Source organism: Propithecus coquereli, unplaced genomic scaffold (assembly GCF_000956105.1).
Source record: "Propithecus coquereli isolate 6110/MARCELLA unplaced genomic scaffold, Pcoq_1.0 Scaffold114, whole genome shotgun sequence".
Lineage (NCBI taxonomy): Eukaryota > Metazoa > Chordata > Mammalia > Primates > Indriidae > Propithecus > Propithecus coquereli.
In genome coordinates, this window is record NW_012135414.1 from 3,140,501 (window position 1) to 3,207,423 (window position 66,923).

The 66,923-nt window shown below is 52.6% G+C and overlaps 7 protein-coding genes and 1 long non-coding RNA gene across 13 annotated transcripts in view; 6 read left to right on the forward strand and 2 right to left on the reverse strand.

The window, feature by feature from the left end:
- Positions 1-5,290: 5,290 nt before the first annotated feature.
- On the forward strand, positions 5,291-7,078 carry CCL19 (chemokine (C-C motif) ligand 19). Its single transcript, XM_012656176.1, has 4 exons — positions 5,291-5,645; positions 6,318-6,450; positions 6,644-6,737; positions 6,824-7,078. Exons 1-4 carry the CDS (start codon positions 5,585-5,587, stop codon positions 6,842-6,844), a joined length of 309 nt encoding a protein of 102 aa, XP_012511630.1. The 5' UTR covers positions 5,291-5,584; the 3' UTR covers positions 6,845-7,078.
- Positions 7,079-25,638: 18,560 nt separating this feature from the next.
- LOC105819749 lies at positions 25,639-26,618 on the forward strand. The gene is made up of 4 exons (XR_001137973.1): positions 25,639-25,680; positions 25,970-26,037; positions 26,274-26,333; positions 26,456-26,618. It is a non-coding gene; the product is annotated as an uncharacterized LOC105819749 (long non-coding RNA).
- A 2,944-nt stretch (positions 26,619-29,562) lies between these two features.
- CCL27 (chemokine (C-C motif) ligand 27) lies at positions 29,563-30,301 on the forward strand. The gene is made up of 3 exons (XM_012656835.1): positions 29,563-29,632; positions 29,781-29,913; positions 30,105-30,301. Exons 1-3 carry the CDS (start codon positions 29,563-29,565, stop codon positions 30,253-30,255), a joined length of 354 nt encoding a protein of 117 aa, XP_012512289.1. The 3' UTR covers positions 30,256-30,301.
- IL11RA (interleukin 11 receptor, alpha) lies at positions 30,294-39,981 on the reverse strand. 5 transcript variants are annotated; one of them, XM_012656813.1, is made up of 13 exons: positions 39,928-39,981; positions 35,936-36,035; positions 35,589-35,649; positions 34,674-34,843; positions 34,433-34,547; positions 34,248-34,280; positions 34,004-34,170; positions 33,215-33,378; positions 32,248-32,389; positions 31,783-31,902; positions 31,575-31,671; positions 31,230-31,312; positions 30,294-30,721 (listed from the first exon to the last, which is right to left on the reverse strand). In XM_012656813.1, exons 2-13 carry the CDS (start codon positions 36,033-36,035, stop codon positions 30,705-30,707), a joined length of 1,269 nt encoding a protein of 422 aa, XP_012512267.1. In that variant the 5' UTR covers positions 39,928-39,981; the 3' UTR covers positions 30,294-30,704. The 5 variants fall into 5 exon arrangements, with proteins under 5 accessions (XP_012512267.1, XP_012512258.1, XP_012512253.1 ...); XM_012656804.1 differs by having other exon boundaries at positions 39,919-39,965; XM_012656799.1 differs by lacking the exon at positions 39,928-39,981 and adding an exon at positions 38,986-39,037.
- A 785-nt stretch (positions 39,982-40,766) lies between these two features.
- GALT (galactose-1-phosphate uridylyltransferase) lies at positions 40,767-48,917 on the reverse strand. Of its 2 annotated transcripts, XM_012656853.1 has the most exons (12): positions 48,877-48,917; positions 43,896-43,966; positions 43,462-43,631; positions 43,158-43,233; positions 43,020-43,068; positions 42,765-42,894; positions 42,556-42,612; positions 42,271-42,393; positions 41,864-41,996; positions 41,682-41,765; positions 41,207-41,361; positions 40,767-40,945 (listed from the first exon to the last, which is right to left on the reverse strand). In XM_012656853.1, exons 3-12 carry the CDS (start codon positions 43,567-43,569, stop codon positions 40,865-40,867), a joined length of 996 nt encoding a protein of 331 aa, XP_012512307.1. In that variant the 5' UTR covers positions 43,570-43,631; positions 43,896-43,966; positions 48,877-48,917; the 3' UTR covers positions 40,767-40,864. The 2 variants fall into 2 exon arrangements, with proteins under 2 accessions (XP_012512307.1, XP_012512299.1); XM_012656845.1 differs by lacking the exon at positions 48,877-48,917 and having other exon boundaries at positions 43,896-44,080.
- Positions 48,918-49,535: 618 nt separating this feature from the next.
- On the forward strand, positions 49,536-52,220 carry SIGMAR1 (sigma non-opioid intracellular receptor 1). The gene is made up of 4 exons (XM_012656567.1): positions 49,536-49,818; positions 49,945-50,145; positions 50,275-50,367; positions 51,145-52,220. Exons 1-4 carry the CDS (start codon positions 49,668-49,670, stop codon positions 51,369-51,371), a joined length of 672 nt encoding a protein of 223 aa, XP_012512021.1. The 5' UTR covers positions 49,536-49,667; the 3' UTR covers positions 51,372-52,220.
- Positions 52,221-58,550: 6,330 nt separating this feature from the next.
- On the forward strand, positions 58,551-65,010 carry ARID3C (AT rich interactive domain 3C (BRIGHT-like)). Its single transcript, XM_012655956.1, has 7 exons — positions 58,551-58,868; positions 60,738-60,810; positions 62,589-62,772; positions 62,921-63,210; positions 63,960-64,142; positions 64,373-64,462; positions 64,910-65,010. The coding sequence occupies exons 1-7, from the start codon at positions 58,551-58,553 to the stop codon at positions 65,008-65,010; spliced, it is 1,239 nt and encodes a 412-aa protein (XP_012511410.1).
- Positions 65,011-66,269: 1,259 nt separating this feature from the next.
- The window catches only part of DCTN3 (dynactin 3 (p22)), a 7,767-nt gene continuing 7,113 nt past the window's right edge, over positions 66,270-66,923 (forward strand). Inside the window, exon 1 of the mRNA XM_012656578.1 lies at positions 66,270-66,423. Coding sequence (XP_012512032.1) covers positions 66,328-66,423 — 96 coding nt within the window. The 5' untranslated portion in view covers positions 66,270-66,327. The remainder of the gene's footprint in view (positions 66,424-66,923) is intronic.

Here is a 66,923-nt window from a genome sequence, read left to right on the forward strand (position 1 = left end):
CTGCCAGGAGGGAAGGTGCAGGAGGATTTGGAGGTCCACAATTTTCAGCTTTGCTCATCTCTGACCAAATGTTCCCATCCCAAGTCTCACAGTCCTACTCCTTCCCAACACTGTCTTCATTCTAGCATAAGGGACATGGCAGAATCGTGCACTTACTTGATGTTGCAATGCTACAATCCACACAATCAGGTCTTGAGTTTGATCCCCTGCCATGTCTGCCATGTGGCCACACAAAAGAAAGATTCCTTGGCTGGACACAATGGCTCACGCCTGTAATCCTAGCACTCTGGGAGGCCGAGGCAGGAGGGAGGCTTGCTTGGGCTCAGGAGTTCGAGACCAGCTTGAGTAAGAGTGAGACTCTGTTCTCTGCTAAAAATAGAAAGATTAGACTCTACTAAAAATTGAAAAATGAAGGCCGGGCGCGGTGGCTCACGCCTGTAATCCTAGCTCTCGGGGAGGCCGAGGCGGGTGGATTGTTTGAGCTCAGGAGTTGGAAACCAGCCTGAGCAAGAGCGAGACCCTGTCTCTACCAAAAATAGAAAATAAATTAATCGGCCAATGAAAAATATATAGAAAAAATTAGCCGGGCATGGTGGCGCATGCCTGTAGTCCCAGCTGCTCGGGAGGCTGAGGCAGAAGGATTGCTTCAGCCCAGGAGTGTGAGGTTGCTGTGAGCTAGGCTGACGCCATGGCACTCACTCTAGCCCGGGCAAAAGAGTGAGACTCTGTCTCAAAAAAAAAAAAAAAATTGAAAAATCAGCTGGGCATCGTGGCATGCACCTGTAGTCCCAGCTCCTCGGGAGGCTGAGGCAGGAGGATCCCTTGAGCCCAGGAGTTTGAAGTTGCTGTGAGCTATGATGAGGCCACTGCACTCTACCCAGAGCAAAAGAGAGAGACTTTGTCTCTAAATAAATAAATGAATGAATGAACTCCTTACACTTCCATAGACGTTTTTTGTTTGTTTGTTTGTTTGAGAAAAGGTCTTGTTTTGTCTCCCTGGCTAGAGTGCAGTGGTGTCATCATAACTCACTGCAACCTCAAACTCCTGGGCACAAGCAATCCTTCTGCCTCAGCCTCCCGAGTAGCTGGAACTACAGCACGCCACCACACCTGGCTAATTTTTCTATTTTTTGTAGAGACAGGTCTTCCTCTTGCTCAGGCTGCCCTCAAGTGATCCTCCCGCTGGCCTCAGCCTCCCAAAGTGCTAGGATTGCAGGTGTGAGCTGCCTCGCCCAGCCAAGATTTCCATAGAGGTTATCTGGATCTCCACCCATGCCTTGAGTTAGTTCATGATCCTAATCTTTTCTTAATGTAATTTTGCTAGCATAATCAAAGACAGGCAGCCCACGCAACAATCACCATTTGCAATCATCATTTGTGGCCATAGCAATTAAGTGCCTCAGGTACTTTATCTCCTAATGTCTTATCTTCCAATATTGCATCTGATGCCTCACTGATGATAGTCTAAGTGATTGTGATGCTTCTGCATGCTCCAGATTGCATGTCCTCCTTCCGCATGCACAGGAATTATCCACGCACTCATCAAATATATGAGCAACCCAATCCTAGCATCTCATTTTGGAAATCTGTTTCCTGGGATCTCTCCACGTATTGAATCAGTGAGGACCCTGAAGGAAACAGATGGCACACTGCAAGGATATAGAAAAAAACAAACACTTTGCCTACTCTCTACTCACCACTTAATACGTCTGTGACCTCTGACCACCAAAAAGTATGTGGGGATTTCTCCCTTCTAAGCAATTCACTGGCGGGTGATTTTCCAGCAGACACCAGATGGGTCTCAACTCAATTCTGACACTATCTACCCGGAGACAGCATCAGATCCCACAGGTTGAGGGCTCAGTGCTACAGGACTGCCCCTCAACTTCAAATGCCAGTCATGAGCACAGATTGTGGCCTGTGCTTCTGACCAACAGGCTATAAATAGGGGTTCCCATGACCCCCTCCTCAAGTTCAATTAATTTGCCAGAGTGGCTCACTGATCTCAGAGAAACACTTTACTTACACTTGCCCATTTATTATAAAGCATATTCCAAAGGATACAGATGAATGGCCAGATGGAAGAGATACACAGGGTGAGGCACGGGAGAAGGAGTGGGGAGCTTCCATGCCCTCTCCGGGCATCCTCCAGGGACCTCCATGTGTTCAGCTATCCAGAACCCCAACCTCAACTCAATCCTTTTGGATTTTCATGGAAGCTTCATTACATAGGCATGATTGATCACATCATTGGCCACAGGTTTATTGAGTCAACCTTCAGCCCCCTTCCCCTCTCTCCAGAAGTGGGAGGTGGTAGGACTGAAAATTCTAACCTTCTAATCCCAGGATTGATTCCCCTGGCAATCAGCTCCCATCCTGAGGCTGGCTAAGGGGCCCCAGCCACCAGACATCTCCTTAGCACACAAAAGACACTCATCACTCCCAAGATTCTAAGGATTTTAGGAGTTATATGTCACGAAAAGAGAATGAAGACCAATTATATATATATATATATATATATATACATATATATATATATATCACAATATCATATACACTCAAATAATTTAACCAGAAAGATTTTAATAAAGGAGAAACTTAAGAGGTGGGTTCTGGATTAAGAAACCAATGTGAGATGATGAGTCACTTGGAGTCTAGCAATGGTGGGAAACCATTAACCATACCAAGGCCTGAAGGGGCAAGAGGAGGAACAATGTTTCAAAAGCTGTAGTTAGAGATAGTCCCATGGAGGGGAGGCAGCCCAAAGGGTCTGTAACAGTAGATTAGTGGGTCTCAAACTTTAGCATGTATCAGAATCAGCCGGAGGGTGTGTTGAAATACAGCTTGCGGGCCAGGTGCAGTGGCTCATGTCTGTAATCCCAGCACTTTGGTAGACCGAAGTGGGAGGATCACTTGAGCCTAGGATTTAAGACCAGCAAGACCCTATCTCTACAAAAAAAATGTTTTTTTAATTAGCCAGGCTTGGTGATGTATGCCTATAGTCTCTGCTATTTGGGAGGCTGAGGGCTGAGGTGGGAGGACTGCTTGAGCCCTGCAGTTTAAGACTGCAGTGAGCTAAGACAACGCCACTGCACTTCAGCCTGGGCAAAAGAGCGAGATTCTGTCTCTGGAAAAAACAAAACAAAACAAAACAAGCTATGTTGGACCCGACCCCCAGAGTTTGTATTAATAGGTCTGGAGCAGGATCTAAGAACTTGCGTTTCTAACAAGCCCCCACGGAATGCTGATGCTGTTGTCCAAAGACTATATGAGGACTGCCACAGAGAAAATTATTCACTTCTAGAACTGCAGCAAGATGAAGGACATGAGGAATTAATACCCCAACCTCTCTCTCCTTCTACCACTGATCTGCTGCTGCTGCCTCCCATAGGCCAAACCCAAAGAGAAGCCAGAGGGCCTGGGACCCTGGGAATGCAATCTGTAGAGATCAGCCTTCCAGGGAACAGAGCAGGGCAGAGAAGAGTGGAGAATGGACGGGATTGGGGCAAACAGAGGACAACCAGATCTACCATAGGCAGAAGGATGGATGGGCGGATCAATGGAATGATGGATGATAGATGAATGAATGGACAGATATCTGAATAAAAGTATAGAAGCATAATAACAGCTACTGGTGTTTATTGTGTGCTGGCCTCTAAGCTAAGGGCTTTACTCAGAGTACTCATTTAATCCTAAGAATCTTTTACCATTCCTAATTTTATAATACAAATGAGGACGTTAAGACACAAAGACTGAATACATTTCACGTGGTCACACAGCTAGTAAGCTGTGGAATCTGAATCCCAACCTAAGCACACAATCTATAGAGTCCCCTCCTCTGTGCCATGTGCCATGCGCTTTGCACTGCGTGACCAGTGAACTATTGGCAGAGTGGCAGTGTGAGGCGGAGGTAAACAGTGCAAACCTTACAGCAACACACCTGGCTCCAAATCATGCTCTGGCTCTTACTAGCTCTGTGACCTTGTTCTATGAGCCTCATTCTCCTTATGTGTAAGACAGAGATAATAATATGAAAATAATAAAAACCGCTTCATAGTATTGTTGGGAAAGTTAAGCAAGGTAATAGTGGTAATGTCCTTGGTACAGAGCCTAGCACATAGTAAACAATCAAAAATACTATTACTGGCCAGGCGCGGTGGCTCACGCCTGTAATCCTAGCACTCTGGGAGGCCAAGGTGGGTGGATCGTTTGAGCTCAGGAGTTCGAGACCAGCCTGAGCAAGAGCAAGACCCCATCTCTACTAAAAATAGGAAGAAATTGGCCAAACAACTAAAAATAGAAAAAATTAGCCAGGCACAGTGGCGAATGCCTGTAGTCCCAGCCACCTGGGAGGCTGAGGCAGGAGGATCGCTTGAGCCCAGGAGTTTGAGGTTGCTGTGAGCTAGGCTGACACCATGGCACTCTAGCCCAGGCAAGAGAGGAGACTCTGTCTTAAAAAAAAAAAAAATACTATTACTGTTATTATTAATGGATGGAAAGAAAGAGAAGTCTGAAACTTAAGAGAGAAACACTCACTCTGCCCCCATCCAAAAGAGGGTCCAGAGCTTGGGTGGGGCAGTTGCATCGGTGTCCCATATGCCAATTTCTTCTTTGAGTGTTCTCTTCTGGAAATCACTTGTCCCCTCCCCCATCCGTCAATTCCTTGAAATTTTGGATATGTCTGAATATGAGCTGGCTGGTCCCTCTTCTTAGAAATCCCCTCTCGGTTCCCAGGATTGAGGGTAGGGGAAAGATGAAGGGGCTATTGCAGGTCAGCCTCCCTCCAGCTCTTCCTCTAACCCGGGCGTTGGATGTAGGAAAATGGTGAGTTGGGGAAGGGGCAGTGCTTACTGAGCCAGGAGGTTGAGTCCCAGAGGCCTGAGATGTGGAATGGGAGTCCTGGGCCTCCTCCTAAGGAATCTTGCTGTTCGGCTCTGCTTGTGCTAAGGGAGGGAATGGTTCCCAGATGGTGGACTGGCAGGCATCGTGATGACCTAGGAGGCCACCCCAGGCTCTCATGGCTGTCTTGAGGGTACCAGGGAGCCTTCTTCTCCACCAGCCTCCACTAGAAGCACTAGTGAGGATGAAGGACTCACCCTGGCCCCAACCCCGACCATCACTTCTGAACCCTGGCCCCATGGTTGATGACGCAAATGCCACCAATGAGATGACAGGCAAACCCTCTCTCTGGAGTGACAGTGCAGATTGCAGACTACTTAGGTTCTCAGAGCTGAAGCCAAGGAAAACAGAAGAGGGGGGAAGCCGCTGAGAGAGGAAGAGGGAGGGCAGGGTCAGGTCCTGCTAGAAAGAGGCGGGCAGAGGGGATCCACGGAGTGGAACATGGAAGGGAATTTCTGGACAGAGAAAGTGAAAGCTCCTGGCCATAAATAGGAGGCAGCTGCAGGCTCACACAGGCTCACCAGCTCACACTCCTAGGCTCACACTCCTCACACCCTGCAAGGACACCCGTGCACTTCCCATTGCTCCCCTGCACGCCCAGCCAAGCCACCGCCTCACACGGACTCCTGCACTCGCCCAGAGCCACTTGCTCACACTCGCTACCGCTCTGCCTCTGCCCCCCTCCATGGCACCCCATATGGGCCCACTACTGGCTCTCAGCCTGCTGGCTCTTTGCACTTACCCAGGTAAGGCTGAGGGGAGGGTTAGGGTGGAGGGTGGGCAGGGGGTGATGTCCAGATCTCAGACTGCTCGGCACTGGACATGAGGGACGTGGCGAGTTCACGCGTGACTACTTAGGTCTGCGTGTCTTGGTGAGCCTGGGTGTTCCCTGTGTGTGCCTGTGAGTGCGGGTGTACTTGTACCTCAATCCCTATGTGGACCTGTCTCTTGGTGTATCCCAGGGCCTATTGCTACCCCTCTCTCTGCAGGCTCTGTTTCCTGCTGCTTCAGTTTCCTGCTGAGGGGAGAACAGTATATATTTGTTTAAGGTAGGGAGAAAGGCTGGTGGTCAAAATTTTTCGCAATTTCTAAGCTCCTTAACACCAGCCTCTCCCCGACCCCGCTCTCTCCCAGGGCTGAGACCAGTATGAACTCTTTATTTGCTAGATCGTGGAGAAGTTGAGAAGTCCTGGGAGAGAGGTGGGGGTGACAGGGCAGCAGGAAGGCATTTGTGGGGCTCAGGGTAGTGGTTGTTTACCAAACAGTTTAGAAGTGTTACAATATATTTAGCAACCACTAAGGCCATATTGGTCTAACTGCCACACACATGCACACACACACACACACACACACACACACACACAGAGGTTAGGAGGGCCATGGCCTCCCCTCTTCAGGGTCCCTGTGTCTTGTCACAGCCCCAGCTCTCGGTGGTGCTAACGATGCTGAAGACTGCTGCCTGTCTGTGACCCAGCGCCCCATTCCTGGGTACATTGTGAGAGCCTTTCGCTACCTCCTCATCAAGGATGGCTGCAGGGTGCCTGCTGTTGTGTGAGTTTGGGGGACAGTGTCTAGCCCCATCTCCCCCATCATCCCTGGGTGATTCTCCCACTTCCTCCTCCCGTTTCTCCTAGCCAAGCCCAACTCCTTCAAGGAAACTCCTGAAACAGGTTCCCAGACAAAGTCCCCAGCCACGCTGGTTTCCAGGGCTTCATTCTTTCTGGCCTCTGACCTCTGACTCCAGGTTCACCACAATGAGAGGCTACCAGCTCTGTGCACCCCCAGACCAGCCCTGGGTGGACCGCATCATCCGGAGACTGAAGAAGACCTTGGCCAAGGCAAGCTTGGCCCTCCCCAGCCCTGCCTCCTCCCTCTGAGCCCCTGAGAGTCCAGCCCATGACCCTGCCTCTCCTTCCTCCCCCAGAGCAAGCGCCACAGCCATTAGCCCATGACAGCGCCAAAGGGAGCCCTGAGCCTGAGTGAAGACATGTGAATCACGCTGGCCTGGGGAACCAAGGACCAGAAGGGAGGCCCAGGCCGCCAGCTCCTCTGCACCAGACCTGACCCAGCCAGGGCAGGGCCTGGAGTGTCAATGTGAGTGTGAGTGTGAGCGAGAGGGCGAGTGTGGTGAGGGCGCAGCTTCCCCACACCCAGACTGCAATGCTTCCAATAAAGCCACCTGGCACCCACAGATCTACCTGCGTCTGTTTGCTGTCTATCCAAGAGGACAGGAATAGGAAGGACGGAGATGGGATGGCAGGATCTATTTTCCACCCAGTGGCCTGAGCAATCTCCTCACCAACCGCCACCCAACACCCTGATGCTCTCAGGATCAGCCCCCATAGTTAGAGGCCCCACATGTCTCCTCACAGCCCTGTCACACTCCACACTCAGCAACACTAAACCTGCGTCACTTCCCTGAGTGAGTCAGTCTCTCACGCCTCCCAGTCTTAGCTCTCCAAGGCAGGTGTTCGAGCATCCAGGTGTCTCAGGGGTCAGGTGTCACTGGAGGGAAAGGAGTTGTCAGGAGCTAGCTGTCATGGCAGGGGGAGGGACAGAGGGCCCAGCTCTACTGCCTGGGGGAAAGTACACATCGACCCACACAATTGCCTCTGCCTGGCACACTCTTCTCTCTCCTCTACCTCCTGGCTTCCCCTCTGGGTCTGGATGCCTCTTCCTCCAAGAAGCCTTCCCTGACCCCAGCCAGGTGCAGTAGCCTCTGTCCCTCCCCTATCACACTGACTTGCTGGTCTGTCCGTCTTCCTGGACAGAGATCATGTCTATTTTGGTTTCTACTCTTTTCCTGGTGTCCAGCATGCTGCCTGGCACAAAGTAGTCACTCAACAAATATTAGTCTAGAGAATGAATAAATATGTGAAGCCAGGCTCTGCAGCCAATGGTGAGGGCCCATCTGTCCCTTCTGTCCATACAGAACCTGACCTCCAGGCCAGTCCTCCTCTCTCACTCAATCAGTCTGAGCACGGTCCAGCCCCCTCTGGGCAATCCTGGGGCCCTGCTTCTCAGGGACACAGACAGACCTGGGGGCCAGAGGTCAGGAGCAAGGCCCATGGGGTTGAAGGAGGAGCAGCCAGGGAAGCTTGGGAGACTCAGCAGGGAGGACCCACCACCACCCCTGCCATCCATGGGCTCCAGGGCTCAGAGGCAGCCATGAGACCAGGAAAGTCTCCCCAGCTATGATGGGGAAGGAGCCTCAGCTCTGGCGGACGAAAGCCCTGTGACCCCTGCAGCATCCCACAGGGCTGCTCAGTGAGGAATGAGCGCCTCAGGCTTGGGGAACCCCGGGAGAAGCTGGCAGGCCTCCAGACTGTGGCCTCTAAGGGCCTCTCTGACTGGGAATGACAAGTCTGTGCCGCTGGGGTCAGATGGCAGCAAGGAGGCCAGATTGAGCATCTTTGCCTGGGAAGAGAGTCCATCATTATACTAGATGTACCTCAGTCTGCAGTCAAAACCAGGCCTGGGCAGGCCTTAGAAAGGGATAATGGCGAGGGCGTTGTGCCAGCCTCTCCTCACTGGGCTGAGAGCATGGCATCCTCTTCCTTTCCTCTGTTCCCAGAAGCAGGTGTTCAAACCTCGGTATCTGAGGTGTGAGAGTCACAGGGGTGGGGGGATGGGGATAGTATTCAAGAACAGCTGCTATGGCTGGGAAGTTTGGCTGTGCTGCCTGGGGGAAGTTACCCATCCATTCATGCATTCATGCATCCATTCATCCAGCTGTTTCTGCATCCGTTAGACCTCCATCCTCACCCACTCGCCCACCCACCCACTTGCCACCCATCCATCCATTAATACTTCATCAAGCCAGCCATCCTTGGAGTTCCAGATCTCCCAGCTGTGGACCCTGTGCCCTGCCTCCCAGCAGGCAGAGGACACACATATGAGGCGAACACATTGCCTCAGATCCTTCTGATTTCCCAGTAGAATCAAGAGGAAATCAGCCTGCCAGAGAAGCAGACACAAATCCCTTGTGGACCCTCAGGGGAACACACAGAGCAGAGGAGGCGAGGGTGAGAGCCTTCAAGAAGATACGACCAGGACAGAGGCCCCTGGACAGTCCGTCCATGCCACTAGGAGGTACAAGAGCAAGTCTTGAACTCAATGCCTAAGTCAGAGTCTCATGGTCCCGTCTTTGCCCCACTCACGGTGCAACTCTGGGTAAGTTTCTTCCCCACTCTGCACCCTGAGGCCTCAGTTTCCCCATCTGCCAGCTATGAGGGAGGCGCTTTATTTTTGAGACTCCTTCCAAAGAAGACTTGGCTCCTGAATCTTTGGATCTCACGCTAAACCCCCAGCATTTGCACAGGCTCCCCACATGCCATGCACACCCAGAAACTCTCCCACTTCCTGGGGACCCTAGGGCCACACTGAGAACAGAGGGGAAGCCGAAGCTCAGGAAGAGAGGAAATAATCTAGTGAAGTGCCTTGGATCAAACTGTCCTCTGCTTGACCCTAGGAGCCTGGGAAATGAAGACTTTTCAGAGCTCTACAGGCAGCAAGCCCCAACCCTCCTACCCGTCCTCCGCCGGCACTTTCCATCCTAGCTTTCTCCCTTGCTCTTTTTCCCAGCCCTCCCCCAGCCATAGCAACCCCTCCTGGGCACTGGGTCTGATCCCTTTACCTTCCTGCCAGGTACATAAGCCCAGCAATCTGAGGCTTGTCCTGTCCCACTCAAGCATTCTCAGCGCTGTAACTCCATCTAATCAATGTGTGTTTCCTGTCTCTATGATACTCTGACAACTGTTGTCTTCGTTTACCCCGAGTTCTGGTGGGCCAAGAGCCTACCTGCCTACCTCTGACAATGATGAGGTTGCCAACTCTCTGAGGGGTGGCATGGACTCCTAGCTCACCCATGAGGATATGGAGGCCTTGTTGCCTGCCTCTGGGTAGACACCTTCCTCTCTATGGCACATAGTGTCTGCTCCAAGTCCAAGGCCTGCAGCTGAGTGATACCTCCTCCCCTGAAAGCCTGTGGTCTCAGCAGCCAATATCTCCCTAAAGGTATCTGAACTGACATCCCTGCTCAGGGAGCTGTTGGCCTTTTTTGGACAAAAAGCTCCCTGTCCTGTCTGTTGAGAGAGCTCCCAGGGGAAAGGATTGGGCCTTGTCCATATCCAGTGTTGCCAACACTGTTATGCACAGGGGCTGGCACAGAATAAGCCCCGATACACATTTGATTAATAAAAATGGAATTGGACATGGCCCTTTCTCATTATGCCCCCCCACTGCCACCTGGAGCACATCCAGTTCCCAGGACAGAGGCTGTTTCTCTGTTGCGTGGTTGAGTGTTTGGTCAGAGCCAGAGCCATACGGTTTTGATCATGTTATGATCATCTCATGTTCAACTTCTCAGCAAGCCCCCACCCCATGTCACCCCCTTCTTCTAGGTTTCGGGAAACTTAGAAACAACCAGAAAACTTTGGAAATGAAATCTCACAAAGGAGCAGGACTCCTAATTGGGGAATTTCCTCCAAGAGTCCCGCTGTAAAAATAAACAGGCACTTTTCTGGTCAGAGAACTCCCGAGATGGCCCCTGAAACTTTGTCCACCTGGAAGGACATGGCTCTGTAGTACTAGCTAATTCGCCGTGAGTGCTTCCTAGGTGCTGGGCATTACTTTAAGTACTGTTATCATTCTTATGTTGCAGATGAGAAAACAGAGGGACAGAGGTTAAGTAACTGGCCCAGGCTGGACAGCTAGTAAAATGGCAGAGCTAGGGGTTCCCACCTGGGCAGTTTGGCTCCAGAATATGTACTCTGAACTACTGCATGTACCACCTCTCTGAGTTGACCTATATCCTAAGCAAAAATGGAGAACAGTGCAGCAGGGCCAGGTGGGAAGAAGTGGCCCACAGGGAATAGGGAAAGCCACTACTTTTCCACGCTGGCCACGTGCCAGCCTCCAAGCTGAGTTCTTTATTTGTATTTTATCATTGCATCCTCAAGCAATCCTGTGAGGTATCATTAGGACCATTTTATATATAAGGAAATTGAGGCACAGGGAGGTAGAGTGACATCCCAAGTCCCCTCAAATGGTGAGTGACAAAGCTGGGATTGCCACCCAGTCTGCCTGACGGTCGGCACTTGGACTGGGAGCTGGGGGCTCGGATGTCTAGTTGGCGTAGAAAGGCTTGGCTCACTAGGAAAAGCTGGGAAAAAAAACAAGAGGGGAAGCTGGAGGCCTCAGATGAAACCCCAGCGCTCGAACCCAGACACAGAGACGCCCCTGGACGGCCTCCAGCCTGCTGGGCCTCCCCAGCAGAGGGGGAGTCGGCTTCCCCAGAGCCTCGAAGAGGAAGTCTGCTCAGGCCTCCGTTGTCCCAACTGCGGAGTGGTGGAGAAGGGGATTGGGCTGCAAGAATACCCACCCTGCCCTCCTTCCCGGGGGAGTATCAGAGGCCAGGACCTGGCGATGTTGAAAGGAAGGGAGGGATGGAGGGCAGCGCTGGCATCCTGAGGGTGGGGTAGAAGCAGGACTGGGGGCCTGTGGGCGGGGCTTCTGGAAAGGGGCGGGGCCTTGGCAGGTGACTGAGGCTGTCTTAAGGGCAAAGCATCTGGGGTCAGACTCCAGCAGCACTCGCTTGTGAGGGCCACTTTCGTCTCTCAAGGGGCCAGGGGCAGGCAAGGCAGGGGCGGAGGACAGGGCGAGGGTGGAACCTCTGGGGATGAGGGTAGATGAGGGCGTCAATCTCCCTGCCCCGCTGTTGGACCTAGGACCGTGGGGTCTTCACTGTGGCTCCAGTGGGGGGGGGGGTGCAGAAGACCTGAGCCTCCCTGAGCTCCAACCTGGACGTGGGGACACTACCATTCTGGGACAACCAGATCCCCTAGGGCTTTGGATCTCAAAATCTCGGTCCCTTTCATCAACAAACCCCAATCACCACACCAACCCCATTCCTGTCAGACCGTCACTTCACAGCTGCTCATCACTTCCTATCAGGGCCCCAACGTTGCGAAGCCCTCGATTCAGGAACCCCCGTCCCAATACACATCGTGTCCTTATTGCTGACAGGACCCCATTACTGCCAGGCCACCATTCCTCTCCTATCACTGTCAGGAACACTCAAACCTGTCAGGCAGGACAGCAGCACTGCACCACCCCAGGGGGCGCCATTCTCTCTGTTGTCTGTGTAAATGGCACCTCCTGGTAGGCAGCATCGAGCGTCAGAGTACTGCTCTGTATGTTAGTGCGGGGCCCCCGGCAGTCCCAGGGCTGCCATCACATGGGGTCCCAGCCCTGGTAAAACCCTTGTGTCTAAAGTGATGTCTGGTCACTGTCTGCAACCCAGAGCATTCATTCACTCCAGGCACTATTCTAGGTGCTGGTGATACAATAGTGAACAAAATAAATATGGTCTTTTTTAGGTTTGTTCTGGGTGGGAACCCGAAAAGGATGTATAGGACGTAATACTTAGTGATCATAAAGCTTGTAAAACAAAAGCCACAGGAGTCTGGAGAGTCCAAGGTTGTAAATCTAACTCCAACCACAGACAGCTGCAGCGACACTGGCATTCCTATTCCCCGATAAGGACGAAGCTACCTCCTTCCGCGATCTCTGCAGGTGTTGCTCACTCCCACCAGGAAAACCCTCTATAAAACCCAAGGCTTTCCCCTCCCTCGGTGTGGATGCTTTTTCGCCTCCATCCATCTGCACCCAGATGCTCAAAATAAACAGCATTTTGCTACACACGAGGCTTCGTGTGTCTCCCTCTCGACTTCCAACCTAACAGTCTTAGGCTTCATGAAGCTTCCTCCAGTCCAAAAAAAAAAGGCAAATAAACAAATGTATTAATCAAAATTCTTACTTGCAAGCCACTGAAACTTGCTGGCTGATTTAAACAGAAAAGGAGTTTATTAAAAAGACCCTGGAAAGATGCAGAAAGTGGCAAGAATAGGTGAGCCTAGGCAGCCAGAACCTTTCCCAACACACGCAGCCAGTCCATGCAGCCCTCCAAGACAGCATGGTGGGGACACCAAATGCTAGTACTACCGTTATGTCCAGACAACTGGGGACATTCCATGTTTTAGACAGCCCTCCTCTGGCCCATCTCCAGTCATTTCTCTGGACACAGGAAGAAGAGTCCACAGGGCCAAGGGAGCACGGCCACCCAGAGCTCATGCTTCTCCTCTAGACCACATTTCAGGAATTGAAAACCAGGGAGTTCCCTGCCCAAGCAGCTTCCAATGTCCACATGGGCCTCTTCCTCAGATCTGTCCCTACTAGGATGGACTGTGTTACTGATATACATACTACTAAGTCCAGAGGGTGGCCAAGAGGTAGCTATTTGCAGGGAATGCAGAAGGATCCTGTATGTATGGGGCTGGAGTGTTTATACCCACGCACATGAGACCCTTCATGGAGCAGGATAGAACTGAGTGTAGGAAGAGGTGAGGGACAGGCAGTGGGCTGGAGCTTGGCTCTCTCCTTACCACCTCATTCCATCATGAAACTCCAAGGAGTCCAAGAATTCTAAATTTGAACCTGGCCTTCAAGTTGTTTTGAAAGTGTATTTTTCAAGGCAGGAAGATAGATACATTTATTTGACAACTTGTTAGCTTGATTTGTAAATTTTACTTTTTTCCTTTTTTTTTTGAGACAGAGTCTCACTCTGTTGCCATGGGTATAGTGCCATGGTGTCATCATAGCTCACTGCAACCTCCAGCCTCTAGGCTCAAGCAATCCTCCTTCCTCAGCCTCCCGGGTAGCCGGGACTACAGGCGCACATCAGGATGCCCAGCTAATTGTTCTATTTTTAGTAGAGACAGGGTCTCACTCTGTTACTCAGGCTGGTCTTGAACTCCTGAGCTCAAGCAATCCTCCCACCTCAGCCTCCCAGAGTGCTAGGATTACAGGCATGAGCTGCCGTGCCTGGCTGTAAATTTTAAATATTTAGATAGTGGGCCTTCATTTGTACCGTTGCCCTAAGCCCCATGATTGTTAAATGGTCAGCCTGCCAGATACCACCCCTGGAATCATAGCTACAGCTGCCCCTGTAAAGTGAACATCACTTCCACCATCACTCCTGCCACACCCAAAATGGATTCTCTAATAAACCTGCTCCTTGACATCACTACTAGGTTCTTACTCACAGTGGAAGGTACTTATGATTAGCAAAGCCTGGGTCCCGTATCCAAGTCCTAGCTGCAAGGGGGGCTGGGAAAATTACTATGTGATCTTTGGGGATTCTATGATGAAAGGCAAGGTCAACCAGTAACCAGGACTAATATAATAGGAAATTCCTCAAACATAGAGAGGGGTTAAGTTTGTGGGCAATGAAGAAAAAATGATAAATATCTCTAGAGTCCACCCAATAGCTATCCAACATCAACATTCATCCTTCTTCCCCAACCCTAGACTTCTTAAAAAAATGAAGGGTAGGCTGGGCACGGTGGCTCACGCCTGTAATCCTAGCACTCTGGGAGGCTGAAGTGGGAGGATCGCTTGAGTTCAGAAGTTTGAGACCAGCCTAAGCAAGAGCGAGACCCCATCTCTACTAAAAAATAGAAAGAAATGATCTAGACAACTAAAAATATATATATAGAAAAAATTAGTCGGGCATGGTGGTGCATGCCTGTAGTCCCAGCTACTCGGGAGGCTGAGGCAAAAGGATCGCTTGAGCCCAGGAGTTTGAGGTTGCTGTGAGCTAGGCTGACCCCATTGCATTCCAGCCGGGGTAACAAAATGAGACTCTGTCTCCAAAAAAAAAAAATAAGGGTATCACCTAACATATCACTTTTGCTTAAACAACCAAAAAAATTCACCCCTTCCCAAAGAGAGAAAACTGAGAGCCTTAGCAATTATCACATCTGTCTTAGCTCAGGCTGTGATAACAAAACACCATAGACTGGGAGGCTTAAATAACAGAACTTTATTTTCTCACAGTTCTGGAGGCTACAAGTCCAAGATCAAGGTGCCAACATCCTCAGCTTCTGGTGGGGCTCTCTCCTGGCTTGCAGACAGCCAGCTAACTTTTTGCTCTGTGTGTGTATGTGTGTGTGTGTGAGAGAGAGAGAGAGAGAGAGAGAGAGAGAAGGAGAGAGAAAGAATCTCTTCCTCTTCTTATAAGGCCACACTGCTATTGGATAAGGGCCCCACTCTATGACCTCATTCAACCTTAATTACCTCCTAAGGACTCTATCTCCAGATACAGTCACATTGGGGGTTAGGGCTTCAGCATATGAATTTGGGGGAAACACAATTTAGTCCAAATCCAGGTGGGGAACCTGTGGCCTTAAGGCCACATGCGGCCTTCTACATCCTTAAGTGCAGCCTTTTGACTGAATCCAAATTTTACAGAACAAATCCTCATATTAAAAGGAGTGCAGCAGAGAAAGATGAAGCTTTTCTTGCCTCCTTTGATGCTTGAAAAAGAACAATCTTCAAATCAGAAGGCTGCAGCCCTGAAAGCCTGCTGTGGGTGCAGGGGAGTCACCAGCACAGCTGTATTCCACGTGGTGGCTCAACATTCCGAGCTGCTTTGATCTTTTGGCATGCTCCTTCATCTAAACGCGTGCTTCCGTGGTCACTCCAGTCAGGGAAGACGGCAAGGGAATCCCTTGCACAAGCGACACATGCCACTTCTGCTCACACTTCACCAGCCAATGTGGGTCATGCCTAACTTCAAGGGGGCAACTCCCAGGAGGAGAATTAAACCAGAATCTTGGTGAGTAGTAGCAATACCACCACAACAACCTATATTCAAGAATGGAATGAAGTGGGACTCAAAGAAAAGAGAGGTCAATTAAAGCACAGAAAAATAGACACATTTCACATCGAGGAAGGAAATATAGATAAAAGCTATAGCCAGTAGTTCTGCAACTGGGTCCTGGGGCTTGGATGGCATTAATTACTTTCGTCTTGTATTGGTTTTCTATTGCTGCCTAACAAATCACCACAAATTGAGCGGCCTAAAACAATTCAAATTCATTATCTCAGTTTCTGTGGGCCAGAAGTGTGACTGGGTCCTTTGCTTGGGGTCTTACCAGACTGAACTCACGGTGTCAGCCAGGGCTGCAATCTCTTCTGAGGTTTAGAGTCCTCTTCCAAACTCCCTGGTTGCTGCTAGTTGTAGCTATAGAACCGAGGCCCTCGGCTCCTAGAACTCCTGCTGTTCCCTGGTACATGGTCCTGTCCACAATATGGCACTTTGTTTCTTCAAGACCAACACAAGAGCATCTGCTACTGCTTCTTATCTTTTACCTCTAGACACATTTTTAAAAGGTTTGCCTGATCAGGCCTGGCCCACCAAGGGTAATCTCCCGTTTGGTTAATTCATAGTCAACTGATTAGGAACCTTAATTCCATCTGCAAAAGCCCTTCCTCTTTGCCAGAGAGCAAAACCTAAGTTATATCCCATCACATTCACAAGCCAAGGGACCCCTCAAGGTGAGGAGGTTGCATAGGGCATGCACGCCAGGGGGTGGGGATCTTAGAATTCTGTACCACTCTCCTCTATGACTCATTGCAGGCTCTCTACCCGCAACTGGCACTTCAGCTGGTTGATATTCTATGTCCACTAAGGCACCTCAACCTTCACACCCAAGAGGTACTAGCCCCTGGTTGTCATGCCTGATTAAGATTACAGTGGCCTTCCATTAACCATGACCACTGATCATAGCATCATCAGAGGTGCCCCAGGAATTACCTGGGTGCCTTTCTACCCCTCCATGACCCCATCAGGTGGCTGCAGCCTATTTCCCCGTGATAGTCAGCATTGACTACTCCTGCCAGTGTGGACTCTGCATTCACTCTGTGGCACGAGAAGCCCAAGCCAGATGGTGGTATCAGCTTCCAAGTCAAGGAACCACTCCCCTTCCAGGAAAAGTAGGTGGTAAGATGTTTTGTTCATTGGAAAAATTTTCTTCTCCACTATCCTTCAGGATCACCCTGAATGCAGCTTTAATGCTATAGTGATCCACCCCAAGCTAGTTCCAGAAAAACCTGTGTAGAATCCTCTAAACCTGGTTCAAAAATTGACTTACGAGTCACTGACCACACAAAACTCTCCATGAGGCTATAGGTGTGGACCGAGGGAAAGGTGACTGTGACCCAGGAGCACGCATGCTGGGAATGTGAGCAACCTGCTCGTGGCTTCACACAGTACGGCAGTCGGCCACTGACACCTCAGACACCACTGGACCTGCTGAGTCAAAGGGCCGAGTGGCAGACAATGGCACTGCCGCCGATTCTACCGCCACCACCAAAATGGAGTCCCCATGGTCCCTGCTCCTTTGCATCACCAGCTCTGACTCGCAGTCCTGAGAAGGTGTGTCCTCCCTAGATACAAGGGAGGCTGAGAGAGTTAGGATCGGGCCTGTTGGACTTTTATGTAGGAAGGGGGTCCAAATGTTGGTCGGTCAAAAATAACAACAAAGGTCTGTCACAACATAGAAATAAAACAATTTCAAACTGAGTGTGTGTATGAAAGACACAATAAAAATGGTTAAGAAAGAGAAAAACAGAAGGAGATGGTGCTGATATATTTTAAATAGGATGCCTAGGGAAGGCCTCTTTGAGGAGATGATATTTATACTGACACCTGAAGGAGAAGCAGCCATTCAAGTAGCACAGTGGCCAAGGCCAAGAAGGTACAAGGTGAGGGAGGCTGCAGTCACGTGACCCAAGTCTTCGCAGGCCACAGGAAGGATTTTGTTTTAACTGCTGTGAAAGATTTAAGCCGAGGAGTAACACGATCTTATTAACAGTTTAAAAAGACCCTCTTGACAGTCTGGAAAATGGATTATTGAGAGAAGAGTAGGGAAGTCGGAGGGCTCCTCCAGTAGTCTAGGAAAGAGATGATGCTGGCCTCACCCAGGCGGTGGCAGTCGGACTAGAGGAGAGGAGGGATTCTAGACATACTTGTGAAACAGAACAACAGGCTGAGCTGATAGATTACATTTGAGGCATAAGGGAGAGGGAATACCCAGGGATGACAACAGGCTTTAGTGACTGGAGGCGATGCTGGTGACATTCCCAGAGATGGATGGCTGGGGAGGAGACACACTGTGGAGGAGGTGTTGGGAATCGAGACTTCAGTTTTGGAATAAGGTATGTGTGCGAGCGCCAAGAGAACATCCCAAACAGGCAGTTGGCTCCGCAGCCCGGAGCCCAGAAGTAGGCCTGGCTCTACTCTGGGTTCTATCCCTGGCTCTTCCATCTGCTTCTTCCCTCACTCCAATTAGCTACCAAGTCATCATGGGCTTTCTACCGCTTTAATGTCTCTAGTATCTGTGTGGCATCCTCAACCCCCTGCTGCAGCCCAGCCCTGACTTCAGCCTCCCTCCTCAGGGCAGTTGCAGCAGCTGGGCTGGCCAGCCCCAGGGTCCGTGCTCAGGAATCTTCCTAATTAGATCTGATCAGAAATAACTCCCCCACTCCTCCTCCCACACACACATAGCCATTCTCACTAGCCCTTTCCCCGCCCACCAACATTGGGATTAATCAAACCCCTACCTCTCCTCTGAACCTCTCCTCTGAGCCTTCGTGCTAGCTGTTCATTCCCTCTGGAATGTCCTCCAGCCCACCCTCAAGGTTCTGCAAAGCTCCCTCCTTCATGAAGTCTCACCTGCCTCCCTCTGACTATACCCCGCTCCCCAGTTTCCCATCTCCAGCCACACCTTCTGCTTTGTGTTCAGGGACCCTTGTTTCCTGAGCACATCCCAAGTAAGCTCAGCCCAGGCCCAGGCACCCTGGGGCTCAGAGTGGCCCAAACTGCAGGAAATAAAGAAGAGAGGTATCCAGAAACCCGGCAGTGGTGTTGTTTCAAGCCCCAGAGGGTAAGAAACAGGGAAGGGGGGTGTACTATTGCTCAAGACTCCCCCTCATCCTGATGTCCTGTCATCTCCGGAAGTTCTGTGCAATGTTTCACCCACACTCTGGCACTGCAGGGCCAAGCTCTGCCCCTCTAGCGGAGCCAAGACCCTCCAGACGTGGACACAGGGTTTAGAAAAAGATGGGAATTGAAGCAGACCCCTTCCCAGGATCAGGGACTTTCAGAAGCTGAGTCATTTGGTTTCTTGTTCATTTCCGGCCCCTTTCTGGAACAAGACATCCCAGCCCACTCAGGCCAGAACCCCACTTCCGCAGGCCAGGAGCCACACACCCCATTTTGCCTATACAACAGATGCCCTTTGCAGGCCCCATGAGGTTGAGAGCCCAGGCCAGGAATCCCATGTCCCCTTTTCCCTAGGCAATGGATGCCCCCTGCAGGCCTTGTGAGGTTGAGGGCCAAGAAGGGATGGATTGAAAAAGCAGCCAGGAAACAAACCCATAGGCAGGGCGCGGTGGCTCATGCCTGTAATCCCAGCACTCTAGGAGGCTGAGGTGAGAGGATCACTTGAGCTCAGGAGTTTGAGATCAGCCTGAGCAAGAACGATACCCTGTCTCTACTAAAAATAGAAAAAATTAGCTGGGCATGGTGGTGCACATCTGTAGTCCCAGCTACTAGGGAGGCTGAGGCAGGAGGATCGCTTAAGCCCAGGAGTTTGAGGTTGCTGTGAGCTAGGCTGATGCCACGGCACTCTAGCCCTGGAGACTCTGTCTCAAAAAAAAAAGAGAGAGAGAAAGAGAAAAAAGAAAGAAAGAAAGCAAGCCAACACCTTCACCCACCTACACATGTCCATACCCACACACATAAACACAGGCACATGGTCAATCACTCACATATGTCAAGGACACACTGCAAACATTTAAGCATATAATCACAGTATAGACACAAGGGCACAAACAGACACACATGCATGATCACAAGTACACAGCCATGGACACACAGACACACAAATACACAATGAAAAATCTCTTCTCCTAGAGAGGAGTATGTGTTTGGAAGAAATAGGTTGAGAAGCCACTGGGGAGCCGGGTGATATGAGTGACAGACTTAATAAAAGGGGGTGGCTAAACTGCTTCTGGGTCAAATGGGGCCCCTTGACTGGAGAGCCCTTTGTTTTGCTGGGCACTGGGATTGTTTTAGGTTTGGAACACTGCAGATAAGAGTTAGGATAAAGCTATTAAAAAGAGAAATTTGGAGTTTGTAAAAGCTTAATCTATATAACTTGTATGGAAGCTCATTCTTAGAAACTGGACTCCTAAACTCAGCAAGTCAGATTAAGTTCCATCCTCACTGCAACCAGAGAGACCCTAGAAAGGGGCCTCCTAATACTGGGTGATGAATGAGAAAGTGGACAGACCTTACTTTCACGGTGTGCCCATTGTGTACCAGGAATGTGTACTATCTCACAAGATACGTATTATTCCCATTTTACAGATGAGGAAAGTATCACCTATTTCCTTATCAGTCCAAGGTCACAAAGCCAGATTCAAACATGGCAACTGCAAGGCTTATCTGTCCCACTCCCTACTCCCGATAATGGAACATCCGTGTCTTCCCCATTGATCCAGACCAGAGATTGGCAAACTATGGCCCATGGGCCAGATCCAGCCTGCAGCAATTTTTGTGAATAGTTTTATTGGAATACAGCCATGCCTATTCATTTACATATTATCTATGGCTGCTTTTGCACTACAACAGCAAAGCTGAGTAGTTACTGTTGAGACCCTGTGGCCCACAAAACCTTAAATATTTAGCATCTGGACCTTTATAGGAAAAGTTTGCCAATCCCTGCTCCAGGCCCAGCTTCAGAATTGAAGTTGGCAAGTGAGATTAGGCTTATTGCCTTCAGGGTCTTGGCATTGAAATACGGTCAGAGAAATAAATGGATGGAATGGGATGGATGGGTGGATGGATGAATGGATAAGGCAGAAAAATACAGCTCACGGTTAAATCTGTCACATCATAAACTCTAGGGCTAACAGTGGGGAACAGAATAGCACCCCACAATAGTCTCTCCTGAGAGGTCTCCTCCTCTGGTCTGTCTCTTGGATCTAGCAGGATAGTTCTCTGGGTGGCCTTGGACTGACCCATTTCTCCCCTCTTTCTCACTTGTAGTTCTCAAGAATAACTGAAGAATGTGCTGGAAATGAAATATCTTGAGATAAAGGGGAGCTGGCCAGAACAGCTCAGGCTCTGTTCCAGTCCCACCCCAGAAACAGAATGTGTTTCAGTGTTTTAGCCCAATAATTCATATTGCTCTGGGGGGATAAAACCCAGGGTGGGCTGCTTTCTGGGGTCCCTTAGCTGAAGTGCAAGTGGGGCATTGGCAGATGAGACTTCATCTGCCCTGAGCAGCTTTCTTGAGCCTTGGGGGCCTGGCTCACAATGAACCCGGGGCCTCTGTTGTCCCTAGCTTCCTGCCTGTAATAAATCCACTTCACGTGACTTGTCTGTGAGTGTGCTCCGTCTCACTGGACCCAGACAAGCTGGTAACCAGTGCACATGAGCCTGCTTCACGGGTCTCCCTCTTGTCTCTCTGCAGGCTGTAAGCTCTCCCTCTCCTCAGAAATCCCTCTCAATTCCCAGGACAGAGAGGGCATGGTAGAAGGGGGTGTTCTAGGCCAGGTTCGCCTCTAGCTATTCCTCTGACTCAGCTCTGGGGCATAGGAAAATGGATCAATGAGGGAGAGGGACAGTGCTGGCTAGGCCCGGAGGGTGAAGTCCTAGAGTCCAGAGATGTGAGATAGGGGAGCTGGACCAGCTTCCAAAGAATGTTCCTTTTAGCTTTTCTTATCCATGAGAGGAATGGGTCTCATACAGCAGATGTGTAGTTGCAATGATGGGCCTAGGGAGATCTGGAGAATCTGGAGGGGACCTTCTTCAGCCAGCCTCACCCTGCTCCTGTGACTTCCCTCAAGGAATCTGGGGGACTGGCTATGTCCATCTTTCCTACCCCCATGTGTCTTAGGACTACAGAGAAGAGGTGGGAGTGAGAAGAAACTTGGGAAAGACAGACACTCCTTACCTGACCCCTAATCCTGAACTAAACCCTGACCACTACCCGCAGCCTTGAGACTGATGGTTCAAATGCCTCCAAGGACACAGCGCTGCAAACCTTGCACACCTTCCCCTAACGGTAACAGCGCCCTCCTCCCCTTGTCCAGACTGCTGATTACTGAGATTCTCAGAGCTCCACCCAACGAGCAAGAAATTGATGCAGGGAGGATACTGAGGAGAGTTACGAAAGGGAAAAGAGGTTCTTCCACAAAGAGGGGGACATGGGGAGTGGATCCAGTGGGAAGGTACTCTGCTACCTACTCATGTACTGCAATTCATTTCTGACACTAACCACCCTGAGCTAGCATCAGCCTCCACAGGTTTAGGGGGAAGGTCCTCAACAAGACTGCCACCACTTTAGATGACAGCCACAAGTAGGGTCCCCAAGCCACCCACATTTCTGAGAAACTTGCTGTAAGTCTGGGAGGTTCTCACTACCACCCTCAGTTTTGATAATTTGTTAGAATGACTCATAGAACTCAGGAAAGTTGTGGTATGCTTACAATCTTTTATAAAGGGTGTAAATCAGGAAAAGCCAAACGAAGAGACACATAGGATGAGGTCTGGGAGGACCTCAAATGCAAAGCTTCCTTCTCTGGTCTCTCCCTGTGGAGACACAGGGTGTACCACCCTCCTGGCACATCAACGTGTGCACCGGCCAGAAGTTTTATGAGCTTTGCTGTCCAGAGTTTTTACCGAGATTTCATTATATTGGCATGATTGAACTGTCAACCACATACCTGAACTTAATCTCTAGTCCCCCTCCCCTCCCCAGAGGTGAGGCTGGCTCTAAGTCACAACCCTTTAATCACATGGCTGGTCTTTCTGGTGACCAGCTGCCATCCTGAGTCATCTCATCTCTTAGCATAAACTCAGGTGTGAGCCTGAGTCAGAATGAGACACTGTCTCTACAAAAAATAGAAAAATTAGCTGGGCATGGTGGCGCAAGCCCGTAGTCCCAGCTATTTGGGAGGCTGAGGCAGGAGGATCACTTGAGCGCAGGAGTTTGAGGTTGCACTGAGCCATGATGATGCCACTTCACTCTAGCAGGGGTGACAGACAGAGACCTTGTCTCAAAAACAGAAACAAAAATAAAAACACCTCAGGTGTGATCTAAGGGGCTCAACACACCTATTACTTGGGAAATTCCAATGATTTAGTCTCTGTCTCAGGAACCAGGGACAAAGGCCAAATTCTTTATTATACACCAGAAGGGAGGACATTTCTGAATGTTGAAAATGAAAGCTTTAGCAGACCATAAACAGGAGACAGCCATAGCCTCCCACACGCACTCACAGGACCCTCACAGGCTTCCAAGGACTCCCTCACCCTCGCGGTCACCCTCCTGCTTGCTCTCCTCACACACAGTCTCACACAGGGCACCTGCTCCCAGGGACTCTGTCCATGTCTCTATCCCTGTCCATCCTGCATGGCCTCCAGCGTGGCACCACTCGTCCTCTCTGCACGTTGATCTTCTTGCCAAGAAGAGGTACAATGGGGCAGGGGCTAAACAGTAAGGTGAGGGGCATAGCAGGGACCGGTGCACAGGTCTGGGGAGTCTGTGAAGGAGACTGTGAGTTCATGTCAACATCCAGGTCCGAGTATGAACCTGAGACTATACATGTACCAAATGGGTGTGCCCTTGTGGTGACTGCATGTCCCTGTATGACATGGGTATACTCATGCATCATGTGTATTCCTATGCCATCTGTGTGCCTGAGTGGTATGGGTATGCCTGTGTCCTGTGGGTGCACCTGTGTGATGCAGATGTGCCTGTGCCCCAGGTGTTCCTCTATGTATCAGTGCCTGGATGGGTCCTGGAGCCTCTGGCTGCTCTTCTCTCTATAGGCTCAGTCTCATCTAGCCTGGGTTTGTCACAGGAAGAAGATAGTGCCTGTGGGTGAAAGAGAGAGCAACACTAAAGCTATGGCGCTGGACACAGGTGTGATCCTAAGTTGGGAAGGCCATAGCCATAGTGGCCTTCCCACCTTAGAGTCCCTTATGCCCTAAATCTAATACCCACCCTCCAGCTCTGAGTGATGCCAATGACTCTGAGAACTCTGCCTCTTAGAAAACTAATACCCAATTCCTGGGAACATTTTTGGTGCTTTCTGCTGCAGAGGGACTTTGTCCTGTGAGTAAGAGGTGGAGAGTGTCCAGGCTCTTCCCCTTCCAGTCACTTCCTCCATCATCCAGGCGTCCACTCACCATCTCACTTTCCTTCTCCTTGCCCAGTCCCTCCCACAAGGAAGTGCCTACAGCAGGTTCCCAGATATGGTCCCTACCTTCTGCCTCTCATACCAAGGCCTTCCAGGAAGCTGAGCTCCAGGGATCCATTCTCTCCAAGTCTAGATTACCCACACTGAGGGGCCACCAGCTCTGTGTACTCCCAGATCAGCCCTGGGTGGACCACATCATCCAGAGACTAAAGAAGACCTGGCCCTCCCCAACCCAACCTTCTCCCTCTGAGCCCCTAAGAGTCCAGCCCATGACCCTGAGAGCAAGCATCACAGCCATTAGCCCATGACAGCGCCAAAGGGAGCCCTGTGCCTGAGTGAAGACATGTGAATCACCCTGGCCTAGGGAACCAAGGACCAGAAGGGAGGCCCAGGCCGCCAGCTCCTCTGCACCAGACCTGACCCAGCCAGGGCAGGGCCTGGAGTGTCAATGTGAGTGTGAGTGTGAGCGAGAGGGTGAGTGTGGTGAGGGCGCGGCTTTCCCACACCCAGACTGCAGTGCTTCCAATAAAGCCACCTGGCACCAGTGGATCTGTCTGCAGTCTGTGGCTCAGGCAGAGGAAGAAGGATATGACAGGGAGAACTAGGGTGGGATGCAGGAGAGGATAGGGGTATCCATTATTCATATTTCAACCTAAGGTAACTTTCACCTCACTCATTTCTGTCCCTCTCTTCCATGCAGTCAGTCCAGCCGCAAGGCTCTCCTCTTCCCTCTCCAGACTAACCATGGCTCAGTATTGGGCCTTGGGTGGGATGTCAGAGGTCTGGGGCAGCTATTTCCAACCTTCCACCTTGTTAATTGCCCTTTCTAGTTCTTCTACAGCACTCTCTGCTTTCTCTACTTCCCCCAGCCAGCCTGCTATGTTTACTGTAAAGATCTCATTATTCTCTTTTGACCCCCAACCCACCCCAGGTGACAAGCTGAGGCCAGAGACTGCTTGTCTTTACTATTATATCCCCACACCCAGCACATTGCCTGGCACCTAGTAGACACTCAGTAAGTATCTGTTGATTGAATGATTGTAAGGTAAAAAAAAAATCACAGGAAGATAGGTCTCAGCTGAGAGGACGGGCTATGGCCCCCCCCCCTCCAGGCCATTCAGTATCTTCACCAAGGCCACCCAGCCAAGCATTTCCTTAGCCTGGCCTGACCTAGGCTGGGTTCTCTCTGGGGGCCTATTCCTCTCAGCCCAGGGTCATACATGGGGAGTGGGGCAGGCAAAAAAGGCAATTGGCAGGGCAGAGCCAAGGAGGGGAAATGAGGAGTGTTGACTGGGAAAACAGAAAATAGTACTGGACAGAGTCTCAAAGTTCTTTTCCTGCCGCCTGGTGCTGAGGCCTCCGCTCCCTGGGTGTAACTCCAAAATCTGACTCCAACCCCATAAAAGAGGGTCCTGTGCCGGATACCGTAATAAACCCTGACTCCGCCCCTTTAGTGACAGCCCCTAGCTCCACCTCCCAGAGTGACATTTTGACTCCGCCCCCTCTGGGAGAAATACTGGCTCCACCTCTTCCGGGTGATAGGCAAGCCCCACCCCCAGAGCGCGACGTCGTCCCAGTGACGTAATGGTAACGGTCTGTTTCCGGGGTGGAGCCAGGGAGGGCGGGAGTTTAGGCTGTGCCGACCCCTCAGCCCCCCTCCAGGTGACCCTCAGCCCCTAAAAATCCTCACCTAGAGCCCCAAATCTCCCAGCCCTATGACTGCCAAACCTCTCGCCCTGACCCCCTAAATGCCCCAGGTCCCCGAGATGACCAACCTCCTAACCTTAACTTGTAGTGCCTCCTAAATCCCACCCTGTCGCAGTGTGGCAACTGAGGCTTCCCGAGGGCACCAGCCTCAGATTACCTGAAAGCTAGTCAGACTCGTCCTGAGAATGACGGAGAAGGGGACCTGGGGTTGGGGAACCCTTGATTCAATCATGCTGCTCCCCAGGAGACGTTCGGAGCCCAGGACATGTCGGGATTGAGGAGATACGAGGTGGCGCTGGAGGCGGAGGAGGAGTGAGTGGAGGCGGGGTTCTGCGGAGGAGGAACCAGGCGGCTCCTGGGTTGGGGGAGGGTGCGTGTTCTCTGGGGGCGAGGTGCGCGGGCGGGGCGGGGCGTCCGAGGGGGCGTGGGCTGTGAAGGACCGCCTTTAAGGGGCGGGGCGGAGCCGTCCTCGAGGCGAGGCGTCCGAGGGGCGGGGTCTGTGGGGTCAGCCTCGCCCCGCCCCGCCCGGCTCTGCCTTTTCTCTGCAGGATCTATTGGGGCTGTTTCTACTTCTTCCCCTGGCTGCGCATGTGGCGGAGGGAGCGGAGGTGAGGGGGCTGCGATACCGCGGACCTGCCCTGGGCATGGACGAGGCTCAATCTCTGAGGACGGATCGGGGGGAATCCGGTACCCCCCGCCCGCCTCATGCCACTGTCGGCTCGCCCCACAGCTCGGCGCACCCCGGGGAGCAGAAACTGGAGTCTTTGCGGGGCCTGATGAGCTGTCTGTCGAGCGGCCTGGGCCCTGCTCCCCAGCGCTCGGGTCGTAGCCTCCCCAGCCGCACCCCCACCGCCGCTGCCCAGCCAGCCGGTGCATTAAAGATTTAAGCCGAAGCCCACCGTGCTGACCTCTTGACTCTATCGCCGCTGCCGCCATTCGAGCTGAGAGCCCCTCTGCACAGGGGCTGTTTCCTTACTGACAGGGCTTCCCTCCCTGTTAGGGTGCCCTTCCATGTCAAGGCTCCCGTTATTCCTAAGGGCCCCCCCATCAGTATCAGGCCTCCTGTGACTCTGCTACCCCATCCCTTCACCATTCCACCCCCCGAAAAAAAACACCCATCACTTTGAGTTGCCTATATGGAGAGAACTAAATCCTGGCCTGATCTTCCTCTCAACCTTAGCCCCACATTGATCTGTTCCCATAACCCAGCTCTCTCTTCACACCTTCCTCCTACCCAGGACTTTGCCAGGTATCTGAAGAATCTTCTCTTCCTGGGAGTACGTCTAAAACATTTTAAGCCAGAAGTGTAGGCTGTAGGCTGTAAGTGAGAGGAGGGAAAGATTCCTAGAAGCTGCCTGCCACAGGGGAGTGACTTGCGTTGGAGACCTTTCCTCCAGTTAATATTCCAACTTCTGGCTCCTCTAGTATGATTCAAGCTTAGAGATACTTGGCATCAGCCCACCCAGCAGTTCTTACTGTCTCCCTAGGAGAGTCCAAGGGCCACTCCTCCCTGCCACGCCCTTCTGTCTTGTCACCCAGTCAGCCTGGGACCCCCTGACTCCTAAAGTAGTGAGAGTTAAGGACTGCTCTGTGGGGCTTTCAGTTAGGGACTGGCCCCAGCTCCAGAAAGGGCACCAGATGATTAAGTTAAAGAGACAACCCAGTAGCCGGCCAGGGCTAAAGCTGACTTTCAGCCTGTGGCTGCCCCTGCCACAACAGACTGCGGTTGGGCAGAAGACTTGGCCTTACCTTTGAGGAGAGGTGGAAGAATTTGTTTCCGGCCTTCTAAAGGTCTCTGAACTGACAAGTCCAGGAAAGACCACAAAGTGTGTGGCAGGCAGCCAGCTGATGAGGAAAGGTCTATGATAAGACTACGGAACCTGGGGGATTTCCTTGGGACTTCCTCAGTGGCTACACCCAAGCTCTGGGGTGCAAGTCTAGATGGAGGGTGGGAGAGGGACCCTAAGTCCTCTGGTACCAGAAGTTCAAGATGAATGACCTCTGGGTTGTGGTCAGCTTCAGGAAAGTGCCCCAGCTCTTGAGCCATTTCCTCACAATGTCTACATCAAAAACCCCTTCATCTGTCTCTAGGACTTCCAGGGTTAAAAAATAAAGGCCCCTTCAAATGTGGAGTGCACTGTCTAGCCCTGGGCTCACATCTCACCAGGATGCTGGCAGAAGACCTGAAGATCCCAGAGACAAACTCCATGGCATGGCCCTCAAGCCTCACCCTGGACAGGAAGGAGGAGAGTCTCAAATTTTCAGCCAGGAAGGGGGTTAGTCCCTACTTTGAGAGCTGAAGTCCCTCTAGATTGTTGAAGCAGTCCTGCAGCAGAAAGGGCTGCCCAGAGAAGGCATGAGTCCTATCCCAAGAGAAAGCCTGCCCCATAGAACATGGCTGGCCCCAGAAGACTGTAGAAGGTACCTCTGCAACAACCAGATAAAGGCTGGATTATTGGGTTGTGACTCAATTTATGTTTCATTATACAGAGCAGGACTTGAGGATTGAAATCCCTAGACCAAAAGTGGGAAATTCTTCAAGGAGCCAGGAGCACTAAGCCCAGCAGCATGCCCCTACCCCTGTCCCACCCTAAGCAGTTCCCAGCTTCCTGGAAAGGACTGGATGAAGAGGGGTAGGAATTTGCATTGGGGGGAGGTGGGTAGGAGGGGAATGAGCGCTGGGTGAGGATAGAAGAGAAAGACAGGAAGGAGATGGGAGGTTGGGGCTGGAGCCGCTGGAGGATGGGAGGCGGAGGGTGTAAGGGTTGGACATGAGTGAGTGTGTTTATTACTGAACCTGAGTCAGGAGCCAAGGTGTTCCTCCAGGCCCACAGTGGAAAAAGATAGGAATTTGAGTAGAACAAGAGAGGTAATTGAGCTCATGAGTTTGTCTCCAACAAGTCAGGGACTGAATCTGGAGACCCCAGGCCCCTACTGGCAAGAGGTTGACATTCCTGGAACAGGACTAGGCAAAAACAAGAAGGTAATATTTTTTGGGCCTTTCAGCTGTTTTGACAACAGCAACAGCAACCTGGCACCAAAGAGCTTTTATCATCCCTCCTCATCCACCCCACTTTTCCTCCTTGTCTCATCTTCTGGGGGAAAGCAGCCCCCGCCTCAGCATCTCCAAGGCACTATACTATCAACATTACCAAAAAGGGCCTTCTCCCAGCTTCTCTGGCCTCAGCCAAGACCTGTCCTTAGCCAGAAGGACCTGCCTTAGGGACCCATTCCCATCAGTTTTTCCTAGTAAGACAGGCAGGCCAGGGCAGGAAGTGGGGAGGGGAAGATGAAGGCAAGTTGGTGCTGGCCTGCCCTCTGCTCCCACCCCACCCACAACTCCCCCGTCAGAATCTGTGTGTGCTAGTGTGATTGATTGTGAGTGTGACTGGATGATTGTGAAAACAGCTATGTGAGAGTGCAACTTGGGGAATAACGGGGCTATATGGTTTTGTCTATGGTGCATATGACTTTGTGAGGTTGACTAAGTAATCAAGGTGTGACCGTGAATGGGTGGCTATGGGTATATGAGTGTGAATGTCTATCATTAGATGCCAGTGTGGATCCTTGACTGCTCTTAGTCACTGTGTCATCAGTCCCCACATCATGCACTCACTAACTCTTTCCCCAGCTTCTCTGCCCAGGGCTTAGAAGCCCATGGGAAATGGCAGGCCTAGAAGAGGAAGGGGTCTGTGACAACAAACTAAGAATTCGGGTCACAGAATAAGCACTACATCTTCACCTGCCTCTGACTCACCTGGTGCCCCCAGGCAAAAGGCACCAGATAAAAGGTAGAGGAGGAGGAGGAGAGAGAAGGAAGTTTCCAGGCTGAGCAGCATGAAAGAGCCCTCACTGACTAGCAGCCTCCTCCTGCTATTGTTGCTCCTAAGCCCAGACCCTGGAGCAGGTAAGTACTTGGGGGTGTAGAAAGCTGGGGGGAAGGGGTGAATGGGATGAACGGAAAGAGGCCCAGGAAGTCCAACCTAACCTCTAATCTCTGATGGAGAGGTTCTTGCTGAGGACCCCCCTGAACACATGGCCCTTTTGTCCCCTAGCATTGCTAATAGCACCCAGCACTACCTGCTGTACTCAGCTCTACCGACAGCCACTCTCAAACAAGCTACTGAGGAAGGTCATCCGGGTGGAACTTCAGCAGGCTGATGGGGACTGTCATCTCCAAGCTTTTGTGTGAGCTCTGACCGCTACCCCGATACCCCCGACTCTGACCTCAGTCCCAACCCGTGATGCTGATCCCAACCCCAACCCCAGCTGCTAATTCTGATGCTGACTCAGGTTTTCATCTAGTTCTTGCCCTTGATCCCTGGACCCTAACCTCATCCCCAAGCTATGGGCATAGCTTTGGACCTTTCCCTCCCCAGGCTTCACATGGCTCGACGCAGCATATGCGTTCACCCCCAGAACCGCAGCCTGGCTCGGTGGTTTGAGCGCCATGGGAGAAGGCTTCAGAGAACTTTGCCCAACCTGAATTTGGGGCTCCCAGGAAGATGGGCTGGAGCCCCCAACAGCTAAAATAATAAAGCAGCATTGGACAATAATCTCTGAGTGTGATCCCCAAGAACTTCCTCGTTCTCTTTATTTGCATTTTCGCAGCCCCTGCAAGGGGCAAGGCCAAGAGCCAAGGACCCACACACACTCCCCAGGCACCTACATACATACATGCATGCAGAGAACACACGTTCCCTGTCTCACATACACATGGTCACACATGGACACAAACATACATATCTGCACATGTTCCTCGGGTGGAACCCCAGCTGTGGGATGAAATCAGAGGTCCAGGCAACTTTCAGCTGGCAAGTTTGGAATACAGGGTCTCACAGAAATGGACTCCAAACAAAACTTCCAGCTGAGACCCTGTCCATAGGGATCTACTGTCCTGCCTGGGTTCTATCTGTCCATCCATCCACACCAGCAAGACAGAGTTATAGGTGGAATCAGCTGAAGCCCTCCTGGGTCCTCTACAGGTTTGGAGCTCCTAGAAGAAGTAGGAGGCAAATCAGGAGAGATAGTAGGACTGGATCTTGACCCAGACACCCTAAGAATGAGGGAGGTGACCCAGTTCTGAGCCCAGCGCTGAGAATGAATAGAGGAGCCCAATTCTTAGGGATCCTTCAACATCCTAAGGATGAGGGAGTGGATCTAGCTCTGGGCCCACGCATGCCAAAAATGAGGGAGGGGACCCAGCACTGATCTAAGACACCCCCCAAAAAAGATCTATATCTAGCTCTGAGTCTAACACCCTGAAAATGAGGAGAGGAGTCCATCTGGGATCCTCAGTATCCGGAGAGAGAGGAAAGAGACTCACTTATGAGCCAAGGGACTCAAGAATGAAAGGCCCAATCCTCAGCCTAGATATCATAATGAGAAACCCAACTCGGATTCCCAACATCCAGAAAATGACTAGGGCAACCAGCTCTTAATCCAGACACTCTCAAAATGGGGCACACTTCTCCGAGTCCAAACCTCCTGGAGGTCTTACTCACCTGGAAGCTTGTCCACTGGAATCATTGGGGCCAAGAACCCAGGCTTTTGGGGTCCATCCTTCCCACTCTGTCTCAGCTTCAGCCTGGGGCATAAAAAGGCAGCTGTCTCCCCAACAATGTGAAGCATCTCAGTCTCCTCCAAAAGGGTTATTCGTAAAGGGTCAGGAGAGGAATCAGGAGAATCATGAAGTGGGGTGTGGGGGATGGAGGCAAGGGGAGGTAGTTCCAGAATCAGGTTCAGTGGAAAGTCAATGGGAAATCATGAAGGGTGGGGATAAATGTGGTCTATGGGCATCAGAGCATCTGCAGGGATCAGAGACTGAGGGACCAATGGCAGTCACTTACCAGAGCCCCACTGCCAGGGCCCCAGCCACCAGTCCCAGGAAAGAGAAGATTCCCAAAGATGCCAGCACAGCCACCTGCTCCAGGGGGTCTCTGTGATCTGAGGGGGACGGTCACATGCCACTGTGAGAGCAAGCCTGACCAAGCTCAATGCCCCTTCTCTCTGGGGCTTTTGGTCCTCTACAACTTTTGCCCATCTGCCCAAGCTCACCAAGCGGCCTCGGGTCTGGTTGAAGGGAGGGCCTTGGAGGAGCCGGGCTGTCCACCTGAGGCTCCGCCTCTGGCTGCATGTGTAGGTGGCCTCCGGCTGGTATTTCCTTCGGTAGGGACCCTAAAGGAAGTTGAGACCTGTGAAGTGTCCACATGTGGTAGGGGCAGGGGCCAGGTCCTGCAGGTGGGGCCAAGGACTGGGTTGGAAGTAGGGGTGCCTGAAAGGGCATGGCCAGATCCTTGAGGATGTAGCTGGTGGAAGTAAAGCCTGGAAATGCAGGGGTGGAGGCTGAGAGGCAGGACTGAAGCTAAGGCAGGGCTGCAGGCAACTGAGGCTGAAGCCTGGGACAGCAATTGCAATGCCTGGGTAGGCAGGGCATGTTCATGGCCGCTTTTCGTGAACCCATCCATCTGAGAGATGCTTTGGGGTGGGGTCTTTGTCTCTTTCTTTGGCTTCGTCTCTCACCAGTGCTTGGAGTGCCCCAGGCTTCTGGGCTCCAGGCACTCCAGGTGCCAGCATCCAAAAAGTCCCGGGCACTGACCCGTACAGCATGGGGCAGCCCAGCCACAGCATCTGTGATCACCTCCTCCAATCCAGCTGGTTCCACCTGAGGGTGAAGATGGTTTGTTGGTGTGACATCCAAGTTGTAAGTGCAGAGCCCACCCAGCCGCAGTCTGCAAAGAGCACCCCTTCCTCCCAGTCCTGTCCTTGTCAGCCTAGTGGAGCTATCTAGGCCTCACGTTGGGTGTCTGCTGGGCTTGGGTATACACCCAGAGTTTGGAAGATGGTAGTGTGTAGTGATTGAAGGGGGATGGTGTCAAGCTACCTGGGTTAGAATTTTTGCTAAACCACATACTTAGTGACCTTTGGGGCTTTCTATGCCTCAGTTTCTTCATTTGTAAAATAAGGGTCAATATCCCTAAACAAGATATGGTGTGGCATGGTGCCCAGCAGGCAGAAACAGCACTAAATAAATACTGGCTATTATCAGATGATGCTGCTTTCCAGACCTGATTCCAGACAATCTTTGACATCTCCAGATGTGGGAATTCACTATCATTCTCAGCTAGGGATGTGAGTGTTTGTGTGAGAATGTGCCTCTGGGTAAAAGGCACTCCTTTTCCTATAAGAGTTATTTTTTATTTATTTATTTTCTTGACTAGGCTCTATGGTTACAAGAAGAGTTATTTTTTTAAAGCCACTGCTGTCTTCCCACAGATGGGCTTACACTACATAGTTACAGCCCACAGGGCAAAGACTCAGGGTGTCAGTCACCACCGCAACCCCAGCCCCCAGCACAAAGGCAGGCCCACAGGGAACACTCTGTAGCGGGAGGCGTCAAGGCTTCAGTGGACTGCCAGTGCTGGGAAGCTATGCAGAACGCCCAGGTTCACGAAACCAGAGACAGGTTGGGATGCACTGCAGGCCTCACCGTGGACCAGGCTGGATGCTGCAGCGGACGGTACTGGAGCCGGAACTTGAGCAGGAAGTGGGGCTGGCGGGGCCAGGAGGCCGGGTATGTCCAGCTGGCACGCAGGCGTCTGGGATAACCTGGTACTGACTCCACCTGTAGCCCCTGGGGTGGGTCAGGGCGCACTGAGGGCAGTGAGACAAAGTCAGGGTAGGGGACAGGTACCCGCCCTTCCCCAGCATTTCCCAAGGTGTGTGTTTAAAGGCGCCTTAGCCTGGTGCTCCCAAGAGGCAAGGGGAAATCTTAAACTTGACCATCCATTAGGCTCAGAACCTGTCATCTTTATTATAAAATGAACCGAAATCTGGGGGTGAGCTTTTGAAGTGTTTTTTGAGTGAATAAAAGAGCAATTGTTCTTTTCATCCAAGGAAGATGAACTGGCCCAAATTCCAGCGAGAGTTTTAGTGCCCCACTCCCACGCGCAGATCAAGAGGAAGGAGGGGCCAGCACAGGCTTTCCTTGGGCAGGGAGGACATGAGCTGTGGCTGCCGTAAGCACACAGCCTAGAAGCAGGGAGTCAGCTCTGAGGCTAGGCAGCCAGGAAGGACTTGCAGGCAGTGGCAGCAGCCTCTAAAGTGTGTGCTGAGGTAACCATGCCTCCTGGGCTCTGATCCTTTGGCTTCTTAGTCTCCACAGGGCCATATGTGTGTGCAATGGAATCTATGTTGGGAGGCGACTGTTTGGGAGCTCTGAGGGTGGATGGGTCTAAATCTATTGGGGTCTCTGTGGTGGGCTGGGGTGGGTACTCACAGATGCTCTGCAAGCTCACATCCAGCAGGCGTGTGCTGGCACCCAGTGGGTTCACCTCAGTCACATTAATCCGGTACTGGCTCCAGAACTCTGCCCCATGCACCACACAGCGGGAAGCCCCTAGGGGGTCCTGTGGGCATGGCCAGGGCCCTGTGGATGGACTCCTCCTAGGAGGGAGGATGTGGTCTTGGACTTTGGAATGTGGGACCCATTTGGAACCCCCAGTCTCTCCCTCATGTCCTACCTCTGCCCATCAGCTCCTGGTACCGTCTTCTTCCTGGTGGGGAGGGGGCCATCTGAAGTCAGGAAGGAGAAGAGGGCCCTCTGCCCTCTCTGAGGCCTTCCTCAGAACCTCCCTCCCTGCCTCCCATACCATGTTGTGCCAGCACACCCAAATGTGTAGGCACACTCACCGGATCATGCACACACCTGTAGGAGGTGAGGTAGCGGGTAGGTAAACCGCTGACCTGGCTGGGACTCCAAGTGCAGGAGAAGTTCTCATAGTCAGCTGCTTGGCAGGAGACAACAGGGCGGGCTGGGGGGTCTAGAGGCACATGGTATAGCTGGAGACTGAGCAGTCCCCACGTCCTCCCTATCCCAGAGGGCTCACTCAGGTCCCGAATTCCCTCAGGAACCCCATGTCTCATTACTTCCACCCTTCCCAACTCACAGCCCAGCTGCAGGGTCACTGTGCCCCCAAGTGCACCACCCAGGGTCCGGCAGATGTAGGTGCCCTCGTCAGTGCTGTCTGCCCGGGCCAGGACCAGTTCAGGCCCTAGCCCAGAGTCTGGTCCCTGGAGCAGCCTTGGTTCTCCGTCCCGAAACCAGGACACTGGAGCCCTGGAGGTAAGATGAGATGATGACAGAGAGGAGATTTTAAGTATAGTCAGACCATGCCACAGCTTTCCACTGGCTTTTAACTGCACTTGCAATAAAACCCAAATTCCTTCCACTGGTTTATAAAGGCCCTGTGAGCTAGCCCCTGCCTCCTTTTCCTTCTTCAGCTTCTACCTCTCTCCTGCTCACCCACTGCACTCCAGCCACATTGGTGTTCTTTCTGTGTCTCGGGGTATTGGGCTCATTCCTACCTCCAGGCATTTGCACTAGCGGTTCCCTCTGTCAGGACTGGTTATACCCTAATCTGTGCAGGGCTGCTTCCCTCCTGGCCTTCAGAAACCAGCTTCAATGTTACCTCCTCAGAGAGACCTTTCCTGATTACCAGTAAAACATAACCACTCAGTTATCCTCTTCCACATCACTCTCTTTGACTTTTCTGGCCTGCAGGTATCACTACCTGGCAAGATTCTTATTTGCTTATCGTCCATCTCCCCACTAGGATGTAAGCTCTGTGAGCGCAGGTACCTTGCCTGGCTTGTGCATGACTGTATCCCAGAGCCTAGAATAGACCCAGCACTCAGCAGGTGCTCAGTATATATTGGTTGAATTGAAGGATGTTTAGAGGGTTAGGACAGATAGAGAGGTAAGGATTATAGACAGACGGGCAAGGGAGGGAAGGGACGTGAGGACTGGGCCGGGTCACGAAAGGGTCACGAGTGTCAGACCAACAGGCAGGTGGGGCACTTACCCAGCAGTCACTCCTGGACAACACAGCATCACAGGCCTGCCAGGCTGTCCATATTGGACCCCTGTGGAGGGCACTTCTGAGTTGAGGCTCTTCCTTTACCTGCCCCCCGCCCCCCACTTTGTGAGAGTGACAGGATAAAGAGCAGATTGTTAAGCCCTGGGTAGGGGTCGTTGGATCAAAGCACCACGTTATAATCTGGAGACAGGGGTCAGAGGACAGGATACAGAGGAGACCCAGTTGGGTATCAGGGGCGCGGGGGGGTCACAAGTTAGGCACGGGAAGGGGCCATAGCGAGGGTGGCAAGTCACTAGTCAGAGTTGGAGCTCATGGAGCAGGGTTCTTCTCACCTGGGGGGCCCCAGGCCTGGGGGCAAGGGGAAGAGGCAGATACCAGGGCTGTAGCCACGGCCACCAGCACCCTGCTCAGCCCTGAGCAGCTGCTGCTCATCTGTGGGAGAGAGGCAGAGTCAGGGATCCCCCATCCCTGAGATGAGAGGCTAAAGCCTGGCTGCTCCTCTCCAAAACTGGGGCTTCCTAGGAGGAAAACTGATGCACCAAGTGGGGTAAGGCTACCAGAAATCATTGAGGGATCTGACCTGAAGTCCACATTGCTGCGTACACACACGCTCACGCACATGCACACGCACACACACATACACCCTCACACCCTCAATCTCAGTCCTGGGCTTAGGGCCCAGAACAAAAGCTGGAGGCGAGATTCTATGCCAGCAACCACCCCCTCCCCCCGCCCACTGCCGCCCTTGGAGCCCACCCCTGGCACCAAGTATTGGCACCAACTCAGCCATTCCCATTAACTCCTCCAATCCAGCTCTTGGGAATTCTGGTGTTCACCCCCACCTGGTCCAGGGCTAATCACTGCCTCTGATTAACCTGGGGCAGACCTTATCACCCTGGGGGGAAGTACTGTCATCCTGGGTCTGAGCCCACCCTATACTCCCACCGTGAGGCCTAGCCTTGCTCTGGCTGCCAAGCCTCTCGCCTGGGCTTGGCTCCTTGCTCTGGCTACTTGGGCCACTCAGCTGGGTCTGGCTCTGAAATCTTGTTGGTCTCAAGTCTGGGAGGCTGGATGGGGCTAGAGTACCGGCCAGGGCTGTGGAGTTAAGCGGATCCAGATGCCCTGGCTGTTGCCAGAGGCTGGGGGCTGGCGAGGAGCCAGCAGATGGAGATGGAGACAGGGTGGCGGGGAGGGGAGACTGAGAGGAGCTGGGAGCCTGCGGGGACAGGAGCCTGGCATGGGGACCACAGCACCAACAGATACTCGGAGATCAGGACTGAGAGGCAATGGGGGCTCAGTAACGGGAGGGCTGGGGACAGCAGGAACTCAAAATCCCAGAAGGGGCTAACAGGATGTCTATAAGGGAACGGGGTATAGGAGAGAGGGATTCTGGAGCGGGGAGCAAAAAGAGGAAGGCAGTGGGAAAGTGGCCATGGGGAACGAAGGGACGGATGGGGAGAGGGCCCTCAGTGAGAGCACCAGAAGAGGAAGAGCACAGACCCCCCCAGAGCACAAGAAGTAGAAGAGAGCAGGGGCCTCCATGTGTCTGTCTGTCTATCTGTGTCTAGTTGGCTCACCCCTGATCCCCCAGCCGCATTTACCCTGCTTAGCCCCACCCTACCTTGGTGATCCCAGTGGCTGAGTGTCCATGGCCTCCAGGACTTCCTCCCACCAGCTCCAGCACCCGTCTCCTGCTCCACTGAGTTCTGGGACCCCAGAACCATCCCCTCCTTCCCCTTCCCTGCCCCGCCCCCTCTGAGCCCCAGAGCTCAGCCGCCCCTAGCCAGGCCCCCTCCCCCCCACTCCTCCTCCCTCCTGCCTTCCCACCCGAGGCCCTGGGAAGGGAAGAGGCCTCCCCCAAGTCTGGAAAGGAAGCCACAGATGCAGCCAAGGCCAGCAAGGAGAGGAGGGTTACTTATGCTTATGTCCCTGTCAGTGAGAGATTCCCTGTGTTTTCACACAGCCAAACACAGCCACATTCACACGTGGACTCACTAGGCACAGTTAACAAAAAAGACACTCCCTTGAATACACATGGACAAAGGCCAACAAAAAATCAGACACGAATTCATGCTCCCACTCTTTTCACTCTTCAGCAAATGTTTCCTTAGGGCACATCTGGCTGTGTTTCGAGGGGAAGGGAGGCCCCAGGTTGGGGGACATAAGGAGAGGCCAAAGAGTCCAGTACCCCCACCACCACCTGGAAGTTCCAGCCATTTCTCACCTCCCCCTCTACCCTTTGGGCCCCAGCACCAGGAAATGCCTTTGGTCCCTTGGTGCCAGATACATAAGACCCACATTTACCCTCAGACTCACACTCTCAGTCACTCACAGCCACACTGATGCACTCAGACATCCTCACTCAGACTCAGACACATTTACACATATTCATACACACATGCAGTCTCACACACACACACACACACACACACACACGCACACACATTGCCCCTGGGATGGGGTCACAGCACTCCCTATAAACAGCTCCTCATCATGGTTAAAGCCCCCTCTCCCAGGGAGCTCTTAGCAATGGCTGATCCACATCACATGGCTGTTATAGGCCCCCAGGTAGCCAGAGAGATAAAGGCAAATGGGGGAGTCAGGCACAGGGACACAGAGATGGAAAGCATGAGAGGCACAACTAGAAAAGTGCATACACAGAGATACCTGGGGAGACAAAAGTGTGAAGAGACAGAGATATCTCCAGGAAGACAGTAATAGGGAGAGAAAAGGGAATGCAAGGAAACTGAGTCAGACACGGAAAATAAGCAGCAGTAGACCAGTGGTGGGAATTCTTGAGCAGAAGGAGGGGAAGCCACGTGTGTTGGGGACTGTGTGTGCTGGACACAAAGTAGAAGGTCAGTCCCATCAGCTACTGAAGAGGGTCCCCCAATATATGAGCAGTCATACTCCCACACAGTCTAAGTTAGGACACAGGACACACACATAGTCACAAGTCTCACTTTTGCTCTGCTACTGCTGAAGTCACACATTGGCACACACAAACCCAGCCACCCACTCTCACGCTGGCAGAGTCTTAAATTGCACAGAACACAGTCCCTGTTACACATACAAACACACAGCCCAATCTCACCAAAAACTGTGCATTAGCGGACCCACACATAACTCCACACTTGCACAGCTACATGCGGACTCAGCTGCATGCACACTGACACACGCAGTCACGTTAGCAGACAGCTGCACCAGGTGACACGCAGAGTCTCACATACAATGACATCGTCACACAGACAGCCTCACAGACAAACGCACACATACACACACACTGTCAGTCATTCGGGCCCTTTAGAACGTACGCCACCCTGCCCCGCCCCCTTCTGGCAAGACTTCGTCGTCTACTCCCGATGGCCCCACCAGGCCTCACCTTCCGCGGCCGCTGCCGCCAGCGCCCTCTGCCCTCGCCCTCTGCCCCGGCCTCCACTCCCTCCCGCCCTAGGGCCCCGCGGTGGGGGCGGCTCCGCCCAGGCGCCAATAGAAGGAGAGGGGTGAAATAGGGGGGGCTCCCGGCCCATTGGAGCCTCCAACTGCCAATCACCTCCACCCCCTCCTCTGCCGGACACTTCCTGTCCCGTCGCAGACTGAAGAGGCTGCCGAGGACAGAGTCTGGAGCTGGATTCCTGGGTCCCCGCCTGAAGGCCTGTCCTCCCTGGGACCGCAGGACTGGAAGCGTTCGGGCCCCCTCCCCGTCCCAGCTGTCCACAAACAAAGCCTCAGATTCACGGCTCAGGAGTCACTGGGCAGGTGACTGAGAAGCAGAAGGTGCCCCTGACTCCAGATAAGATAAGAGAGGAGGGCTGATATAGGGCAGTGGTTATTAAACTTTGCTGGGGATTGTGGCTTTAGAACTGCCAAGCTCCACTCCATACCAATTAAATCAGGATCTCTGGAGGTTAGACCTAAGCATCAGTATTGTTTAAAACTTCCCAGATGATTCCAAAATGCAGCCAAATAAGGGGGGCGAGGGGGTAGGGGTGCAGGTAATTGTGCCCTAAGAAACCAGCCACCCGCCCAGGGCTCTTATCCACTTCCTAGTCACTAGGGGCTCCAGGGAAATGTGTACATACTATGTTATGTCTGATCTCCTTCCAAACCAGGGCAACACTCAGAAGTCCCAGGCACCTCCCCTCCCAGGTACCAAGGAAGAAAGACCCTAGACCAGAAGGCAGGCAGCCAAGGTTCTTCTGGGCCAGGGCCTCTCACTGTTTAGCCTTAGTGTGATTTCCCCACCCAGAGACTTAGTTCCCCTGAGAAAACAGTGGGGACAAAAAGCATTCTGGCCGTCTCTGCCATTACTCACCAGCCCTACCTTCACCTTAAAATTTGGAGGACACTAGGTGATATCAGGTCTCCTGGGTTGCATGGTCTGTTTTTCACATACTCTTGCCAAGTAAACAGGTCCAGAGGAGAGTGGGTAGAACAAGGGTCACTCTGAGAACTATGCCCTCCTTCCAAGCTCTTGGGCTAACTCTGGCAGCCCCCTTTCCTGCTGGAAGCTGTTTTCTGACCTGTGCAATGATTCGGGCACAAGGGCAACAGAAGTGTACAGAGCCTATACGTACTGCACGTGGGAGTCTGGACGGGCCAAGGACACAAAGCCACGTACACGCTCCCGTCCCGCCCCTTCAGCCCCTGTGGGCTGGAGCAAAGCCAAGCCGTAGCCACTTACAAAGCCAGGGTTCTGGCCAGCAGCCCAGAGCCTGGCCACTGACCACTGGGACCAGGATCCAGCTTACCCGCTCCCCACCAAACCCTCAGGCCCAGGCTTGGAGCTGACACCCAGTGGGGGTGGCAAAGGGGGCTCTGGCCTTCCCAAAGCCTCAGCCACAGCCAAAAACACAAGATTTTCAAACAGTTTCCTAAACTGGGAATGCAATGATTACACCATGAGTGAGAGAATTTATAGACAAGATGTAATACTGAATATTAATTTTTTTTGGACATTTGGGGTAGGGGAGAATATTAATTTTGTTCAGAGATTTAGGCTGGGGGAGAGTACTAATTTTTTTCAGAGATTTGGGGTATAAATTTTGCATCAAGTTTTTACACTTCTGTAGACAAAGAAAAGCGTGGCTGGAGCTATGTCTTTAGCATTTAACCCCAGATCCCTGAAGGCTAGAGTTCACATTCCTCCGATGTTCCAATATGGATTAAAGTTTGAGAAGCACAGTTTTATTGATGCTACATCTGCCCAAATTCCAGGCCCCAGTTTCCCCAGGCAGGATTCAAGGCTGTGGTCAGCGTGGTCAGAAAACGGCTGCCGTCTCCCTGTCCTTCTTCCCCAGGGAGTAATGTACCTCAGGAAGTGCCCTTAGTCTCTCCGCAGCCTGGAAGGGATATAGGGGGCAATCAGAGAGGGTAAGGGCTGCCCAGAATGGTGGTACAGTGTTCTGAGTGCTCAGGAGACATGTGAGACTGGGAGACAAGGACTGCTGGAGTCACCAGAGGATGAGAGAGTTGAGCAGCTCCTAAGTCCCAAGGAATGCCCAGGTTGTTATGGGGGTTTTCAGGGTCATGATTGTTGGGATCTCTTAAGGAAGTGCAAGAGAAAAGGGGACCTGAGGACCTAGGATGCTCTGAGCCTTGACCTGTTCAGGGGTGAGGTCCCTCTGAGCCTGGGCAAGCATTTCGTAGCCAACCATGAATTTCCTGACGGTGGCAGAACGCAGGAGCGGAGGGTAGTAATGTGCATGTAGCTGCCAATGGTCCCAGTTCGCCCCAGCCTCTGATCCTGTGGGAGCCCCTGACAGAAGAAGAAGGTAGAGATGGTGGGGAGAGCCCTTTCTTAGTTCTTCAGCCTAGCCCCTACCCCAAACCAGGCCAGGTACCTGAAAACTACATCTCCCAGTATGCTTTGCCAAAGAGGAGGCCAGGCAGCAGAAAGCACACTGGAGACACAGTTTCACCAAGTTTGCTGCACCAACCTCAGTCCCAGCATCCCTGCTCTGGACACTTCCCCCAGCAAGTGTTAAGGCTCACTAGGGTTTGTAGTCCACTGGGCTGGGCCCCAGGAGCCCAGAAATGGTGTTGGGAGATTAGGTATAGGTACTTGAAAGGCCTCACCATGCCAGCCCATGGAGTAAGGAAAGGACGTCTCAAACAGGTTGTCATACTTGGTCAATAGCTTCTTCATGATGGAGGCTAGATCTGCAATCAGAGCCTGAATCTCAGCCTGGGGCCCAGACGCTGGCCCTACTGGAGCCACTCTCATCTGGTGCTGAGCCCCAAGGCCTCAAGGTCCTCACCATCACGTTCAGCAGGAGTCAGCTCAGGTAGCCGTCGCACATGCCGACGGGGCAGCAGCAGTGTCTGGTAGGGCCACACTGCCCAGAAGGGGACCAGCACTAACCAGTGCTCACTAGTTAGGACCAGACGTTCCTGGGCAGACAGAATGAATATGAGGTTAAGGAGGGGGGGAGACAGGTGCCAGCAAATAGGCAGGAAGAAGAAAAGAATGTACCCAGAATCTGTTGGATTCTCACCACCTCCACCACTACCACCACTAATCTAAGCCACCATCGTCTTTCTTTTAGATTATTGCTAAGGCCTCCTAGCAAGTCTCTCTGCTAGTTCCCTTCCACCTTTCTCCTTCACACACCTCTCTCTTTAAGCTAGGGAATCCTTAAAGACACAGGGCTTGTCTCTCTCCCACCTTCCTGAGCAGCTCCTGGCGGCTATACTCCATTAGCAGGGGCTCTCCATGCTGACTCTGATAGGCCCGCTGAGATCGCTCCTCACGCTGTGCAGTATCTGGTAAGAAACTGCTGGCCCATACCTGTCAAGGGACAAAAGCAGAGAAGGGTAGGCAGGTCCTTTACCTTCAAGCCTCCACATCACTAGCATATTTCCTTTGTCCCATCCATTAATCCAGTTCCCCGGCCCACAGTGCTGGCTAGGACCCAACCAAGAAACCCACTGGAGCCCCTGACACCCTTACCTGGCAGTGGGGATGGGGGTTGGAGCAGCCCATCATGGCTCCTTTGTTTTCAAAGATCTATTGGGCAGGGGTGGGGAGCTTTAGTAGCCAAAGACACCAACTCAGCCCCCTCCTGACCACACCCTGTGGAAACAGGAATGCTACTTCCGAGAACCAAAGCTGTACCACCCTCTCCCTGCCCATCCACAGGAGGGGGTGATCTCACAAACCTGCACCCAAGGGTATTGGACACCCAGCTCCTCTGTGACTGAGGCCCATGCATCGACGACAGCCCGGATCTCAGGGACCGACATGAGTGGCAGTGTCATATCCGACCAGGGGTGGAAGCACATGACCTTACTAGGTGGTGAGGGGTAAGGGATGACAGAGGGATAGGGCATGGCTGTGCTAGGGGTGGGGCCCAACCCCAGTGCTCAGTCTACAACCCTGGGTTGAACTTTGTAAGAGGGGAAATCCATAGTTACCAGACTCCTCGAGCAGCCTCTGCTTGGAAAAGGGGATGATCACTGGGTCCTGAGATAAAGGAGTATCGCTCTCTGCAGCAGAAATCCCCCAAGAGGTTTAGCCTCCCTCCTCCCTAACAGCAGTTGGAGTCAGGTTACCTGGACTGGGGGCATCAGGCTGCAAAGCTGGGAAGTCATTGTCAAACAAGAAGGTGGCATCATAGTGGGGATTCACCTGATAAGGAGAGGCTAGAGAAGCATTTGCTGCCCCATACCACTGTCATATGGTGGACTTCAAGGGCTAGACATGCTACAGCGGGGTGGGGAAGGCCCACTCTAGGGCACAAAAAGGCTTGGTGCGATATGTCCCAGAGGAGGTCCACTGCCCTGTGGGTGAAGGGCAGCTCCAGGAGAGAGCTACTCCCCCAGCCCAGCCTGCAGATGCAGGGCTCTACAGGTTTACCTCTCCATTGGCCCTTGTGGCCCCAGGACACAGAGGGTTGAGGGGGTCGTGGCGGGGCACTGTCTTCAGAAGCTGGGGCTCCACTTGCCCCTGCCAGGGCCGCTTCATGCGGTGAGCTGACACCAGCACCCACTCATCCTGCAGCGGGTTGTAGCGGATATGCTGATGGTCTGGGGACAGATAGTCAAGATCAGCTCACAAAACTGTCTCCCTCTCCCCCGGGTCTCGCCCACCAGCAGGCCCAAGCACCGGGATGCCCTCTCGGCCCCTTCCTGCTCAGGAACTAAAGGCCCAGGACTGGACCTTCCCAGCGCCAATTGGCCTGCAGCCCCTACAGCCGCGTCTCTTCGCCTTGCTGGCCTTGCTTGGGGTGGGGCGAGAACTCCCTAAGGAAAGGGAGGGCTCAGGTCGGGTCCCAGCCGCCCTGCAATTACCGCTCGCCCGGAAGGTTGCTGCCGTGATGTCCGCCTCTGACGCCTGCTGACGCTGCTCCGGAACGGCTCCGCTGCGCGACATGAGGACACCAGAGGGACTGTCTGTAAGGTCCGCGGAGCCCCGTCTCGCACTCGGATTTCTCTGTCTGCCTGCCCAGCCCCGTCCCGCCCCCGATGATTGGCCAGGCGCCAGCACGTGACTGTCTGAGGGGGCTGCCTGGCCACCTGGGGGCGGGGCTCAGGAACCACGCGGGACGACTTTGGTAATCCTATTCCACCCAGGACTGGAGCCTCCACTCCTGAAGAACCTCTGTGAAAGCTGCTTACTGCAGAATCCCTCGGCTCCAAGACGTTTACAGGACTTCTTTGCTGCACTCAGTCATTCATTTGGCTATTCATTCAACAAATATTTACTGAGCATCACCCATGTGCTAGACACCTAGGCTCTATGTGGGGCATAGGGATGCCCCTTTTGGCCCTCACTGAGCTTACATTCTAGGGCGAGTAAGGTGTGACTCTGATTCCACAATCACCTCAGCCACCTGTTCAGTGGCTATGGTGGAGGAGAGGCAAATTTGGGGATGGAGTGGGCTCTAATCTGCTATGGCTGAACCCTGGCCCCTCGGTGTTACCTGGAGGAGTGGATACTTCACAACAGCCACACCTCATCCCGACCAGGGCAAACAGATTTGGAAAAAAGGGCTAAGTAACCATAGTCTCTCTCTCTCACACACACACCCCAAAAGCATAAGATGTGGGAGAGGGCCAGGCACAGTGGCCTGTAATCCTAGCACTCTGGGAGGCTGAGGCTGGAGGATTGCTTGAGGCCAGGAGTTCAAGACCAGCCTGAGCAAGAGCGAGACCCCATCTCTATTAAAAAAAGAAAAATTAGCTGGGCATGGCGGTGCCCACCTGTAGTCCCAGCTACAAAGGAGGTTGAGGCAGGAGGATCGCTTGAGCCCAGGAGTTTGAAGATGCAGTGAGCTACGATGTCGCCACTGCACTCTAGCCTGGGCAACACAGTGAGACCTTTTCTCAAAAAAAAAAAAAAAAAGGTGGAAGAGCTAACAGGGCTACAAGAAATCTGAAAATCTGGGGAGGACAGGACTGTCCGGAGCTCCAGCCACCATCTGGGGGGGGTCAAGAGTGTTCCTTTACAGATCCCCTTCTCTTCTGCAAATTTTTCTTAGATCAGACCAATTGGCTAACGCTTAGATAGAATTCAAATTAATTTCTCTCTTGGCATTTTTAAAGAGCCATTTAAATATTGTCTAAACCTCTTCCCCATTTCACAGTGGGAAACAGAGGCCTGAAGGTCACGCAGAGAATGAGTGGCCAGGGTGAGATTTGAATGCAAGTTTCCAAGGCTCTTCTCAGTGCTGGGAGATGCCTCTGAGAAAGACTTCAGTGGAATTCAGGACAGAAACCCAGTGAGCTAGGAGCTGAGCCATAGCGGGGAGGCCCCTTCCCCCAAGCCTGACCAGGCCAAGCCAGGTGTTTTGCAGCTGAGCTGCAAAAACTGGGTCATTGATCATTTACCTGATCTCTGCCCTAGGGTCCTCAGACTGAAATCTGAAGAGGCCTCTAGGTAGGGGGCAGGGAGCAGGGGACTTAGAAACAGAGGTTTAACTTGTCCCACTGGCTGTATCCAAAAGGGTGGGACAGGGATAGGGAATCTGCTTTTCTACTCTCTCAGCTGTCTTTTTTTCAGTGACTGGATTTGGGAGGCAGCTCCATTTTCTCAAGAACACCAGTACTTCAAGCCACTCCCTGGATCATGCCATTAACTCCTGACCTCCTTTAGGAACATCTCTTTGGGAACATCTCCACACCTCTCCTCTCTTTGTGTCTCCCCAAGGTCACTTTCTGGAGAAAGAGGAGAATGGCCGAGATGAGACCTACCCAGCTCTTTGCCTCCCAGATTCCAGAAGTGTGATCTATGCTATGACATCTCGGAAAAGATGGCTGTGACCCTCAGCCCCTCTGTCCCCTAACTGGGGTCTCTCAAGGCCATGAAACACTCCTTTGTTTGTTTGTTTGTTTTTAAACAATGTGAGCTGAAGAAGCTTTCTGAAAGACCAGATAGGGAATCTACAGGCCCAGATAGTCCCAGAAGGCTCTGCCTGGAATGGGGGACAAAGACCAGGTTTGGGGGCTAGTACCTGCTGCTCAGGGTTCTTAGCAAATTGTCAACTCAGGAATGCCACAGAAGCCAGAGCTAATTCAAAAACATGTTCCCTCAATCCTGAATTCTCTCCTCTAGATAATCCCTTCTTTATCTTTCCTTTCTCTGCCAGTTTCCTAAAAAAAAAAGTCCATCTTCCCAGCCTCTACTCTTAGCTGCACAGTATATATATATTTTTTTTTTTGAGACAGAGTCTCACTGTGTTGCCCAGGCTAGAGTGCCGTGGCGTCATCCTAGCTCACAGCAACCTCAAACTCCTGGGCTCAAGCGATCCTTCTGCCTCAGCCTCCCGAGTAGCTGGGACTACAGGCATGCGCCACCATGCCCGGCTAGTTTTTTCTATATATTTTTAGTTGTCCAATTAATTTCTTTCTATTTTTAGTAGAGACAGGGTCTTGCTCTTGCTCAGGCTGGTTTCTAACTCCTGAGCTCAAACAATCCGCCCGCCTCGGCCTCCCAGAGAGCTAGGATTACAGGCGTGAGCCACCGCGCCTGGCCTGCACAGTATATTTTAACATGTCTTTTGCCCAGTATTGGTCAGGGTAAATAATCTTAGTTGCTATAACAAACAACCCCCAAAGCTCCATGGCTTAGCATCATAGCACATTGTGGGGGGGAAAGAGGAGCTCTGTCCCAGGCAGCAGTCAGGGACCCAAATGCCATCCATCTAGTGGCTCTGCCATTTCCTAGGTCCTCAGAATTCTCCACTAGATCCTCTGTAATAGATGAGGGAAGAAAGAGAATGTATCAGAGGAGATTTTAGGAGCCAGACCTGGAAGTGTCATACATCATTTCTGCCTGTATTTCGTTGGCCTGAACGCAATCACATGGCCCCATCTAACTACACAGTACACTGTGGAATGTAATCTGGCTGCTCAAGAGCAAAAGGAAATGGATTTGTGAATGGATAGCATTGTCTCTGCCACATGCCCCTACTGAGAAATCTAATGACCATTTCTTGTCATTTTATTGAATCAATTATATTTGACTGTGTTGACCCCTCAGTCCATCACTCTGAGAAAGAAAAGAAACTTTTTATCTGAGGAATGTGAGCGCCCTTTAATTATCAGGCCTAGAGAGGCATTGAAATGTGACAGCATATGACAGTAGTCATGTCTCACCCACTCCCCAAGCTAAATAATTATTAATACTTCCTGAAGCCACTTGCTATGTGGGCTCTAGACTAACTGATGCCAAGTAGCCATAAAATACAATATACTGGACACTATAACTCATACTCTATAGTTCAACAATGTATAGACAATCACTATTCAATGTTATTCCTGTAAAGCAATGAGAATGCCTGTCAAACAACTTTGTATCAGCCCACTCCTTATCCCCTTTTGGTCTTTAAAAACTTGCTCGTATCAAAGGCCAAACAAAGCACTCCCCAAGGCAACTTGGAAGTGTGTCCTGGGCAGCTGTATTCAACATTGGCCCAAATAAACTGTCACCCAGGCTGCAGTGCAGTGGCAAGATCACAGCTCACTGCCGCCTCAAATTCCTGGGCTCAAGCAATCCTCTTGCCTCAGCCTCCTGAATAGCTAGGACCACAGGTACAAGCCACCATGCCTAGCTCTCTCTTTAGGTTGAAAACTCCAATGTGTGACGCTACTCTCTTCCAGCTCCTCTATGTTTTATTTATATAACTAACAAATATAATGCTCACCATGTGAGGCACTATTGCTTTATAAATATTAATTCATTTAATCTCCATCACAATGAAGGTATGTACTATGAAGTAGGTACTTTTATTTATTCCATTTTACAGATAAAAAAAACTAAGTCACAGGCCGGGCGCAGTGGCTCATGTCTGTAATCCTAGCACTCTGGGAGGCCGAGGCAGGAGGATCGTTTGAGCTCAGGAGTTCGAGACCAGCCTGAGCAAGAGCGAGACCCTGTCTCTACTAAAAAATAGAAGAAATTAGCCAAACAACTAAAAATATATAGAAAAAAAATTAGCTGGGCATGGTGGCACATGCCTGTAGGTCCCAGCTACTTGGGAGGCTGAAGCAGGAGGATCACCTGAGCCGAGGAGTTTGAAGTTGCTGTGAGCTAGGCTGACGTCACGGCACTCTAGCCAGGGCAACAGTGTGAGACTCTGTCTCAAAAAAAAAAAAAAAAAAAAAACTAAGTCACAGATAGAAAAAAACAAAAACAAAACCTGAGTCACAGAGATTCTAAGTAACTCACCGAATTTCACACAACTATTATAGTAGGTAGCAGGAGCCAGGCTTTGAACCCAGTCAGTCTAGCTCTTGAGTTTATTTCTTAATCACTGCACCATGCTGTCTCTTTTCTCTCTTTTGCTTCTCTTCTTTTTTGGTCTCTTCTTCCTCTGCCGATCCCTTAGCTGTTAGTGTTCTCCAAGGCTCTGTCCTTAGCTTTATCTTACTCTAGTCCCTCTCCTTGTGAGATTTTAGCCATTCTTTAGGTTTTAATTACCACTTTTTCTGTAGATTCCCCAATGAGATCTCTAAACTGAGGTGGCACTATGCTTGCATTGTTCATAGCCACATCCCCAGTGGCCACCACAGGACTTCACACATACAAGTGCCTGATTAAATGACAACTCCTAGCCCTCTGTCACCAGACTGGATCTGAGCTTCAGATCTGGACACTCAATTGCCCACTAGACAGGAACAAGGACATTAGTCAAGCATGGGGAAAGAGGGGATAGGATGGAGAGAAAAGAGTATTCCAGGAGAAGAGATCAAACTCTGCCTACTGTATTTTCAGAATTCACAAACTCATTTCTTTTTTTGCATCTCCCCTGACATAGACCTTCCCTCTTACCGGGACCATAGTCATAGACTCCCTCTCATCTTGCTCCCCTCCGCTCCGTAGCCCTGTACCACTCCGTGGTAAAGTCTAATCCCGTCGCTCCCCTGCTCCTCCCCTCCCCTCCCCTAACTCTCAGTTGGTTTACCAGGCCCTCCTCTCACACTTTCTGCTGCAGAATAAAGAATGAATTGTAGGCCCCTGAAGAGCCCATGTTGTCTCTCTCCTGGGGCCTTTGCTCTTAGACTGTCTCCTTGTCTGGAATGCCCTACTCATCGCTCTTAAAGATACAGCTCAGGGGTCACCGCCTCTGGAAAGCCTTCCCTAAGGCTCCCAGGTTGAACTGCCTCCTCTCCGCTACTGTGCCTGCTAGTAAAGGCGGGCCTTAACGATCAGGAGTGCCAAAAGGCTCTACTTCCAGCCTCGTCTGCTTCGCCAGCCAGTGAGCCTAGGCGGGCCAGTCCATTCTGGGTCTCGCCGCCACTCGCCCCTATCCCCACGTGGAGCGGCACGAGGACAGACCACGCCGGAAGACCCTAACTCCGGCAGCAAGGAGGACGGCCCCGCCCCCTCGCCTCACGTGCGCGGCGCCGCCCCACCCCTCCGCGCTCTCCACTAGGAAATGGTTCAACCGAAGGGGCGGCGCCGGGGTGCCCGGATCGTTCCGATTGGCCAGGGCGAACCATACCACGGCGGTGGCGGGGGAGCTAGTCGTGGGCAGCAGCCGGCGGGCTCAGCGGCGGTGAGTGTAAAGCCTCAGGCCTGGGCTCCCCCTTACGCTGCGCTGTGCCAGGCCGCCCGCCGGGATGCAGTGGGCCGTGGGCCGGCGGTGGGCGTGGGCCGCGCTGCTTCTGGCTGCCGCAGCTGTGCTGACCCAGGTCGTCTGGCTCTGGCTGGGTACGCAGAGCTTCGTCTTCCAGCAGGAAGAGATCGCGCAGCTGGCGCGGCAGTTCGCTGGTGAGCGGGCAGAGGGCGGGGAGGGGGCGGGCGGCCGGGGAGGCGAGCCGAGGGTTCCCGAGGACGCCATCCCCGAGCCCAGGACCCGTGCTGACCCTGACTCCGCCGCTCCTCTGCCTCCACCAGGGCTGGACCACGAGCTGGCCTTCTCTCGGCTGATTGTGGAGCTGCGGCGGCTGCACCCAGGCCACGTGCTGCCCGACGAGGAGCTGCAGTGGGTGTTCGTTAACGCGGGCGGCTGGATGGGCGCCATGTGCCTCTTGCACGCCTCGCTGTCCGAGTACGTGCTGCTCTTCGGCACCGCCCTGGGCTCCCGCGGCCACTCGGGTCAGTGCTAGCAGCGGGCGGGACTGGGAGGCTGGGACTGTACAAGGGCCCATGCCCTCCTTTCTGATGTTTGGCTGGGCTATGCGACGGTGCGAATACCCTGATAGTGTCCATCTGATTGTCACTCAGGGCGCTACTGGGCTGAGATATCGGACACCATCATCTCTGGCACCTTCCACCAGTGGAGAGAGGGCACCACCAAAAGTGAGGTCTTCTACCCAGGTGGGTAAGGATGCTCTGACAGAGAGAGGGGACATGACATGGCATGGCAAAGGGGTACATTAGGGGGCCCTCCCTATGGTTTCCTGCCCACCCCCCATAAGCCACAGGTGGTTGGTTGGGGCAGAGCTGAGGGACCCTGTTGCTTTTCTCTGTCAAAGCTTCCTGTTAAACATGTCTGATTTCTGTCTTCCTAGCCAATATTCCAACAATTGTTGGGGAGACAGTTGGATAATCAGAAATGCTCTCATACCCCAAAAGAGATAAGAGAGCATTTTTTTTTTAATAGTTTAACAGTTTACATAAAAAGTAGAGCTTTAGACTTCCAAGTTAGTTTGAGGTTGAGTGTCAACATGGCAGGCATTGTATTGAACAGCTACATTTCTCAGAAACTCTCACAAGTCTTGTAACTACCTCTTCCCTATCTAACAAGCCCAGCCCAAGTTTAGCTAAATTTCTACTTGACATGAGTGAGGCTTGGGAATACAGACTTCCATGACTTCCATGCAATGGGCGCATGGCCAGGCCTAACCTAACCTTCCATGGCTTCCCCCAAAAGAAGACATGGGCCAGGTGATGCCACAGAAGAACATTTAGCAGCAGCTATCTGGGTCTCTTAGGCCTCCAGGTGAGGAACCAGCCCAGTGAGATAGGGCTTTTTCCTTTCCTGAAGCTCCCTCTCCATTCCCCACCCCTAGATAGCCCATGGGCTAGAGAAACAGCAGCAATGGAAGGGCAGGGCAGAGCTAGGCTCCTCATATGGTGCTCCTTGTCCCCCAGGGGAGACGGTAGTGCATGGGCCTGGAGAGGCAACAGCTGTGGAGTGGGGGCCGAACACATGGATGGTGGAGTACGGCCGGGGTGTCATCCCATCTACCCTGGCCTTCGCGCTGGCTGACACTGTCTTCAGCACCCAGGACTTCCTCACCCTCTTCTACACTCTTCGCTCCTATGCCCGGGGCCTCCGGCTTGAGCTCACCACCTACCTCTTCGGCCAGGACCCCTGACCAGCCAGGCCTGAAGGAAGATCTGCGGATGAACAGGAGTGGTCAGGCCCACACATGTCCACTTGCTGGAGCCCATGTTTACAGACAGGGACATACTCATACCATACAGATATTGAGTTCCTGTGTACAAGCAGGGACGTCCATGCTTATACATCCAAACACAGAGACACAAATGGGACACATATAGATACAGAGATCTGTGTGTACAGCAGGATCACGCACTCACACCCATCTAGAGAGGGAGCCTCAAATATACTAGGGAGCCAGTCATATTCAAACACATACACCACAAGCTTGACTCACTAACTCAGGCCTTTCCAGAGCTTCCCACCCACTCCCCCAAATCAGGGCTCTGGAGTTAAGGATGGGGGTGGGTATTACACTGCCTCAGTCTGACTCCTCAACCCAGCAGCAATTTGGGGGGGATGGAGAGGAGCTGCCCTTTGGAGGCCGCCATCACCTGCAGCTGTGATGCCCTTCCTCTTCTCCCCTGACCTCACCATATGCCTTATCCCCATTCTACTCCCCTGCTATGCAAGTGCGCCTGTGGCTTGTCCCCCACCCCCTCAGCAAACAAGTCACCTGGAGAATCAGAGTAATGTGGAGAATGCTGAAGTCAGAGTCTTCCATTCCTGAAAGACCCCTGTTCCACCCTTAGGGGTGTGATGGGGAAGCTGGCTTTAGCCCAGGGCCCACCACTGAGGAGAGGTGGGCCTAATTCCAAGGGGCCATGCTTGGCCTAGAGAAGGCCTTTTCTGCGCAAACACACCCTCATCATAATTTCAGACAGCCTTTGCTACATTCTCTGTCTGTCTGTTTCTGTTAATAAAGACCTGTTGATCAGTTCCATTTCTTTGTGTGTCTGAGCAGCAGGAAAAGCCTCTAACTCTTGCAGAAACCTCAGAAGGGCCTCTTGCTTTGTGGTTGAGTTTATCAGATGGTAGCATCATACTCTAGTAGGGACTATATAGTTGAGTGTGCCTAAGAATCACCTAGGAGCTTGTTGAGTTTACGGAGTACTGGGTTCCATTGCCAGAGACAGAGACTCGTTCTGACTTGAGGCCTTGAAATCAGCATGTTTTAAGAAGATCCCTTCCAACACAGTTGTGACTGCCACAATTTGAGAAATTCAGGGTTGGATGAGGTTGTGTGTCTTGGCCTCACCTCTGCCAGTGCAATTCTGGGAACAGTCCTTAGAACCCTGCTCTGAATGGCCACATGGTGGCAATGTTCACCCACTTTTGAGCTGAAAGGCATAGTTCTCAGTCTGCTTTTCTCTGGGCTCCTATAGTATAGTGTCTACTGCCACCCAGAGCAGTTCCTCCACTCTATGGTCTACCTTCTCCAGGACCCACCGCTTCTGTGGGGGCTCCCAGGGTGGGCAGCAGACACACTACCTGGCAGTATGTGAGGCAGGTAAGACCAGGACTAGGGTGAGGTTGAGAGGGGTGCCTAAAGTGCACTCAATCCCAAAGACCCTGCTCTTGCCTTGTGCACCCTAGGCACCAACCTGGCCTCACCCTTGTCCTGGTCCTGCTGAGGTTAAGGCCTAGACCACTCCCCTTCTTAAGATTCCTGGTATATTAAAAATGGAAGAAACATGGTTATAAAAATTATTTTTAAAATTTGACATTCTAATGAACACAAAAGACTATACGTATAGCCTCATTAAACAACATTGAAGGTCTAAATTTGTGGCTCTGAATGAATGTGTAGCTCAGGTAAGTTGGCCATCCCAACTCCCAAACACTACCACCGTGTTGGACATGACAGGCCCTTGTTGGGGATTCTCCATTGATCCTGGTTGCAAAGTCATGCCTCCTTGGAGGATTTCTGCCACCCTGTAACCCAGCTCTGCCTCTAGACTCAGAGCCCACATGTGTCAGAGATGCCTGAGTCCCCCTGCGATCCCTCCTTCCCTTCCACAAAGGACTAGGCTCCCAGACCCCTCTCCATCTCTGTTGCTAAGTCCAGTGGTCATTTCATAGTTCTCAACTTTCATTTGACAATTAAAACTCTTTGGCTTCCAGGACACTACACTCTTCCTTTACTGGATCCTTACTTCCTCATTCTCTGACTTTCTAGGACTTAGTCCTCAAACTTCTCTGTTTACATCCCCTCCCAGGTGATCTCAACTATTTCACAACTTCATTTTATTTTATTTTTTCAAGAAAGGATGTAGCTCTGTCACCCAGGTTAGAGTGCAGTGGCATCATCATAGCTCACCATAACCTCAAACTCCTGGGCTTAAGCGATCCTCCTGCCTCAGCCTCCTGAGTAGCTGGGACTGCAGGCATGCACTACCATGCCTGGTTAATTTTTCTATTTTTTGTAGAAAAGGGATCTTGCTCTTGCTCAGGCTGGTCTTGAACTCCTGAGCACAAGTGATCCTCCTGCCTCAGCCACCCAGAGTGCTAGGATTACAGCACCCAGCCTATTTCATGACTTTAAATACCATCTATACATCTTGAGTCCTAAATTTTTGTCTCAGCCTACATCTCTTCCCTGAGCCCCAGATTTGGAAATCTTACTGCCTCCATCTCTACTCAGTATCTCCACCTGGTTGTCTGACAGGGTATCGCAAAGTTAAGATGTCCAAAGCAACTGATTTCTCTCCCAGTCTTGCACCACCACCCCATAGACTTTACTGTCTTAATTAAGGGTACCTCCATTTGCCCAGCTGCCCAGGCCAGAAACCTTGAGTCATCTTGGACACCTCTCATTCTCCAATCCCACATCCAACCCATCAACAAGTCCTGCTTTAGCCTCAGAACGTAGCCAGATTCTAACCACTTCTTGCCACCTCCACTGCTACCACTGTGGTCCACGACACCATCATCTCTTACCTAGACTACTGCAACGGTCACCTAACTGATCCTCATGCTTGCATCTTGTGTGGAGGGCTCTCCACACAGCAGCCGGAGTCAGACTTTCACTCTCTGCTGAGACATTTCCAATGGCTTCCCATCTCTTTCAGTCCTTTCACTCCTTTAAAAGGCCTACTCCAAGGCCTGTGTTACCTCTGACCAAACATTTGACCACTCACCCACTTGCCACCCTATTTCAACCCAGTGGCCTCCTTGCTTTTCTTGTGACACATCAAGCAAACTTCTACCTCAAGATATTTGCACCTGCTACCCTCCTGACCACAGTACTCTTCCCTGGGTGTCCACATGGCTCTCTTTCTTCCTTCCTTCAACTCCTGCTCAGTGAATCCTTCCCTTGGAACTTAGTATCCCTTCTGTGGTAGTTTTAAACACCTCCACAAAATATTCAATCCTCCTCCCTTCAAGAGTCGAAGTCTGATTTTCTTCCCCTTGAGTGTGGGGCTAGACTTAGTTATGCAGTTTAACAAATAATATATGGCAGAAGGGACAGTGTGTGACTTCCAGGACTAGGCCATAAAATACATTGCTGCCTCGTTAGTCTCTCTTTCTTGGATCATTCGGGAAAGCCAACTGCCATGTTGGGAGAACATGCAAGTGATCCTATGGAAAGGCCCACGTAGGGAGAAACATCTGCTAATAACCATGTAAGTGAGCCATCTTGGAAGTTGATCCTCCAGTCTCAGTCAAGCCTTCAGGTGACTCCAGCCCTAGCCACCATTTTTACTACAACCTCATAAGAGACAATAAATCAGAACCATTCAGCTAAGCCGCTCAAATTCCTGACCCACAAAATTGTGAGAAAAATACATGTTTGTTGTTTTCAGCTGCTAAATTTTGGGGTGATTTGTTACACAGCAATAGATAACTAATACACCCTTTCCTTTCAATTCCCCCCAGCGCAGCTACATTTTTCTCCATGGCATTTATCCCCTTCTGACACACTATGTATTTCCCCCACTAGAATTATACCATTATAAGAGGAACTGTGTTTCATTTACCCCTGTGTCCAACAGTGCCTGGCATAAAGTAGGTACTCAATAATATGTGTTGGATGAATGAAGCACTGGCCTCTGGAGGTCTAGGTCTGTCTCTCATTGTCTCTGTGAGGTGTAGGACCAGACTATGTGTGGGTATGAGAGGTGGCCTTTCCTTTCCACAGATGAAGAGGGAGAAACTGGATCCTAGACAGCTTATTCCTTCTCCGCCCTTCCCAGTTGTAGCTCCCAGATCTCAAAGGTAGGTTTACTTTGCTTGCTTGATTGGGGGTGGGTAACTGCCCAGCCCCTTACCCCTCTCCTCCCTCAACCCAAACCCTGCCAAGCAACGTCCAAACCATCAGAACTGTAACTTCCCCAAGCCAACTCCTATCTTTCCAGGAAGAATGTTACCATCTGTCTGCAGACACCTCCTCTGAGCAGCCAGGGGAAATTGTGTAGGGGGGAAGGGAACAGGTGGGGCACAGGAGTTCTGCAGATGGCTAGCCTCTGCCCTCTAGTCCTCAAGTAGACCCCCAGGGCATGTCTGTCTGCACATGCACACTCGCTGATTCTCCCTTCTGTGGGCACTGCATAGGGGAGAGGAGGTGGACAAAGAAGGACGCTTGACTATGCCCCAGGAGACTCACACCAAACAAAGCCATGGGGAAGGGGACCTAAGTACTGAAGGTGGTTGTATCACTGAGATTTCTAGGGGGTGGGGGGTTCTGACAGGCTGTGAGGCCTGAAAACTGAGGTGGAGGACTCTGGGGTATGAGTAGGGCTTAGCCTCAGTGTGGCCAAGGATGAGCCATAGAGCATAAGGAGTGCTGCAGTGGGAGCTGGGCCCTGGAGAAGGTTGGAGGCTGGGGGCAGGGCTTGCAGGGCGAGGCACCCATCACTACCACCATGAGAGCCTGGTCAGAGGAGCTGATGGTCTGACCCAGAGCAATCTGGGGCTGAGAGGAAGGGACTGATTGGGAGAGGAGCAGCTAGAAGGCAAAGGTCACATCTGGATTCCTGCCTTCTGGAGGAATCAAGCTCTGGGGCATGTGTGCCTCACTGGGTGTAATAAGGCCAGAGGATCATTCTTGGTGCCACAGGGTTTGACATCGTTTCATACCCATGCCAGGGGTCACCCCTACAGACACCTGCTGTTCACTGACACACTTGGCATCATCTCAGGTGGCCCTCATGCATTTGGTAGGTAGGTCCCCTTGGGCACAGGGAAGAAAGTGGGGAAGTATAAGGATGCCTGAGAGGAGTGGGGTCCAGGCCACTCAGAGCAGAAATCTTGAGAGGCCTGCTACTCAGGACCCCCAAATAAGGAACAGCATGTCAGCATCTGGGGGATAGTTGGGAGTTTGGTAGGCCCAAAGCAGTTGGCTGAGGGGGTCAGGGGATAGAGATTTAGGAGTCAGGCACACATGGGCAGAGAATGTATGAAAAAGGGCAAAATGCTGATCACTGTGGAAACAAACTGGTGATGAGTACCAGAGGTTCATTACACTATTCACTCTTCTATGTTTGGAAATGTCCATAACAGAGTGTCAAGAGATAAAAAAACTCTGCACATTCGGCTGTGTGTCTGCATGTGGTATGTGTACCCTGCTACGGGTGTGCAGTTAGCTCAGAGCCCTCTTGAGTGTGTGAATGCACTGGCGTGGGGCCACCACCATGTGCACGCATGTGTGCAAACTGGAGCACACATTCAGTTGGGGACAGCACATGGGCAGGGCAAGGGGAGATGCTTCTGTTCTGGCTGAGCCCTCCACACTCACCTCAGCATCCTGAGGAGTGATTCCTGTCATGATCACAGCTGGCCCAAGCCACTGACACTGTAGTGATCACATAACCACTGTGAGACAGGCAGCTGTGTGCCTGAACTTGTGACAATGTGTGTTGGTGTGTGAATGCGGCTGTTAGTGTGTGAATGCCCCGTACTGAGTGTGGGTGAGCGGGACAGGACTTGTGAGGCTGGGTGGGGCTCAGGTCAGAGTCCAGTGGCGTTGGACACCTCACTCTCCTTCGGATCATTCCCCAAAGGTCTCCAGCCCCCCCTCCCCCCGAAACTGGCTGTAAGGAAGGTGGGAGACACCTGTTGGGGGCTGACAGCGGCAGAGCCCCCGCGCCCCCGCCCGCCCTGCCGAGCTCTGGCCCGCCCCCGCAGCCGCTGCCAGCAGAGCGGCTAGTGAGCGCACGGTGGCCAGAGTAGCGCCAGGCGGCTGGAGCGCACGGCGGGGGACCCAGTTCAGGGAACCAAGCCGAGGCAGGGGCCGCCTGGGAGGCGGGTGGAGCAGAGGCAGCGCCGTGGAGACGCCGGGGGCAGCGGGCCACGCCAGGCAGGTGAGTGCGGTCCCTGGAAGGCAGCCCGACGTTGAGATCCCGCCACCTCCCACCGGTCAGGTCCGGTGCCGGTCCCAAGCTCTGTCCCACCGCCCTCTATTCCCCTGACTCCTTGGTTCTTGTCCTCTGCCTCTCTGCCCTCTCCTGTTTTTCTCTGTCCCTATCTCTGTCTGTCCCCGTCTATTTACTATCTCTTTCTAATCTCTCTTCTGTCTCTGTCTCCTACTGCGTCAGTCTTTCCCTGTGTCTCTCAACCCCCATCTCACTATTTGTCTCTTTCCTCCTCTGTCTCTCTGTCTCTGTCCCTCTCTGGGTTGCCTGTCACTTAGGTCTTTGATATTTATTTCTTGCTCCTCCATCTCTCTTACCCTCTCTGTCTCTCCCCTCAATATTTCTATCAATTTCATCTTTCTCCATCTCTGTCTCTTCACCCTGTCTCTACCTGACATCTCTGTCTCTCTCTACCTTGGTCCCTCTCAGTCTCTGCCTCTCACCACCTCTGTCTCTCCTGGTCACTCTGTCCCATCTCTATTTCTATATCTCCCAGTCATTCTCTCTCTCACTCTCTCTCTCTCTGGACTCTCTCTCTCTCTCATTCCCCCACTCCCTCCCTCCCTCTCCTCACCTATGTCCCCCATCTCTCTCTGTCTCTTGGCCCCTGTCACCCTCTCTGATCTGCTCAGTCTCTCCCTGTCCTCTGTCAATGGCCATTTCTGATTCCCTTGGTCTGTCTCTGTCTCTCCTGCTCTTTCTATCTCTCTGTCTCTGTCAGTCTCTGGGAAAGCTCTTTCTGCCTTTCCTTATGACCTTCAGCGCTCCCTGAATTCATGACCACCTCCCCTTGTTTTGGGGGTTGTGGGAGCAGTAAAACCCAGAACCCATAATTCCCTCCCCCACAGGCGGCCCTTTCCTCAGGGCCCCGCCTGGTACCAGGGCACCCCCCAGCTGGGGGACTGCGCCTGGAAGCTGTGATGGAGGCTCTGCAGAGACAGCAGGCAGCTCGGCTGGCGCAAGGGGTGGGGCCGTTGGCCCCCCCTCCACGCCCGTTGCTGCCACCGCGGCCTCCCCTGCCTGGCCCCAGAACCCTACAGGCCCCTGAGGGGACCTTGGGGAATGTTGGGGCTGAGGAAGAGGAGGATGCTGAAGAAGATGAGGAGGGGGAGGAAGCCGGGGCAGAGGAGGAGGCTGCTGAGGAGAGCCGTCCAGGGGCCCGGGGTCCCAGCTCGCCTTCCAGCCAGGCTCCTGGACCCCATCCCCACGAGTGGACCTACGAGGAACAGTTCAAGCAGGTAGGACCCCCTCGATGTCATGCCCTCCCCCCTTCCTCCCCTCTGGGCAAAAACAGTGCCAAGTGCTTAGCAGCCCACCCACTCCCAGTGCCCTATATAAGATGGAGACACAAACACACAGAGACCTAGAGAGAGACAGTGAGAGGACTGAAAATTAGTGACAGGGAGGGAGAGACAGACACCCAGATACACAGAAAAAAGTGCAGAGGGACACACTAAGAGGTGCACGAGACGCCCAGAAACATGGAGACCGACAGACAGTCTAGAAGGCATTGGTGGGGCTGGAAGGAGAGGTGGGAGGGGTGTAGGGGCGTCTAGGAGTGGGGATTCCAGTGCCAGCAGCACCCCAACTACTGTCTCACACATCAAGTCACACGGTCATATTCTAGGGACCAGTGGGTGTGCCCTGGGCTGTCTACCTCTGTCTTTGGGGGGAGAATAGAGGTTGCCACCCCCTTGACTGGCTGGTACACTCCTCTCTTTCCTGTCATACCACAAGCCCCACAAACCAAATCTTCTCCCTGGCCTGAGTTCCATAGATGACAGTTCCCAGCCAGTAATGGCCACCACAGCCGCAATATGACTAAAGAGCTCCTCTGCAACTGGGAATGACAAGACCTTACTCACGGGGCCTTAATCTGAGTTTTTTTCTCCCTGGGGAACCCTTCTGGGTGTTATTCTAAGGACACCATTCAAGGCTGTCACTTTGAAGTTATTATGCCTGGTTGTGACTCCAGATGTGCTATTCAGGTGGTGTTAACTCATAGGGTGTTGATGGTGGGTATTTTCCAGAAGTGTTAATCTGTGGCTAGTACTCCATGGCATTAGTATAAATTGGGAGTGTTTCTCAGGACTGTTACTCTGGAAATGTGGCTCTACAGATTGTTTCTCCTGGGTGTAATTCTGGGGCTTATTACTTGGAGAGTGTGTCTATTATTTGTGGGTATCCATCTAAGGCTTAGGGCTCATATTTTGTGCAAATGTGGATATCTGGGATTTGTTATTCATTGTTGTGTGTGTGTGTGTGTGTGTATGTGTGTGTTTTACTCTGAGAGTTCCTATTGGGGGATGGAGTGTTGCCTATGAGTGTTACTCAGGGACTGTTAACTCTGGATCAGTGACTCTGGGGATTGTTCCTCTTGGGTGGTGTTTGGGAGCTGATACAGGAGGTGGGGCTCCAGTGACTGGGAAGGGGCGGGATGACTTGTGGGTCCTTCAAGTCCTGATCCCACGGGTCCTGGGTGGCATAGTTCTCTGTGGCAGTGTCCCTGTGGCAGCTCCTGTGATAGGCAGGATAACTGCCTATGGAAGATCAGACCAGAAGGTGGGCTGAGGGGCCCCAGATGTCAATGTAGGAGCTTCTGAGCACCCACCCTGCCTGAGAGATGGGTTAGAAGCATCTCTGCTCCTCATCCACTCCCAGTCCTGGCACACAGGGATGTGAACAGAATGGAGCCCTTGCACGAATGAATGAGAGCCTCAGATATAACTGTTAGTCTCCTCAGTATGGAACACAAGCCCAGCCTGGCTTCCTTCCTGGGACTCTGAATGTCCCCTTAGGGTGGGGGAAGACCCAGTCCTGGAGGACAGGTTGAGCCTCCCCAGATCCTTCCTGCTTCCTCTCTTTCCTTATGCCCTAGATGGGTGGTTTGAGCTGCCAGGGTACCACTAGTACTGGTCTCTGTACACATTAGAAAAAGGCACCCCTACCTGCACACAGGGCGAGAGAGCCTAATGCTGATGTCAGGGAGTCCACATTCAGACCCTACACACCCCTTCAGCTAGGGACCCTTGTTCAGGACACAACCTGAATTGGGGTCCAGGGGGGGTGGTCACTGGAACTGGAGAATCACCCCAATCCTTCCCCAGCTGTATGAGCTCGATGCAGACCCCAAGAGGAAGGAATTTCTGGACGACCTGTTTAGCTTCATGCAAAAGAGGGGTGAGTGGGGTGATGTGGGGGGAAAGGATCCCAGAATTGCCCCCACTTACCAGGTTTGAGGAAACTAGGTTGGGTTCTCCCTGCAGAGGCCTTAGCTTGGCAGCACCTGTCCTCTGGGCCCTCAATAGCGTCTTTAACCTCTGACCCTGCCCCCCTCCTCCACCCCAGGATTAATTAGTGGCCAGCCCACTGGCAGGTTAATGAGTGTGGGATCAATTGGGAGGGTGGAAGGAGGAACTGGTTGGGGGGTGGCCTGGGGTGGGAGGGTCCCAGGACTAGAGGGGCTGGGAATGCCTTAGTTCTCCATCAAGGGCCTTCCTCCGGCCTTGGCTCTCCTCATTTTCCCCTTACTTCAGGCAGGGGACACCTCATGTGCTCTACAGCAGGAAGGACTGGGGTCAGACTGAAGGAAGGACTTCCCAAGGGGTGGGCTGGGGACTATGTGAGTTGGGGCTGTGGAGGAGCAGAAATTCCTTTCCAGGAATCTCAGAGAGCTGGAAGAGAATGCAGGAAGGGTCCAGGAGGGCATCACAGTGGGCGGCAGTCCATCACTTCAGCTTCTCCCCAGATTCATGGGACTGCACACTGACTCATTATCTCTCTCTACAAAGCTAATTAACTCACTCGGAGCGCGGCCCGATAAGCTGCTAATTAACTGGCTGCACTGCCCCCTCCCTTCCTTAGTGCAGCTGCTGGCCGAAGTCCCCTGGCCCTCACCCCAGGCTCAGTACCCCTTTCGGGTCCCTTCCTTCCCAGGGAACCTCGGTGGGCCTGAAGTTCTCTTGTTCCCCAGAAAGGCCCACTCATGCTGGTACCAGAGTCCCTTCCTCTGGCCCTTCCTCAAGGCCTCCTCTCCAGTGGCGGGGAGCGGGTGGGGGGTGGCGGAGAGCGGTGTGAACCGATCACAGCACTGCCTGCTCGCCCATTCCCCCCACCAGCTGGGCCTCGCTTCGGTCCCTGTCTCCCTCCGCTCCAGCTGCGGGGGGAGGGGGTCTCGCGGGGCCGATAATTTTCCCCCATTAATCAGGCCGCAGCTAATTGTTCGGGTCCAAAGGCGGCGGCGGAAGGGGACGGGATCGGTAAGGAATTAACTGGGGCCCATCGCTCAGCGCAGACAGGCCCCTTTGTCAGGGCTGGCCGACGGGGGCGGCGCGGGCGACGGAGTCGGCCGGCCGAGGCGCGAGCTGCTGCTTCTACTGCCCGCCATCCCCGAGCTCAGGCAGCCACCCGCGGGCTGCTGCTTCGGGGAGTCTGGCTCTTCAGCACTGTCCGGAAGTCCTTCCTACGGTCTACCCCAGGGGGCAGCAAACTAAAGCTAGAGGGCCAAACCCAGATAGTAGAGGGAAAAAATTAAAACACGAATAACGTTTCCAGAAGTGTGAAATTCGAATTTCAGTCCGTAAATAAAATCGTAGTGGAACACAGCCATGTCCATTACTTTAAGTATCCTCTATGGCTGCTTTCAGGCTACAATGGCAGAGTTGAGTAGTTGTGACAGAGTTCGTTTGGCCTAAAATATTAACCATCTGGCCCTTTGCAGAAGAAGTTTGCAGACCCCTGGTCTAGCTTCCTGTTCTTCCTGCTAAAATGGAGGCCCTGGGAGGTCTGGGCCTCTGCCTGTAATCCCACTTCCCCATTTCTCCCTCTTTCCCTCCCTCCCCGGTGCTCCCGCCCTGTACCCAGGCCTCGTGCAGGTATTCAATTCCTTCAGTCCCTGGGAATGCCCGCAGACCGTGCCTTAGTCTCAGTGTCCTGACCTTCTGCCTATTCCCCACCAGGGACGCCAGTGAACCGTGTGCCCATCATGGCCAAGCAGGTGCTGGACCTGTATGCGCTGTTTCGCCTGGTGACCGCTAAGGGCGGCCTGGTGGAAGTCATCAATCGCAAAGTGTGGCGGGAGGTCACGCGCGGCCTCAGCCTGCCCACCACCATCACCTCGGCCGCCTTCACTTTACGCACTCAGTGAGGCCAGGGGCGCGAGCGGAAGGGAAAGCGCGCGAGGGTGGGGGCAGGGAGAGGTGTGGAGGGTCCTGGGGCCGGCATCTGGGTGTGGGACTTGACTAGCTGGGCCCAGCCTCCCAAACTCTACCCACCACCTGTCCGCTCCTAGGTACATGAAGTACCTGTACCCGTACGAGTGCGAGACGCGGGCGCTCAGCTCCCCTGGGGAGCTCCAGGCCGCCATAGACAGCAATCGGCGCGAGGGCCGTCGCCAAGCTTACACTGCTGCCCCGCTCTTCGGCTTGACGGGACCGCCCCCTCGAGGAACTCAGGGACCAGCCTTGGGTCCTGGCCCCGCCCCTCCCGCTCCCCCACCCGGCCCCGGCCCCGCCCAGGGCTCCGCCTCCGGCCTGCCGGCGCATGCGTGCGCTCAGCTGAGCCCAAGCCCTATCAAGAAAGGTGCGAGGGGAGAGTGGCAGAGGTTTAGGAGTCTCTGAGGTCTAGGCGGACGCTGAGATATAGGAAACATTAAGATACGGGGACTCTGAGGTCTGGGAGGCATTGAGGTATGGGAGTAGTAAGAGGTCTGACAGGGCTCTGAGGTTTGGGAATTGCTAAGGTTTAGAGGCACTGAAGTTTGGGATCAATAAAGCCTTGAGAGGACGGTGCAGTGGCTCATGCCTGCAATCCTAGCACTTTGGGAGGCCGAGGCGGGAGGATCGCTTGAACTCAGGAGTTTGAGATTGCAGTGAGCTACGATGTCGCCACTGCACTCTAGCCCGGGGATAGAGTGAGACACTCTAAAGAAAAGCCTTGAGAGGTCTGGGGTACCTGTTACTGTAGTGTGAGGAGGAAGCTCAGGAAAAGGTTCTTTAATCACAGCAGCCCCATTCCACACCTGTCCACCCAGGACTCTTATTTGCATGTGGTTTGTGCCTCCTGTGATCTGGATTATTTAACAACCAAGAACAACAACAACAAAAATCCCCCAAATTCTCTTGGACCAACCTAGGCATATACCATTGGTCCTTGGGGCTCTATAGTTTCAGCCCCTCCAGGCTGAGGCTCTGGATGGAAAGAGAGATTGAATGAAGGATGAGAGATTGTGCACGAGCTTGGGTGACCTCTCTTGGTCCCAGGGCTGGGGGAGAACCAAATGCAGAGATGGATTGGTTGGGCCAGGGGAACTGAATGACCTGTTCTTCCAGAGGAGAGTGGAGTTCCAACCCCTCACCTGGCACTGCCTGTGGGCCTGGCCTTGGGACCTACACGGGAGAAGCTGGCACCAGAGGAGCCCCCAGAGAAGAGGGCTGTGCTGATGGGGCCTATGGACTCACCTCGACCTGGCATGCTCCCCAGTTTTCTGCCCCGTGGCAAGGTTCCCCTGAGGGGTGAGGAGTGGCTTGTTTTGAGGGGGCTTCAGGCCTGTACACCGAGGGAGGATAGACCCATCAACTGACATGTGTTGGGGTGGATCTGACAGATCCCTCTGTAGACAACTGTGTGATTACAGGTGTGGGGCTGAAGTGGAATGGGGGCTGTCTACAGGGATGGAGGGGGGCACTTCTAAGTCTGAAGTCTGATTCCCCAAAACATGACTCCTCTGCCCCCTCTTGGACAGAAGAGCAGCTGGATGGGCCTCTCAATCTGGCAGGCAGTGGCATCAGCAGTATCAACATGGCCCTAGAGATCAACGGGGTGGTCTACACTGGTATGGGTACTGTAGGCTGTCTACACTCGCATGGGGTCAGGGGTATTTAGACTGGCATGGGGATTTTAGACTTTCTCTACTAGCATGAGGTTCAGGGTTATCTACATTTGCATGGGTAACATGGGGTTTGGGGGATTGCTACACTGGCGTGGGTTAAAGGGGATGTCTACATGGCATGGGGTCCAAGGCATGACCTCCCTGGCATGGGATGTCTGCCTTGTCGTGGGCTTATGTATCAGTGTAAATATTTCTTGTTTACCTGTTCAAGGGTATCTACATTGTCATAGGAGTCTCTCACTGACTCAAGGGGCTTGTCCTCATTGGTTTGTGGCAGGGGTATGTGTGTGGTGTTCCAGAAATCAGGATACTTACTTTTGTTCCCCTTTTCTGTTTCCATGCCCTACCCCCTCCTATTTGCCCTCTATCATCTCCTCATCCCTTTACCAGGTGTCCTCTTTGCCCGCCGCCAGCCTGTGCCAGCTTCCCAGGGCCCAACTGACCCTGCACCCCCACCCTCTACAGGGCCCCCTTCCAGCATCTTTCCCTAAAAGCTCCTACTCAGAACTAAGAGTCCCAGCCCCATTGCTGAGGGGGGAAGAGACCCCCCATCTTGATTCTTTCAGGGTGTCTACTCTGGGACCCAGCCCTGGGAGGTGACCTCCACCCCCCCATTCCACGTGGACTTGAAGCCAAAGGTTCTTTTGATGTTACATCTACCTCATTGTAAAGGGAGGACACTTCCTCCCCGGCCAATTCCAGCAGCATCTACCAAAGGTTTCTTTTCCCAGTAACCCCCATCATCTCCTCAGGTGCTTCCTGTGTCAATGTCATCTCTAGGATCCTGCCCCTTTGAGTCAGCCCTGCTTCTCTTCGGGAGCCAGGTGAAAGGCTGGGTTGGAGTATTGTGAAGGAGACATCCCTCAGGTCACATCTGGACAATAAAGCTGCGGTCCCTCCCTTTCCAATGCCTCCTCTTCTTGTTTGGGTCTGGGAGGTGGGGAGGAATGATGTGGCACATCGGCTGCGTTGGGCCAGGAGCTCTCACAGGGGAAGGCAGTATAGAGAAGCTCCCTGAGAATAGAAGAGCTCCATCTCTTCAATCAGACTAGCTGAGTTCAAGTCCTATTATAGTGACAATTCTGTCACTATAGTGCTGGGTAGCCTTGGGCAAATCATTTAATTTCTTAAATCTTAGAAGACTCCAAAAGTTTATGGCAACTCAGAGTCCCCTACTATCTATGGCTGTGGTCCCCAGTGGTCCGCGGCCTGTTAGGGCAGGGCTGCAGAGTTCCGCCTCCACCACCACCCCCCCGCCCCCGTGGAAAAACTGTCTTCCATGAAACTTAGGGAAGGGGATTCGCAAAGCAGGAGGTAAGGGAAGCTTCATCTGTATTTACAGCAGCTCCCTAACGCTTGTATCACCGCCTAAGCTCCGCCTCCCCCAACCCCCACCCCCTGCGGGGAAAAATTGTCTCCCATGAAACCGGTCCCTGGTACCAAAAAAGTTGGGGACGGCTGATCTGTGGGAATGGGCCTATTCTGGAACAGTAGGTGTATTTATACGTGCAAACTCAGGCAATGGGGTAAAGAAACCTCTTTGATACCGGAAGGCAAAGGTTGTCTTGACAACCGGGCGCTAGAAGCCAAGGAAGGGCCAGAACAGATAGATGTTGCCAAGGTAACCAGACAGTTTTTTTGACACCTTTCACCAGACCCCAGCGGCCACTTCCGGCACTGAAGGGCTGGATCGTGACGTCACTTCCTTCAAAGAAGGCCGCACGTGCGCTCGGATTGGTCGACCTTCCTGTTTGGACGGACGTCCCGCCCTCTGGCTGTTCCCCGGCTGAGGTGGGGCAGTGGTGGAGATGGCGGCTCTGACTGACGTGCAGCGGCTGCAGGCCCGAGTGGAGGAGCTGGAGCGCTGGGTGTACGGGCCGGGCGGGACACGCGGCTCGCGGAAGGTGAGAGGTCTGGTCCGGTGGTCCCTTTCTGGAGAAGAGCAAGAGCGGTCCACTGGTCCGGCCCTTGGGATGGATGCAACCGCTCCAGTCCTGTCGTCCGCAGTCCGGCCTTTGAAATAACAAAGGTCAGGGACCTCCCAGAGCCGATTGGACCCTCGGGGTCCATTCCTATGGGGGGATTTGCGGGTGGTTAGGCCTGCTTGAGTGGGCTCAGTAACAACTGTGACTAAGACTCGCCCTTCCCCTCGCGGGTTAGTTGGGGAGACCTGATACACTCGAGAAGCTGACTAATGAGAGTTTCAATAAGAGCTGAAGTTTACAATGGAAGTGCCGTCATGGAGCCCTGCGTAATTAATTGCTAAATGAATTGTGCAGGGAGACGTCCATGAGACCCCAGAGGAGGCGGAGCAGAGGTGGTTAAGGAAGCTCCGAGGGGCGAGAGGTGAGATTTGAGAGGGCCAGGATTAGGAAGGGAAGGGATTGGATACTGAGTGTTCAGA

Coding starts and splice junctions, on each gene's coding strand:
- GALT (XM_012656845.1), bottom strand. CDS start 43,977: ATGTCGCGCAGCGGAGCCGTTCCGGAGCAGCGTCAGCAGGCGTCAGAG. Junction 43,632..43,895: donor AGCAACCTTCCGGGCGAGCG/GTAATTGCAGGG, acceptor ATCTGTCCCCAG/ACCATCAGCATATCCGCTAC. Junction 41,362..41,681: donor TTACTCCATGGGCTGGCATG/GTGAGGCCTTTC, acceptor TTCTTCTGTCAG/GGGCTCCCACAGGATCAGAG.
- CCL19 (XM_012656176.1), top strand. CDS start 5,585: ATGGCACCCCATATGGGCCCACTACTGGCTCTCAGCCTGCTGGCTCTT. Junction 5,646..6,317: donor GGCTCTTTGCACTTACCCAG/GTAAGGCTGAGG, acceptor GTCTTGTCACAG/CCCCAGCTCTCGGTGGTGCT. Junction 6,738..6,823: donor TGAAGAAGACCTTGGCCAAG/GCAAGCTTGGCC, acceptor TTCCTCCCCCAG/AGCAAGCGCCACAGCCATTA.
- CCL27 (XM_012656835.1), top strand. CDS start 29,563: ATGAAAGAGCCCTCACTGACTAGCAGCCTCCTCCTGCTATTGTTGCTC. Junction 29,633..29,780: donor AAGCCCAGACCCTGGAGCAG/GTAAGTACTTGG, acceptor TTTGTCCCCTAG/CATTGCTAATAGCACCCAGC. Junction 29,914..30,104: donor TGTCATCTCCAAGCTTTTGT/GTGAGCTCTGAC, acceptor TTCCCTCCCCAG/GCTTCACATGGCTCGACGCA.
- IL11RA (XM_012656813.1), bottom strand. CDS start 36,035: ATGAGCAGCAGCTGCTCAGGGCTGAGCAGGGTGCTGGTGGCCGTGGCT. Junction 34,548..34,673: donor AGTGACCCTGCAGCTGGGCT/GTGAGTTGGGAA, acceptor ATGTGCCTCTAG/ACCCCCCAGCCCGCCCTGTT. Junction 34,281..34,432: donor CGCTACCTCACCTCCTACAG/GTGTGTGCATGA, acceptor CCTCCCCACCAG/GAAGAAGACGGTACCAGGAG.
- ARID3C (XM_012655956.1), top strand. CDS start 58,551: ATGGAGGCTCTGCAGAGACAGCAGGCAGCTCGGCTGGCGCAAGGGGTG. Junction 60,811..62,588: donor TAGCTTCATGCAAAAGAGGG/GTGAGTGGGGTG, acceptor ATTCCCCACCAG/GGACGCCAGTGAACCGTGTG. Junction 63,211..63,959: donor CCCAAGCCCTATCAAGAAAG/GTGCGAGGGGAG, acceptor CTGTTCTTCCAG/AGGAGAGTGGAGTTCCAACC.
- SIGMAR1 (XM_012656567.1), top strand. CDS start 49,668: ATGCAGTGGGCCGTGGGCCGGCGGTGGGCGTGGGCCGCGCTGCTTCTG. Junction 49,819..49,944: donor GCTGGCGCGGCAGTTCGCTG/GTGAGCGGGCAG, acceptor TGCCTCCACCAG/GGCTGGACCACGAGCTGGCC. Junction 50,368..51,144: donor AAGTGAGGTCTTCTACCCAG/GTGGGTAAGGAT, acceptor CTTGTCCCCCAG/GGGAGACGGTAGTGCATGGG.